General features: G+C 38.9%; 10 protein-coding genes and 1 long non-coding RNA gene across 12 annotated transcripts; 5 read left to right on the top strand and 6 right to left on the bottom strand.

Annotated features, from left to right (window-relative positions):
• Positions 1-5,285: 5,285 nt before the first annotated feature.
• On the top strand, positions 5,286-5,973 carry LOC126803405 (LOB domain-containing protein 21-like). Its single transcript, XM_050531213.1, has one exon. The coding sequence runs from the start codon at positions 5,410-5,412 to the stop codon at positions 5,950-5,952; it is 543 nt and encodes a 180-aa protein (XP_050387170.1). The 5' UTR covers positions 5,286-5,409; the 3' UTR covers positions 5,953-5,973.
• Positions 5,974-6,385: 412 nt separating this feature from the next.
• On the bottom strand, positions 6,386-7,732 carry LOC126803404 (trihelix transcription factor ENAP2-like). Its single transcript, XM_050531212.1, has 2 exons — positions 6,809-7,732; positions 6,386-6,659 (listed from the first exon to the last, which is right to left on the bottom strand). The coding sequence occupies exons 1-2, from the start codon at positions 7,500-7,502 to the stop codon at positions 6,646-6,648; spliced, it is 708 nt and encodes a 235-aa protein (XP_050387169.1). The 5' UTR covers positions 7,503-7,732; the 3' UTR covers positions 6,386-6,645.
• A 1,581-nt stretch (positions 7,733-9,313) lies between these two features.
• Positions 9,314-10,297, bottom strand: LOC126803759 (pentatricopeptide repeat-containing protein At3g56030, mitochondrial-like). The gene is given in 1 exon segment (XM_050531501.1): positions 9,314-10,297. A coding segment is annotated over 1 exon segment (984 nt).
• A 10,696-nt stretch (positions 10,298-20,993) lies between these two features.
• LOC126803402 (alcohol acyltransferase 9) lies at positions 20,994-22,424 on the top strand. Its single transcript, XM_050531210.1, has one exon. It carries the CDS (start codon positions 20,994-20,996, stop codon positions 22,317-22,319), a length of 1,326 nt encoding a protein of 441 aa, XP_050387167.1. The 3' UTR covers positions 22,320-22,424.
• Positions 22,425-28,386: 5,962 nt separating this feature from the next.
• LOC126803758 (ethylene-responsive transcription factor ABI4) lies at positions 28,387-29,370 on the top strand. The gene has a single exon (XM_050531500.1). The coding sequence runs from the start codon at positions 28,387-28,389 to the stop codon at positions 29,368-29,370; it is 984 nt and encodes a 327-aa protein (XP_050387457.1).
• Positions 29,371-38,250: 8,880 nt separating this feature from the next.
• On the top strand, positions 38,251-39,042 carry LOC126803140 (RING-H2 finger protein ATL66). The gene has a single exon (XM_050530896.1). The coding sequence runs from the start codon at positions 38,378-38,380 to the stop codon at positions 38,870-38,872; it is 495 nt and encodes a 164-aa protein (XP_050386853.1). The 5' UTR covers positions 38,251-38,377; the 3' UTR covers positions 38,873-39,042.
• A 916-nt stretch (positions 39,043-39,958) lies between these two features.
• Positions 39,959-40,423, top strand: LOC126803083 (uncharacterized). The gene is made up of 2 exons (XR_007673054.1): positions 39,959-40,096; positions 40,216-40,423. It is a non-coding gene; the product is annotated as an uncharacterized LOC126803083 (long non-coding RNA).
• Positions 40,424-41,817: 1,394 nt separating this feature from the next.
• On the bottom strand, positions 41,818-42,615 carry LOC126803757 (transcription factor MYB73-like). The gene has a single exon (XM_050531499.1). It carries the CDS (start codon positions 42,613-42,615, stop codon positions 41,818-41,820), a length of 798 nt encoding a protein of 265 aa, XP_050387456.1.
• Positions 42,616-44,342: 1,727 nt separating this feature from the next.
• LOC126802709 (transcription factor bHLH51) lies at positions 44,343-45,960 on the bottom strand. Of its 2 annotated transcripts, XM_050530382.1 has the most exons (3): positions 45,636-45,960; positions 44,790-45,302; positions 44,343-44,697 (listed from the first exon to the last, which is right to left on the bottom strand). In XM_050530382.1, exons 1-2 carry the CDS (start codon positions 45,933-45,935, stop codon positions 44,799-44,801), a joined length of 804 nt encoding a protein of 267 aa, XP_050386339.1. In that variant the 5' UTR covers positions 45,936-45,960; the 3' UTR covers positions 44,343-44,697; positions 44,790-44,798. The 2 variants fall into 2 exon arrangements, with proteins under 2 accessions (XP_050386339.1, XP_050386338.1); XM_050530381.1 differs by having other exon boundaries at positions 44,343-45,302.
• Positions 45,961-47,668: 1,708 nt separating this feature from the next.
• LOC126802860 (uncharacterized) lies at positions 47,669-49,517 on the bottom strand. Its single transcript, XM_050530570.1, has 2 exons — positions 49,394-49,517; positions 47,669-48,542 (listed from the first exon to the last, which is right to left on the bottom strand). Exons 1-2 carry the CDS (start codon positions 49,433-49,435, stop codon positions 47,802-47,804), a joined length of 783 nt encoding a protein of 260 aa, XP_050386527.1. The 5' UTR covers positions 49,436-49,517; the 3' UTR covers positions 47,669-47,801.
• A 3,437-nt stretch (positions 49,518-52,954) lies between these two features.
• Positions 52,955-56,254, bottom strand: LOC126802166 (GDP-Man:Man(3)GlcNAc(2)-PP-Dol alpha-1,2-mannosyltransferase). Its single transcript, XM_050529735.1, has 7 exons — positions 55,891-56,254; positions 55,524-55,810; positions 55,248-55,434; positions 54,273-54,341; positions 53,955-54,148; positions 53,433-53,542; positions 52,955-53,342 (listed from the first exon to the last, which is right to left on the bottom strand). Exons 1-7 carry the CDS (start codon positions 56,188-56,190, stop codon positions 53,098-53,100), a joined length of 1,392 nt encoding a protein of 463 aa, XP_050385692.1. The 5' UTR covers positions 56,191-56,254; the 3' UTR covers positions 52,955-53,097.
• Between the last annotated feature and the right edge of the window lie 4,789 nt (positions 56,255-61,043).

The raw sequence follows: 61,043 nt of genomic DNA, 5'->3' as shown, positions 1-61,043 counted from the left end.
GTCAGCCAGATAATAAGCTGTGGTGTACCTCTGTCCGTGGACTTCGTAGACGACAGTTGGGCCTCTTTCGGCAAGGATTTCTGAGAACACATTCGATAGGTGGAGCACATTAATGTCATTTTTAGCTCCAGGACAGCCAAAAAAACTGTGCCATATCCACGTATCATACGAGGCCACTGCCTCTAGGATAACCGTTGGGCGACCCTTTCGGCCCGAGTATGCCCCTTGATAGGCGGTTGGGCAGTTCTTCCACTCCCAATGCATGCAGTCGATGCTTCCAATCATACCTGGAAAACCTCGGCGTTCTGCTTTAGCTAATAGTCGCGTGAGGTCTGCCGGTGTTGGACTGCGGAGGTATCTTGGACCATAGAGATGAACAACTTGGCTGCAAAACTCCTTCATACATTTCAGGGTAGTCGATTCCCCCATCCTTGTAATTTCAGTACATTGATCTGTGGCTGACCCGTACGCTAGCATTCGTAGAGCCCCGGTCATCTTTTGTTGGGGAAGTAGCCCTAGCAAACCAGTGGCGTCTTCTCTTTGATGCCAAGACATGTCGTGGTTGCAGAGGTCCGTCATGATAATGTTGAATCGGTCTCTGATCATCCTGTACCTCCGACGAAAGTCTTGAGCGTCGAAAATTGGACGTTCGATGAAGTAATCTTCCATGAGATTGTGTCCCCTAGATAGCCTTTGACGTGGCTTATTCGGTTTTTTACCGCGACATGAACCGCTTGGTCGTGTTGATTCATCATCGTGTTGTGCTTCCGCCATGACCACCTGATTCACGAATGATTGCTCCATATCGTCATCCTCTTCTTGTTGACGTTGTCTCCGCCTGAAAAAATTGTGAAAGCTGAAAGGATTCATCAGAGTGATGAACAAGGAAATATTGCTAAGTGTTTAGATTGAAGGATGAGTTATAATGAGTGATATTAGACGTTTTTATAGCAAATTGGTCGAAAATCTTATCAGAAATTTGGTCCAATTATTTTGCTGACAGTGACACGTGTCAATTCTCTACTAGTCGAAAATCTTATCGGAAATCTGCTCCAATTATTTTAGCGACAATGACACGTGGTAGTGACACGTGTCAATTATCTATTAGTCGAAAATCTTATCGGAAATTTTGAATAATATCGAGTCGATAATGACACGTGGCACATTATTATTGGTTGTAAATATATCCGATAAAAAAAATTAATTATTTCACAACAAGACAAAATTGAATTGCTCAAGCAAATTGTAAATGGGTGTGTGAAAAAATCGATTTGCTTGAGCAAAATATGAAATCGATTTGCTTGAAGCAAAATTTGCTTCTGGCCCTACCATTTGCTTGAGCAAATGCAATTTATGGGTGCGGATGCTCTAATTCAACATCTATCCTTAAACTCTAAAGAGGATGTAGTACGTTGTTGAGGAAAACTTACTCTGATTTTAGGATTAAAGAAGAGGTAGAAGCCTGTTTGACTTGGCTGTCTGGGTACCTACTGAATAGAACTTTTGTGTTTGGATTATGTACGGTTATATGCATTATAAATTTATAGGTCGAATTCTCCACAATTATATAGTTCTATGTAGAGACTATACAAAGACACTGCGTATCTCGTTAACAAAAATGAGATCTCCATAATCATACCTCTCAACATCATCGTTAACAATAATTCAGTGTGAGCATGTTTAGTGTTGTCATACTTAAAATGTTTGATAAACACGGACCAAGTCGTCTACCTACTAATTAATTTGTCGATGAGTTTTTTGTTCGGCACCTTTTTGAAGCAAATTTTATCTCACGTTAAGCTCAACAACTACACGTACCTGTGTTACTTAATTTTAAAGGAAAATTTTTAAGAAGACAAATGATCCACTCTGAATTTTAGTTCATCTTTTTTCAAAAAAAAATATCAAATCGGTACATGACATTGTAATCTCAACTCAAAATTAGCACACTCCGTCACATTTTCTGTTAGTCAATGAAAATTTGGTCAAAGTATAGAGGTAAATTCCCAGATTTCAGCCCAAGTCCCAGATCTATGGGCGCTCTTTACCTCTCCCCCTTAGTTTTCATTCAATCCTAAACCAAGCTTTCCCGCGGTGATGGCTATCGATCACCACGCGTCGCAAGCTCGCAGTGATCACCGTTGTTCTCCGCACTTTATTATGGATAGAGACTGTAAGTATGTATATATATATAGTCTCTATCTAGAGTGAACCTTTACTTTGAAATTACAGAGTGAAGTTCCAATTTTATCATACTTTTCGGTCAAAGTTTTTCATCATAAGCGATTTAATATTTATGTATGATATTCAAAATCATCTCTGCAAAGTTTCATTCAATTTGACAATGGTTTGAGCTTTCAAAATTGAGATTTACATGAACGGTTAACGTTGAACATATTTAATTAGTTCATTGATTTAATCTAATTTCAATACCTTAACAATAACCGAATTGGATGAAATTTTGCAGAAATGATATTGAATAGCATACCTAAATATTGAATCACATGTGATAAAAAAAATTGACCGAAAATGGTGCTAAAATTGGAATTTCACTCTGTAATTTCAGAGTGAATGTTCACTCTGAATAAGGACTATATATATATCTCTCTTCTAACTAGTAATCTATGGAAAATTCTAGTATACATCAATGTATGTTATATATCTCACATCCAACGGTCGATATTATTTTGTGAGTATGGTCAGAAAAATAATATTTGTTGTCAATCGTAAGATGTAGGATGTAAAACATATATTGATATAATATATTAACCCGTAATCTATTGCCCCAATACTTTTTCTGATTGTTTGTGAGAACTTGGGTCTTTATCTTTCCCCCTTCTCTCTAGTAGTGTCATATGTGAATTAATAAAAGACATTGATTGTTGATTGAAAAAAAAGTACATACAGTGCTTACTTTTCTTAACAGGTTGTTTCTCTCTTTTCTTTTTTAATGAAATTAAATAGCCATTTCCGTCTTGTTCTGGGCTTACATATGAGAGAAATTTGAAACTCAATTTTACCCTTTGGGAAATGAATTATTACATGGAGCTAACGGTGTTATTGAAGCTATGTACTATAATTGTGTCAGGTTTTGGAAATCATGCACTAATTTGAATATTTTGAAACTTAATGCACATCATTTAAAAGTAAGTAATTTATCGTGTAATGTTATTAAAATTTTTATAATTTTAAATGTTCACGAAATACATGTACATATAACTTTGAGGAAATAGATAAAAACGTACTCTTCACGTAGAATGTCTAAAACAATCAAATTCAAGTTATGTTTAAGCTTGAATCAAACTAAAAGTCTAGATCCATACTTGCTCAGTCACTTCGGTGTGAGTTCACTTGTTTGGTCACTTTAGCATGAGTTAGACAGGCAGACCACCCTAATGCTCGAAGAGAAATCTAGGTTTACCTATGTTTGAGTTTAAGTACCGATCTAGCTTGTAGCTTGCATTCTTCTAACTTGACTTTTATTGCTTGTAGTTGTAGATTGAGATCGAAAAACTTGGTTGATACAATCGAATGATTAAGCGATTAGATATACTACAAATCTACAATCGGATGATTAAACGATTAGATATACTACAATCGAATGATTAAGCGATTGATTCAAGACTTGTTTTCGATTAGATACAAGTGTATGATTCGAGTTATTGCTTTTGAACTTGCGTCGGAAAACTAGATATCCAAAGAGAGATTTGCCTCTCTTTTCGTCAATATGATCACGTGTTAAAGGTCCTACAAGTCAAATCTGAAGAAAACATGAAAAGATTAATCGAAATTAAGTGGAGTGAAAACGACCAACATGCCACAAAGGCCGAAGTCAAGCTACAGTTCTTTGATACCCACTTTCTAACCCACAGACCAACAACCCTAATCATTCCTTCTTGGGCCGGCCCGTATTCCTTCCTCTATGCACCTTCGTCTCACGCGCTTCTTTCGAGAGTGGCGGGCACACGGCTACCTTTGGCCTTTGGCTGTGAATGATAGGTACCGCGTGTTGAGCACTTCCGAGTTTGTTGAGCCTCATGTTGGATGAGAAAACGACGAGCATTGCCCAAAGTGGGCACTTGGAGGAGGAGCACTATTGTCGTCTCTGTCCTAATTTCCACAATGCCATAAAATGTCTGAAGTGACATAATATTCTTCATTTCCCTCAAGAAATACAACCAATCGCCCATCATTATAAATTTCATTTACAAAATGAATTTGTTAACTTAAAATCACCTAGAATTCGATCATAAATTCAATATAATCTCATTTGGTGAAATTCAAAACTCTGATATTAACTATATAATCGCTCAAACGTCAGTATACGTAAATTTTTTCTCTGTGAATAAATAATATAAATTTTAAATTCTTTTCATTATTACTTTTGGCCAATGATTTATTCTTTTAGATATCAAACGTTCAGTCTCATCCAATTAGAGAAAATGCAAAGGATTCATAATGTTCTCTATTTTATTATGATTATGACCACACGTTTGCTAATAGCATGAGATTAATTTCACGAGCCACTTCAAACGTTATAACTAGTTTTTAGTGAGTTAAGCTTATAATCTCTCTTGCTAAATGAATCTCATGGAATTGTACCAAATGGTACAATGCATCAAGCAACAATTAGTAGTAGATAGAGAAACATGAAACATCCAAAATAATGAAACTGCAAAAGGAAACATAAAATTGACAAACATCCTTCAAAATAGTGATAAACATCCAAACATGTTTGGATATTCTCTTGTCACAAAATCTAGCATCTCATAACAATATAATAAATTAGACCTCGTGAATTATAATTGATAAAAACGAAAATTTCTGAGTTAGTGTAAATGTGTAATCACAAACAAGATTACCATTGTAGTGTTCAGTCGGCACCATACAAGTTTAGATTTCTAAATGCTCTTTTGCACCTTCTTCCATGTTTCAACTTTCTCGTGGACAAATCCAACTTTCTTGATTATGTGATTTACTTTTCTAATGAATATCCTCAGTCCAATCAAATGAAATATCTAATTATCTACTCCTTGATGAACCATCATATCCCATTATAACTATCAATGGCGCATGATATATGGTGCCCCATCTTCAATTATTTCTATTGTTTTTTTTTCCAATATGTAAAATTACATGATTCCACATATAAGTAAGAAAAACCATTAATCATTTCCAAAAAAAAAAACCATTAAGGTTTAAGGTAAGCAAATAATAGGATAGGAAGCAATTATTAACCCTTCGTTTACAAAATGCAATCTCTCTTTGCGAGGGAGAGTGGGAAGAAGTAATTCGAATTATAGTAAATAGTTCCATCCCTTCATATCTAACCGAAAGAAGGCCTATATAAGTGAATATCATGTAAAGGAGATTAACTAGATCATTATAGAATCTGCAAGTAATGAAGCCATGAAAGGAACTCATGAGCCTCGTTCAAGCTCATCATGTGCAGCTTGCAAGTTGTTGAAGAGAAGATGCGTCCCGACCTGCATATTTGCACCGCATTTTCGCTCCGATGAGCCCTTGAAGTTTGCCAAAGTTCACAAAGTGTTTGGGGCAAGCAATGTGAGCAAGATCCTTAGTGAAGTGCCTGCGGAGCAGAGGGAGGATACTGTAAGTTCACTCGTGTATGAGGCCGAGGCGAGGCTCAGAGACCCTGTCTATGGTTGCATTGGCGCCATAGCTATGCTGGAGGGAAAGATGGTGGAGCTACAACATGATCTCGCTATTGCTAGAGCCCGTCTCGCTTCTTATGGCCATCCGAATTCTTCATCAGTTTCCTCTTATTCTGCGTCTTCATATACAATGTTAGAGGATCACCTTAGTGAGGCTAACTTCGCTGGTTTTCCTGCTTGTAGTGGATTTAGCAATGACTTCACTCAGAACTCAACTGAATTTGTAAGTGAACATGGAACAACTAGTGGTTTTAGCTATCCTCCATATATCCTTTAGATTCTGATATCTATAATAGTATATTATCTCCCTCCTGTGAAATTGATATGTTGTGGTCGACTGGTCGTATTCTATGATCAGAAGGAGTAAATTGATAGAGTAATTCTGTAGCTACCAAGAAAAAAGTGAATAGAACAGTTCTGCAAAGTGCAAACTTCCCAGCAAAGCACTTTATTTAAACATCAATTGTGATTTGTGGTGTATGCTTCTTTATACTAATTGCCATTTGGATACTCTGAAACATATTTTCGGAACCAGGAGGCCATAAATGAACATTTTTGAGAACCTAACAATCTGTTTCCCCTGGTAGTAGCTAATATGTCTATCGCAGTATTGCCTTTCCGATTTTCCACAATAGTATCAGGGTACTGCCTTCAAGGCTTCGTTCGTTAGTTCCAATATCGCAATACACATTTCACAGCGAGACAGAAACTAGTCGAACCAGAATTGTTCATTGGTGGAAAAAACCAACAAAATGGGAGCTAAACACAGGGAGCACGTAATATGGAAGCTGATGATACTGAACTAATATTCGCATGATGTTAGTACAAGAACTCTGTAGTAAAGCAACTACTCATCTACACACAACATAGCCCTATCTGCTTCCAAATGTCTAAAGCTGCAACTCTGGATGATAAAATCATGGAGGAAATATAAACTTGACAGCTAAATCGCCACTCCTGCAACCTCATCTCACAATTTCTTCCCTGTATTGAACACACAAACCAATTCTCATCACGAACTAAATAGAAAGCAAAACACCAATGTGACACAATCGTAAAACAGTTACTTGCATAATAGGCATTGAACAAACATTTGTCCTAAAAAATGCAAGAAAGCTCAGGGGAATCAGTACCAGAAGAATGCGAGTACTTGGGGCGCTTCTTCTTCTTCATCTTGATCTTCTCCAGCTCCAATTGAGCATCCATAAACATATTCAACCTCTGCACCTCAAGCTCCTTAGTAAAAGCCATCCTCTGCTTCTCCAGCTCAACCATCTGATCCTGCTTTGAACTTTCCATCCTCTCATAAATCTCCCCAAACTTCAAAACTGCCCTAGCCAATTCCCTGCAAGCAGCCCCACCGGCCAACCCTAAACCCTCCTCCACGTCATCATCCTCGCCGTCGCTCTCGGTGGCACTGGGTAAGTCATCGGCGGACTTGAGGGTTAGGGAGACCGCGAGCGGCTTCTTTTGGGGTTTGGTCAAAACGGCGGCGTTTGCGGCGGCGGAGGCGGGTGGGATTCCGATGAGCGAGTTGAGAGTGTCGTAGAAGATCCAGGTGGAGGGGAAGGGCTTGGACTTTTCGAGCTTGTACTTCTTCTTCAGTGTATCGACGCGGTTCTTGCACTGCCCGTCAGTCTTGAAAGTGGCGCCGTCGCCGCGGCAGTTGACGGCGTCGGTAACTTCCGTCCAGTCCTTCTGGCGGAGGTTGCCGCGGTTGAGACGGAGGTAACGGTCCCCCCATGCCGTGATCAGCACTGACGTGGCGTCGTCGCTCCAGCAGTCCTCGCGGCCGCCAGGGGCGTAGGGCCGGGTCGGGCGCTCCATGGGTCGGGTCAGGGTTGAGAGAGTCGGAGTGGATGCGAGAGAAAGTTGGTGGCTGGGGAATGAGTAGGTTGGGGAGAGATGAGAGGAAAAGGATCGGGCTCGGAAGGGAGTGGAAATCTGGCCGTGGATTCGACCGGCGGTGACGTCAGGTTTCGTATTGAGGTTGGACAGGCTACTAACTGTTTAAGTTTAACCATGTGGAACTGCTGCTTGGCTTCCAAACATGCGTTACACAAGTCCTACCGTATGTTGGTGTCTTCACTCTCAAAATTTGCCAAACCTTTTTCGCGTTTTTACCTTTTTTTTCCTTTCTTAGAAGAATTTTTTACTGATTTCAGGGTAAATATCTACAGTAATTGGGTTCTACTCTAGTGTTTCTTTAAATAATTACAAAAACTCATGGTGTCGGATCGTACATAACTTGATAACTATACGCTTGACGTAGAAAAGAAAACCAACATGAATTTACAGTTAAGTTTTGATGAAATAATGTTATGTAACAACACAATACAAATCTTCTAAGGACTATTGTTCTCTCAGCAAAAACAGGAAATCTTAGGGTTTTCTTTTTCGTGCTCGTCTTGCAGCGTGTCCCTTGATCTAGATCAGATCTAAGAAAGGATAGCGTGACCCTTGTCGAGGTTTGGGCGGAGATCTAAGAAAGGATAACGACGACGATGGCGAGGTCTTGTCTAGTTTGATCTAGGTCAGATCTTGGTGCCTCATCGCTAGGCTGGATCCGGACGATTAGGGTGCCACTACTACGTCGCAAACATGGTCGAAGCTTTTTTGGTGGTGGCCGACATCGACAAGGGGTGGTCATGTGATCAAAAGTCGGCAGAGATTTGATTATCCATCGCTGGTTGTTTTCTGTAGAGGGTGGGCTCAGGCCATTGGGCCTGGGTTTGGGGCGGGGGTCAATGTTTGGGCCTTGGTATGAGATTTTTATTTTATTTTTCTGTTTTTCCAATTTTTAGCTAGGTCTATTATTGAATTTAGGGCATTTGTCTTAGTTTTAGGCGTTAGCCTCTAATTAAGATTTTTAGTATCCCTGGGATAACCTCCTCCGTGTAGGGCGGTCCCGGTAATTGCAAACAAGTGGTAAGGTTTTTCCTACCAAGAAGTGGGTATGGCTTTTCTGGTTCCTTGGTGACTCTATTGCGCCTCTCCTTAGAGATTCAACATATGAATAGTTAGAGCTCTAGTTCAAGTTTTTGATTGTTCTGCATATTTAAATTTCTATTATTGCCCGTGAGGGCGAAATATGTTAATGTTATATCGTACATTTTCTTATATTAATATATTATGACTTTGCGTTGATTCTAAAAAAAATTGATGAAATAGAACGTGAAATATGTGAGATATCATTGAGCCACTATTTACACAACGCTTAAGCCAACAATTGGAGTAGAACTAGCAACTAGAAGTTGATCATAGAGCACCCGTTTTTCCCACTCAAGCAGAGGAGACCGGTTATTTGTTTGTTCCGCTTGCGATGTTTGTTCTTGCATATTAAGCCACTTACTAGAGTTCGGTATCGAACAAAGGGGTGGCAACAAATAGCCCAAGCTAAATATTTCTTGTTTTTGATTTTTAGTAGCTCATAATTGTAGATAATTGGGTATCTATACTTGATTGAGTCCATTATACGAGGAAGTATTTTTTTTCACCAATTAGCTATTAGAAGGTTCTACTCGCAAAAATGATAAGAAAATGTACGTTCAATGAAGCGTTTATGCAATTCCTAAACGTGTAAACATGTATTCAATCAAGAATTATGATACACTTTCTACAAAAAACTTAATGAACTATTATTTCTTACCCGTGATCCTCTTCTTTTCTTTGTTTACATTCTTCTTTGTAATCTTTGATTCATAAAACTCCAACTTATCTCCACTATCTAAACCCCTTTCTCGCATTTCATCGAAAACCTCCTCAGCCTGGGCAAACCTCATAGCCAATCTCTTAAAACCCTCCGTGTCCAACCACGTGTCCTTCCCGCTAAAAACCCTCAAGAATTTCACCCCTTGCTCGTAAAATCCACGATTTACCAGCGAGTCAACAACGCATGCGTGGTAAAACAGCGTCTGCACTCCACCGTCCACCATCCTCCTCAACAGCACCATAACCCCGTCCATCTTTCCCGCCGTGCACGCGCCCATCAGCAGCGCGTGGTACGTACGTGTGTTTGCCGTCATCCCCTCCTCCTCAATAGTACTCAAAATACCGGCCGCCTGTGCCAAATCTCCGGCAAGGCAATAAGCCTTGAGAAAGTAATTATACGATACCAGATCCAGCGGAGCCCCGAACTGCCTCATCAGCTCCACCACGCGCCACGCTTATTCCATCCTCGCCTTCTTCGTGAGCACATTGAGAATAGGGTGGAAGCTGCCCGCGTTCAAGCCGTAATCCTCACGCGCCATCAGCTCCACAACGCGCAGCGCCTCCTCGACGCGGTCCAGCTTACAGAGGCGGAAGATGAGCGAATCGTACGCGCTCTTGCTAGTGTACCCTTTGTCGAGACGCGAGAGGGTTTCGGAGAGAGAAGCCTCGGTGTTGGTGATGAAGTTGAAGATGTTGTTGGTGTTGCAGCAGCGGCCTTTCACGCGCTTGGTGAGGAGGTGGTGGAGGTTGGCAAAGTCTCTGGATTCACCAGCGGCATTAATCAGGAGGTCGTAGTCGGCGGCGATGGGATTAGCGGGAGAGGAATCAGCAGGAGGGATTTGGGTTGTGAAGAGACGGACGGTGACGGTGAGGATCGATTTGGAATTTTGGGGTTTACGGAGGAGGAACATGAATCAGGGTTTAACAGAAAATGGTGGCTTGCAGGGGTTTAGGGTTTAAGCTTGCTGAATGAGGAAGGTAAAACCAAACCCGAATCAAATGCTGGGTGCTATTTTGAAAATGGGCTTTCTTTTGATTCAAGTCCATTGGGCAGTGCCTGTGACAAGAAAATGTTCTTTGAATTTCATCACATAGGAGTAAAAGTTACAATATGTTCCGAGTCTATAAATAAAGAAGCATTAGTGTTTTATTTTCGGTTTTCACTATAGGAGTTGCTTATAGGTGACGATTATGTAACACTTTCATCAATATAAACTTAATAATGATTTTAACGAGACAATTGTTGACGCAGTTAGTTCATGATGTTTCCTATATATAACAGAAAAATGGTTCACGATGTCAAGAAAGAAAGGATGGATAGGGCTTTGCATGGACCAAATAGTAATGTTTGTATGTAGGTTGCTAACATGCATGGGGTAGCAATAACGACAGACATTAAGTTTTCAACATTAAATCTAGAATGATGAAGATTTTCAATAATTTTGTGGACCAAACCTCATTCCCTCGATCCAAGCATATGAAGCATATGCTTGGTTTTCTCTAAAGCATCTTTGATCTTGCAGAAGAGAACACACGACTCTTATTGTGACCAAGTTTGATTGCATGCAAAGACAGAGAACTTGCTGTGCATGCCGACCTATTCACGAAGATAGTGACCCAACTCCTAATTTGACGACAATAATTTCATGTTGCGATGATTTGCGCATTCCTGGAACTTAGTTCGTGTTCCAATCAGTCTCCCTTGCTAAGCGGGAGTTGTAGTACCACCAGTCCATCACATTTATAATGGTTTATTTCAACAGTAAATCTAGAATTGTCTTTCCAATTATAGAAAGAAATCTTCGTACATTTCCACAAGTTTGATCTTCACTGAGGTTAATCAAGTAAATCCACCCTAGTTAATTAATTTCAATTTTCAAATGAATGGTCACTCGATTATGTTTCTACTCTGTTGAAGTATTTTATCGAACAATGTAGGTTGGAAACTCATGTTTAAGTCAGGCAACTATAACAAATTCGATTGGAAACTCATGTTCAAGTTTTTACGTACAGAATCTTTAAGTCAGGCAACTATAACAAATTCGATTGGAAACTCATGTTCAAGTTTTAAGAAACATTTTGCTTGCTACTCTTCATACCGAGCGGTTTGCATATCACTCGTTCTCGCGAAAACGCCCTGTGTGGCACTGTGGACTACCGTCAACGATCAAGCGTTGCAAAATTCAAGCCTAATGTTCCGTTTGCCGACGAGGGCAGAGACATCAGAATCATAGAAGAAGGTGGCAATTATGCCCTTTAAGTTGGTTGTCCTGGTCCGGCTTCTTTCCTGAAAAGACGTCAAAGGGTTCAAATCACAGGCTAGCAGGAAAAAAGGGAGACAATAAACACATGCTTGTAGCTAAAGGGAAAGAATATTAAGAACACGTACTAGTGGTGCTTATTCATCTGGTGCATGCGTATGAACTGAAAGCTATAGCCAACCAGGCAATGCAGATAGATATATCGATCTGATCCATGCATATCCGTTGAGAGAAAGCAGAACAAGAAAAAACTCAAAAAAGTGAGAAGCTGATCTCTTAATTTCTCGTCGGTTATTATCAGATATAGGCATGGCTATTTGGCTCATTCAGCTTTTCGCCTTTAAGAGAGAAAGGGAGAGGGAGAGAATTGAAAAGTCTGATACAGTGATATATATGCCTTCATCTTTCCCAGAAAGAACTTTAATTGTCTGGCTTATCACTTGGGTAATTGTTGCTGACTCGTCCCCTGCTATCTTTCTCGAACAAGCTTAGCTAGATTAGGCTCTTGCTATTGGCTACTCTATCTGAGAGAGATCCACTGATCGTATCTTACGAACTGTATGGAGACACTATCTTTACATTTTCTATCATACTGTGTGTAAAATACCTGAATACCACCGATACTTTATTTTTACAGTAATTTCAGTGGCGGATTCTGGATAGTTACTTAAATGATGTTTGAATTTTTAAATCGAATAAGAAAATAGTGAGAATCTCGTTTTATTAATTAAAACAAAAATAGGAACATGTAGAAAAAGTAAGTTTTTAGTTAGTTTAGTTAAATTTAAACTATCAATTGAAAATGCACGTGTTTTTTTTAAATTATCAACTCTTACAATTAAATTTTGTTAGTTTCACCGTTTTCTATATTGTATGTATTTGTGGTTAGACTCATTTTGTTTATTCCCTTGACTCTTCCAGTTTTCCCTCAACAATAAAAGTCAACAAAAATACATAACCCTAAGGCCACGTTTGGTAACGGGAAAGGAAATGAATTGAAATCAACCAAGGAAGGAAAATGTTTCATGGGGTGGGGAGGGAAAAGTTTTCCACCCAATTTTCTTTTCGTTTTGGAACCAATTTCCTTTTTCTCCCCATTTTTCTTGGTTCCCAAACACAAGAAAGGAAGCACTTTCCTTTTCCATGTCTATTTTCCTGGTTACCAAACATGGCCTAACGGATTAAAATCTCCAACAACAAAAAAGAAAAGAAAAGAGAAAGTAGCAAACAAAAATCAAGTAATCAACTTAACCCAAACTCAAACTCATAAGAACCAAAACACTTAAACAAAGCAAAACTAAACTCAAATCTCATTTCTATCACCTCATTCACCTGAGATTGGCAAATAGAAACAAATTCCCCAAATCCCAAATTCAATCTAGGGAGTAGGCCGAGACGAACAACGATGGTGTTGTGGTGGAGCATGAAATTCAATTTCAAGACCTCAAGTAGGATCAGTCAATATAATTTAAGAATTTAGTTTAGAAATTATGACTTTAACCTTTGAGTTTGACAGTTGAGAAGAAGAAGAGAAATAATAGAATTGAATTAATTATTTTTTACTGCCTGTGAAAGAATCAGGTGTAAGTAAGTGTAGGGGATCCGCCCCCACTGTAATTCTTAGTTGCATGCGACTCGTGAATCATATGACGCTAATTATTCTGTATTAAACTCTTCAGGATTCCAAAATGACGCTAGCCTAAGCCAGCTACAAGAATTACAACTCAGAGAAACACGTACATAATTAGCTAGCTCAACCAAAAATTCAAACAAAAAATAGAAAGTTACCAATACCAATAGCACTGCACTCCCTATATATCATATCAAGCCCTAGCTCACATCTCTTTCTTCCTCTCTGACTTTGCAAAATATCGCAGAGCATCTTGCAAGAGAAAATTAATAGGTCGGTGCGTTCGACATCTTCATGATTTGATGAACATGGCATCTTCACATTGGTACTGCTACTAATTTCTAATTCATCCATATCAATGACTAGTTCTATATCAATATCAATGACTGCCGCTTGTATTGTAGTTGTAGATTCCCCACCTACCTAACAGGCTAACAGTTCTCCAGAAACCACCAGAGACAGATGGTACAGCTTGTCTTGATTTCATAGTTCAGAGTTCAGACTCGGCTATTCCACGATCAACGTCATCCCTAATGATGGATCGGAAAAGTATACTTCAACGGTGCAAATTTAAGATCGCGCAATTTCAACAATTGTTCTTTGCCTTCAACAATTAATCTTCCATTTTTGTTTCTATTATCCGGCTAGAAGCATACGTCTAGCTATAGTCTACTACAAACTTATTGTCTTGATCTAATTAATCGGGCGGTTGCGCTCACCTTTACCCCGGTCCTTTATACATCCTCTCCCAACAGCAGTGTACGTAATAGAATCACTAGCTACCGTAACGAATTTGTGAACCGGTTCACCAAGAATGAGGTAATCGATAGATCGACTTGATAGGTTTCTTTAATTGAAGTCAAATAACAAATTAATGGACATGTTTATTGTACCAATGGAAAATGAAAAATAGCTAGTCAGAGGGCCGGCCGAAACAATAATGCGAATTCTTAGAAAACAAGCATGGCTATCCATTATTTGGGATCATCTTGAATAGTAATATGGAATGGATTACATGGCTAGGGGCATGTACAATTGTTATTAGTGAGATCGGGGTTGCGAAAGACATGGATGAACAGATTATAGAGTTTTTATTTTTTAAAGACCAAAACACGATCATATCATCTGTTTATAAGCTATATCGAAGATACGGGATCCAAATAATTAATGGAATAGACATACACGATCTCTCCCCAGCTACTCAGCTAGTTTATGTACGTTAGTACTGTACGTAGACTTATGTGGAGTACTTAAGCCACCACGCACATCTTATAGTAGTATATACATTACGGACCAAATACTAAAAGGACACTCCATTTATTAATTGCTACAATCTTAAGTTACTGTTCAAACCTCATGTGGAATGTGTGGATTAATGATGAGTTCAAGAACAGCATAACCATTTTTTTTTTTTTGAGAATCAAAAACAGCATAACTTACCTGAGAACGTTGTAAGAGTCACGATCACAAAGAATTTACGGTTTTAGGTTATTGACTTGGAATATTTTGTGCGAAAATGCATGACCATGCCAGTTTTTGGTGAATTGTGAACACCATTTATTACATGTACATGGCTATAATTTGAGAAGCAAAACATCCTTGCGAAAATTGGACGCACATCACATCCAAATGTACAGTTCGTACTGATACACATATATATAACTCTCACTTTAGACTTGTATATTTACGAAAACGATCAAGAGAGGACGTTCGCACAGCACTTATAGTGCGGACGTCGAACGTTTTAGTGACTGGCGATGCACAATGAAGGCGCGGATGGTAATAGTCATGTTCACTCTCTCGGTGCTTTTGTTTATGTTGGCCGAGTGCCAATCCACAACAGTCGAGATCTGTAAATTTATGTAATTTTCAAGTTTCTATAAAATTTGCATATTTCGACCGCCGTGCATCGCTGCTTGAGCTTCGGCCAACACAAATAGGAGTGCTAGGAGGAGGGAGCACGGCCGGGACAATTCGTGCCACCGTTCCCTCTTAGATACATGCAATCATCCAATTTAACTAAAAATGTTTTCACAAGAATTTTCATTGAAAAAATTAGAAGTTGATATGAGCACTTTGTGCGACATTCTTAACATGTTTATACCTCAATTTTGTACTTTGCTTAGCACTTATTGTTGTACTATTAAGTCATTGAGTCGTAGTAAGAGTTTTGGGCAGTATTGGATGCATTTTTTGTGTTTAGATGAGTTGAAAATGCAGAATTGGTCTAGAATCCTAGTTTGAGTAGGAATCCTTGTAGGACTAGGAAACTTAGTTAGATTAGGAGTCTTCATCTTTCTACGTTTTGGTCGCATTGGCGATATTTTGAGAATCCTATTTGCATTAGGAATCCTTTTTAGACTAAGAAACGTACCATTTGGGAAAATCCTACTTGAACTAAAACTTTTATTATGTAACTTTCCTAATCGTAATTTCCTACTCCGTAACTCACTTGTCTTTTATTATTTTCAGATTTTAAATATCAAATTGTGTAGCTAGAATGAAGAAAATAATAGAGGAAAAAAAGCAAATGAGAAAAATAAAGAAATAAGGAGACACATAAAAAGGAGAAATATAAGGAATTTATCAAAGGAGATTGCACCCATCAATGACAAAAATTAGTGAAAGAAAAAGAAAGAAAGAAAAATGAAGAAAATAAAAAAAGATAATGCAAGAGAGAAAGAATGAGACACCTAAAAGGGAGAAAAAAAAGAAATTTATCAAAGGAGATTGCACCCACCAATGACAAAAATAAGTGAAATAAATTGAGAAGAAAGAAAAATGAAGAGGATCAAAAGAGAGAATGCAAGAGAGAAAGAATGAGACACCTAAAAAGGAGAAAAAAGTAATTTATCAAATGAGATTGCACCCACCAATGACAAAAACAAGTGAAAGAAATTTAGGAGAAAAAGTTCAAGTTATAACATTCAAGAAACCAAAACTCTTTTATAAAGAGCACCTCATTCACAAATAAAAATCATCACTTCTCCTTTGCGTTCAAGAACCAAAACTCTACTAAAATACTATCTCATACATCCTTTATAAAAACAGCAAGCCGTTCTCCCCCATACCAATTTCATCTCCACCGAAATCACCATTGAAGACACACCTCTAAGGTTCCTAAAACGTGTGATTCTCGCAACTCATCTTCTTGGGTTTGTTCGTTTTCGATTTTCTACAATACTTTGTCTATAAAGATTGTAGTATGATGTTTGTGTGGGATTATTGTTTTGTATTAAGAATCAAAATTTTCAGATTGTTTTATTGGATTTTTGGTTATTTTCCAAATTGATGGTTTTCTATAATTATTGAGTTTGTATTTCTATTGTTGTGTTGTAATCATCTTTCTCATACTTTTAGATAATTTTCAGATATGTGCATATAAATTTAGTGCTTAGATGCAGTCGCTAAGATTGTGTTTGAGTGCTAGATTCATCAACCATATTAACACAAATCGAGTCATCCCTAAGTAGGTTCGGTATGTGTTGATTAAAAGTGGTAAACAAATATGGAAATTTGCATGTGAAATCATAGTGGGTGACGCCACACATGAAACATATCTTCAACAAATATTTAGTGCTTAACTGTAATATTGTTTTGATTTCTACTCTAAGTGTTATTGAATTCGATTGCATGCAAATTTAAATTAGGTCATAAGTCAATCTAAATGTTAAATGAAATATTGCATGATTAGATGATCCCTAAGGCTCTAATTGTATTGGTGTCTAAAAAATATGCAATTTGTCGAATTAGAATGCATGATAGGTTCGAACTTGTAATTATGTGGTGTAATAGTAAATTTGGTTTAAGTTTTTATTAAAGAGAAGTCGATCATGTAAATAGTAATTTAAGTTTTATTTTAGTAGTTAATAATCAATTTCAAACTCCCCATTATTTGTTAATACTAAAACTTTAGAGTTCCCTTCAATTCTCCGAAAAGAACGATCTATACTTATTATGCACTAACGATGATATTTTAATTAACGCTATATGAGACTTACTCTAATTACCTCATGATTCATGCACTTTATCTATGAATGACTCCCGTTGAGCTTGCTACCCCTATTGCTCCACTTGTTGTAAAAGCACTGATTCGCATATTCAACATGCTGATACTTATCCCATTTTAGTCATTTAAAAGGCATACGAGAATCAGAGTATGTGAGGTTTTTCCAAAGGCTTTTCGAAAGGTGTTTAAATTAGTTGTTAGTGTGTATTACCATATAATACTTTAAATTCTCTTTTCACGTACATATTTTATCACGTACATATTTTATCATGAAGATGTGAAAGTTTTAGAATGCATTTGTTCATCGATCAATACAGACTAAAGATGTGAAAAGAGAATAGCTAGCAACATAAGATGAGACATGCATTTGTTCATTGTATATCATATCTAGATTTATGACTTATGAAGAATACGTGATTCAGATTCTAGTTAAGCTTTTGGCTCATACACTATCTGTACGTGCATCAAAACCACAATATATTCTGCACTTTGCATGGAGATTTTGAACCCAGAAGGTAGAAACAATCGAGAAAGAAGAATTAGACAAAAAATATCCACTAGCATCAATGCCAAATCTGTACTTACTGTACATGACTTCATCAACTTTGTGCCCTCTCTGCAATGGCCAATGGGGGTAATTGCCCCACTCGGTTTTTCACATTTAAAAAAAAAAACTTTTAAGTGTCACATATACATTATAATATATAGTTTTACAGGATATTACTCCTATTAGGTTGTGTATCAATCAAAAACTCTATTTCTACTTTATTTTATCTTGTATTTTATTTTCCTCATTGAAATAACAACTATATCTTTTTGTTAATTAAGAACTGAAACTAAATGACTCATCTCCTCCTACATCTTCTCTTACCGAATTTACCGTTTATTTCTCCTTATTTAACTACCAAATCCTGTAAGAAAGTAGAATGCGACACTTTCTCCAACCTAATTTCATTTTTCATTACTTCCGCTCTCTGTCAAAAAATATCTCAAAATGTTTTGTTTGCACTTTGCACAAATTAAAATCTTTTTTTTTCCACTCATATAATTTTTGACATCTGCCACTGCCTCTCCAAATCCCACCTGCAATATAAAAGACCACACCCGCTTAAAATTCTAGCACCGGTACGTGCGCTAGCTTTTCACAAGAATATATATCAGGAAAATGCACAATATTTATCAATCTAGTTTGTTTCGCATGTCCGTGATCGCTTCATACTGGCTCCAACTCGATCTAAAAGGGTAGGAAACGTACTAAGCTTGAACATATATGAATCTATGGTCACAGAGCATATATAATGCAGTTTCTGATCGATTAGATATATATAGCTTCTTATTATAAAAGAGCTAGACAATGAATTATATGTAACAGACTAACAGCCTCAATCAGGCCCTGGAAATTTCTTGGCGAATCTTAATGAACAGCTTGTTGACATGTTACTCTAGTTCAACACCTATAAAGAGAGAGCGCGTGCGACTATGTGGCGGGCACAATGCATGTATCAACACCACTTTTGATTAACTTATTTCTTGATCATAAATGATGTATCGACCCACACACACAGATATATATATATATATATATATATATACACTCTCCACATATTTCACGTGACGTACATCTTTAAAGTTTTTGGTCTATTTTTTATTGTGATTGTTTTTAATTAGTTTTTATATGTAAATAATTTTTTTCAATTTTCACCGCGTACATGTTAATTATATCATGACGTAATATGATTGGCTGGATACACCACATGTTAGTGTCACGTGGTGTGGCGGGTACACAAAATAATTACTGTATTGACATTCTCCACATATAATCTTGGTTTCTAAATTAGTTAATCAAGAATCGAATCTGAATAAATTATACTAAGCCTAGTTGTTAGCACTTAATACTAATTACCTAACTTTGATTTACATAGAAAAATCAAAACCACGTCTTCGAGTAAGTGTTAACTCCTTTTTTTTTTTTTGAGGATAGTGTTAACTCCTTTAGTTATGTACGTTGGGAGAAAAAGAAGAAGAGGTAAGAATTTTTGGTTATCCGCAAAATGAAAATAAAAAAGCAGCTACCAGCGCTCTGAAGCGAGCTTCGATCACCTTGTTTTACTGCTCTAAGGACATCGCCACCTATTATGAGAATCAAATCACAGAGAACATAAGCGAACTGGTAGACACGTTCACATGGTGTTTTCTTGATTTCCAAGGTACATCCATGTGAGAGTCGATCATATATGATCTTCCTAAAACGTCGTTCCAAATCTACGGATAAAATATTCCGGACTGCGGAATGTTCACCGTGATTTATAAATAGTCAGGTGAAAGCGAGAGAGATTACTATGCTCAAGTTGTCTGAGACCCCACTCGGAAAACCAGAAGTTTAGAAAGGGCTTTCATCTTCATCCACTTCACCTACCAGGTTTTACGTAACACTTGAATGATTGTATCAAATCTTTTTGCTAAAGATACCGCAGACATGGCCTAGACATCTCTCAGCTGTATCCACCTCCATCAGTTCCCTAGCCTCCCATATAATTAAGATCTATATAAAAACACCCGCAAACCTAACTCATAAGTACATATACATATATAGCAAATTGTGCCCTTAACTTTTATTTCTATTCTATATGTTGATACTATTTGAAAGCTTAGGGACAACGTTGATAACTCGAAATGCATGACATACATGATACATTTAATTTCAAGAACATCTGATTTCTCTTTAAAAAAAACGTCTGATAAGAAATACATGTGGTCGGATTATTATTGAAATATTTTGAGATATATCTACACACTTTCTGATGTCAAGGTAAATTTATTATTCAGATGATCGATTTCATTCACTTGATACGTTACATAGCATATAATTAATTTCATTGTCTTTGGGGGCAGATAGGAACAAGCTGTAGGCCTATGGTAACATCCCCAAATAGAGTAGACTACGCATATTATGTTGTCCACATACAACTCTAATTAAATTTACTTTACTTCACATGCATACTGTATATGTTTTTCACGAGATCGATTATCAAACTAATACGTACCCAATTAAGTTTAACATGCTTGCACATAGTTTTTCCATAATACTACTAACAATTGAAGAATACAGATAACTGCAAAGATAATAGAAGTGAGAAGATTACGATGCAAGTTATATTGAATTTTATTGTAACTATGTGAAAGAGTAGGAAGAAGGCAAAAGAATTATGTAAGCAGATTATTATAAGAACAAACGTGCACCAAATGTATAGAAGTTTATACTTGTAACACAAAACTAGTATAAGTAATAACTTAATTAGAAGTTAAGATCTCAAATTTTGTGGATTTAGCTAGGGTTTATTATAGTTGGTTCAACTAATCCCGCTTAATGTCAAAATCAAAATCCATTAGTTTAAATGAGTGTATCTAAACGAAACCTTAATATATGCCCATGATTGATTTTCATTTAAAGCACAAATTCAGAAAAAAAGGACCGGGAAATGATTGATGAGTCTAACAGCAACTAGCAACCAGAGAGCAAGGCCTAGTTGTCAATAATTAAATTTGTTTTCTTATTCATGTTTTCCATAAAGCAATGCCCGGAGAATCTTGGCACAAATCTTTCACAGTTAGATACACATGCTTCCTTCTCTCTTTGTTCTCTCTCTTATAAATACAGTTTTGCGTATCTTCTTCTTCTCCATCTTCATCTTCATAACCATAACACAATGGCAAGCTTGGCAAGTGTGAAAGAGGCCGTGGTGATCACTCCCTCCGAGCCAACCCCTTCGTGCGTTCTCAGCCTCTCCGCCGTCGACTCACAGCTCTTCCTCCGCTTCACTATAGAGTACCTCCTAGTCTACCCTCCCCCCCAAAACACCAACCAGGCATTAACCGCTACACGTGTCAAGGCAGCACTGGCCAAAGCCCTCGTCCCTTACTACCCGCTGGCCGGCCGGGTCAAGCCCAAACCCGACGGCTCCGGCCTCGAGGTGGTGTGTCGGGCGCAGGGCGCGGTGTTTATCGAGGCTGTTTCCGACTGCGCTGCCTCCGAGTTCCAACATGCCCCGCGCTATGTCACCCAGTGGCGGAAGCTCTTGTCGCTCCACGTGGCAGACGTCCTCAAGGGGGCCCCACCGGTCGTGGTTCAGCTGACTTGGCTCAAAGACGGAGCAGCCGCACTGGGAGTAGGGTTCAACCACTGCGTCTGCGACGGAATTGGAAGCGTCGAGTTTCTCAACCACTTCGGCGAGCTGGCGGCCGGAAAACATGGCCTCGGCGAGTTCCGACCAAATCCCGTCTGGGATCGCCACCTCATGGACTCTAAAAGAATAACTTCACGTCAGCAAAACTGCCCCCCGTTGTTCGACAAAGTCCCAGACCTCTGCGGGTTCATGAATCGCTTCAACAACGAAAGACTACGTCCGACCTCGGTTGTCTTCAACAGAACAAACGTAACCGAGTTAAAGAATCTAGCTCTGTCGACTACTCGACTCAGTAGCGACTCGGGCTTCACGTCTTTCGAGGTGCTGGCCGGTCACGTATGGAGGAGCTGGGCGAGATCGTTGAACTTATCCTCCAACCAAATATTGAAGCTTCTATTTAGCGTGAACGTACGTCAGCGAGTGAAACCGAGTCTTCCGGCAAGTTACTACGGCAATGCGTTTGTCTTGGGATGCGCGCAGAGCAGCGTGAAGGAATTGACAGAGAAGAGGCTGGGGCACGCGGCGGGGTTGGTGAAACGCGCCAAGGAGAGAGTGGGGGAGGAGTACGTGAGGGGGGTGGTGGAGACGGTGAGCGACGAGAAGAAGGCGATTCCGGACTCGGTTGGGGTGCTGATAGTGTCGCAGTGGTCAAGGTTGGGCCTGGACAGGGTTGATTTCGGTATGGGCAGGCCCGTCCACGTAGGGCCCATATGCAGCGATAGGTACTGCCTGTTTCTGCCGGTAAGTGACGACGGTGGTGGTCAGGGGGAATCTGTGAAGGTGATGGTGGCCGTCCCTACCAGTGCAGTTGACAAATACGAGTTGTTAGTCAACAGTCCTTTCTCGTGAGGTGAGAGATTGGGCCATTACATAGCAGGATTCTCTGCTTTGCATCTTACTCTCGTTGACTTTGCCGCGCATTATCTGTAGTATTCTGGACTCTCGAGTATTGAAAATTTCGGCATTATTTTCAAAACATCAAAACTAAGATCTTGATCTATGATTTTGGTACGTACTGAACGTCGGAATTTCAGAATTTGATTAGGTCATTCCATGAAACACAGCGCAAATCATTAAGATTATCCTGCTTTAGCCTTTAGGATGAGCTCGATCACTCGATCTGGTTGGTCGATCTACGTTCAAACTTTTCTTATTTCTCTTGTTAACCCAAAAATCGGATGGCGTTTTTCTTTTCTTCAATGAGGGCCATCAGAGGTACCAAAGGGCAAAGGGTACTGTATTCTGCGGATTACTGATGCTACTACACTGTAGTAAATAGAAACTACACTGTATGAGACTTATAGTAGAGGAACTGTAGTATTTTATGGGAAACAAAATTTGATCCTTAATTACTACTGAACTGAATATTGATGAATGATTAGTTGGTCCTTCATACCTTCCGGAAGATCGATGAGTATCATTTTGAAAACCAAAAGGTCAGGGTATTTCAGGTAGAGCTGTACATCTTCTTCAGTAGAGAAAATTTAGAGAAAATAGTTTAGATTTTCGCTCTGAGACCGACTTACTTTGTTGGGTATCTTCTTATGTATATGAAAATTTCAAATGAAGATTTGTCAAATTCTGAAGGTTAAAAATAGAAGAAAGGTTATGAGGGTTGGTTTTTGTTCCGAGTTACCTTTGAGATGGTGAGAAGACCATAATCATATTCAGGGGCGGATTCATGATTTTAAGTTTGGGTGGGCTTGAATTTGGTTGAAACGATAAGAAAATTAACTTGTGTCAAATATTAAGTTAAAATGCATTTAGTTATATATTTTATTGTTTCATGATGAAATAATTGTATATTATTGAATGATATGGAGGCCTATATATAGACATTACAAAACCACAATCCCGTAGGATTCGGAGTCATAATCTATTATGGAGATGTTAATCTATCTCCTAACAGAAAACCTATTAGACTAAGACACACATAAAGGTAGAATAGTAATTCTCCCGGAACATTTATTACTTTTTAGTGTGAAAAATAAGAAAAAGTCCAAAACCATTAATTTTCTTATTACTAATAAGAAATTTTTGTAACCATTTTATTTTTACATTTTTTAAGAAAGAGGAAGGTTGAGAAAAAAATTCAGCTAAAACTAAAAACAACCTAACAATTTTGCAAAAGAAATTTATAGACAGTGGAGAAGAAATTAAGAAATAAGACATTGGACAAGTAAAAAAAAACGTGTTGTATACGGGAGTTGAACATGGGTGGGCTTGGTGAGAGTGATTACACTTGACCAAGCCTGCAAAGCATTCAATATTGCAATTTTCTTACATGTTAATCAATTTATTTGAAAAATCTCGGGGGGACTTGAGCCCACCCAAGCTTATACCTAGGTCCGCGCCTGATCATATCCATGCTAACCATTCCAAACAATGAAGGCCCAACCTGATCTTAAGGAAAGACCAAAATGAAGCCATGCATCTATATAAATCATCAATCAGGCAGTCGAATTGGTTATAGTTTAAAAACAATTGGAGTTTCAAATTGGAGCTAATTAATTGACCCAAGGGTAGTGTAGTTTGCCACTTTATAAAGGAACTGACCTTCGAAAATGCTACTATCTGTGTAGTCAAGCAGTTGCGGATCCAAGATTGGAAAACATGAGAGAGGAAATAAAAGACATGATAGCTCAACAAGCTCAAGTTACCGTTAATGACCATATAATCATTGTCATTGAATAAAAAAGTGAAAAAAATTGAGGAATACATGAGAAACAAAAGATAAAAATGAGAGAAAAAAAAAAGAAAGGAAAGAAGAAGAAAAAAAAGAATGAGAACAAAAAAAAGCTAGCTTGGAATCAAACATGGAAGGTTAGGTTGAGTGTCAACATACTTAACCAATTCAACTACCACACCTTAATTGCATATGGCTCATTAAAATTGAAAAAAAAAACCATGAAATGTTTCTCGAATGCAGCCCAAGTGACCCTTTGAATAGTTTTGCGACTTTCGCCAGTGTAGTCGATTTTGTTTCTCTTTCCATTATAGAGTACCTAGCTTTCCACCCCTGTGATACAACTCCATTATTCTCTACAATTAATGGAGGACATTGTCATGGGCCTTAAATATGCAGTGTAATTTTTCGTTACTTAGGTCTTGATAGCGATGGTGTCAAGTGGCTCTGTGATGACGCTAGGACGTCCACAAACTCCTAGTTCAAACTTTTCTCCTCAATCCTATTGTAAGTGAGGCCGCGCTCTTCTATCTTACTCGATAGGTGTGATATCCTTAAAATCCCAACTCACTAAGTACTTTTGATAGTACTTCTCTCAATCACTCAAGTATTTCCCTTTCATCTAATGATCTATATGGGACACGTCTAGTCTATGAACATGCACACGTATGTTGGGAAAATAGTTTTTCTTTTCATTAATCAAAAGCAAACACATATAGATTTAGTAAGGATATTGACAATGTTCACTAGAACTTCTCCAAGTCTCATGCTAGAGTTCCTATTTTCTTAAATACCTACATTACATGGAATATGTAACTTCCTTCAACTACTTATGACATTTGTCATGCATGCCATTATTCTAGTATGTAGTGAACAACCTCCACTACTTAGGAAACTACCTAGGATAACCACCAAGAATATAACTTTTCTTACCAACTCATCCCATAATTGCTCTTCAACTGCCTATCTGCTGACGAGGCCAAAATCTCTGCAACTGCTTGTAACTGCATGCTGACCATGCTAACATCCCTGCAACTGTCCTGCTGGTGAGGCTATTCTCCCTGCACAGTCCTGCATCTGAGTACTGACAAGGCTAATGTCCCTACAATTGTCCTGCTTGTGAGGCTAATCTCCCTGCACAACCTTGCATCTGGGTACTGACGAGGCTAATGTCCCTGCAAGTGTCGTGCTAGTGAGGCTAATCACCCTACACAATCCTGCATCTGGGTACTGACGAGACTAATGTCCTTGCAAGTGTCCTGCTAATGAGGCTAATTTCCTTGCACAGTCCTGATCTAGGTGTTGACGAGGCTAACATCCTTTCAATTGTCATGTTGGTGAGGCTAAAAATCTTCTTGCACAGTCCTGCATCTGGGTATTGACGAGGCTAATATCCCTGCAACTGTCTTGTTTGTGAGGTTGACCTCCTTATACAGTCCTGCATTTGCCTGCGTCGTGCCTTGCTTGCAGCTTGATCTCTAAATTTGGCTTGGTCCGTGTCTACTTGGCTCCTTGCTTGTTTGCCGGGCGCGCTTGGCTTGGTGCAAGGGTGAACCTCGCCCGCGCACAGAGTGTATATAGTAGGTAGGGGTGTAACAGATATCCACGCGTGACTTGTGTCATCCTTGGCTCGTGCATAAGTGAAGAAGGGGGTGGACATGCGTACGTATGTCAAAGGGAAATATGGATTCCATCTAGCGGAGGAGTTATATATAAAGAATCAATCGTTTCATACGCCCTCTTAGTTCGACCACCTCATGTCTGGGAGAGAGTTGTTACATCTCTATAGACCTTAGCATATAATGTATATCAGTATATCCATGTCTAGGAGAGATTTCTTATACATTAGCATATGCATGCATGAACTTCTTAATGTCTAGGACGGATCGTTAGATATATCTGTATAGACCTTAGCAGAATCAACGTTTTTAAATGCATGTCTTGATGTTCGCCGATAATAAACATGGTTATAAATTTATAATTAGTCTCGCCGGCCGGAAATTTGAACTGGCAATGATTTCTACAAAGCACTAGTTTGTCTGCTTGGGTAAGAATTGTATAATCTGGAGAAGAGAATTGATACAGCTAGTGGATGAGAATGGAATAGCTCGATTGAAGTCTCTAAGCTTATAATACAATACAAATCCGCCCGCCTTATCGAACAGAAAACTAAAATTCCGCCCACAATATACAACGGAAAATGCCGATTCCAACTGAAAGTCCAATTTGGAGGACATCAGGACAAGCTCCACTGCTATGAACTAGGGCAAGAAACTCACCTAAAATTACCTTTTGATCAATTAAGGGCATCGTATCGTATCAAAAGGCCACAGAAATAGTCTGTGTAATGTTAGTATCTTGGGTCCAACTGGGTAATGTTGCTGCAACCTTTGCGAGTTCCAATGTGGTTTGCTGGGCTGGCCGCCACATGCTTTCTGCTGCAACAACCCTTCTCCTAACTCCCTTCCTGCACTTCCTATTCTCTTGTTCAGACACGTCGTTGCTCCATGCAGATACCTCTTCCACCTCATCGTTTCTTTTCTTCCAATTTAACCTCCATCAATATTCTGAGATCGATCTTCACAACCCTAAGAATAAGTGCTGCTGCATAATTAGTAGCATAACCCTAGAATAATTGGCATAATAATTCCTCGCCAAAAGTCGTACTCCGGCATGTCTAAATGTCTAATGCTTGGTAAGACTACTTTACAATAAAGGCCCGCCCTCAGTAGTTAATTAACGGTGAAAAATATTTTTGTTCGAGGCAAGTTGTTTTCTTTTCAATCCACAAACTTAAAGGATCGGATTCCAATTACCGAATTTCACCTAATTATATTGTTCAGAATGCATCAGCTTCTTATATACCTCATTGCTGATCAATTCATCACCGAAAATTAAGATCCACGACGGCATATATATCATTATTCTAGTTAACATGACTGACATGATAATTGACAGGAATTGGTTATGTACGTATCTGAATGAAGTTATATATATTAGTTAACGATTTGGATCATTTAAAGGTATAAGTTGTGTTACCCTGGCCTTTTACAGGCGGGCGGTGAAGATTACGTCGTAGGCAAGACTTAATCAATTCTGAGTAAGGAATAGAGGTAGAGGTCATGCATGGTAGGCCAATTAATTCGTTCAAAGGGTTTTGGATAAAACCAATCCAACACAAGTAGAAATTTGAACTTTAATAAGCTATGACTTTGACTACCTTGAAAATATGCGTGGTTAATTTAGTTAGGTAAATAGTAAGTTAAAGATCTTTAATCAGAAAGCAAAAACAGCTCTTGCCATTATGAGAAGCACAGAGGGGCTAAAGCTGCGCAGAGGTCAGAAGACCCAAAACGATGACCAGATCTCACAAAGAAGAAAGTTCAAAAAGTTGTACATGATTTTCGTTAGACGTGCTATGATATGGTATAACGAGACATCATATGTTGATACTGTTCTTAGGAGTTAGGATGATTATAATAAAAATAAATTTTTTTCTTATAACAAATAGAAAAAACCCTGCAATTGTTTTAGGGTGTTTTAGGATTATGAATGTTTTTCAATAGATGCAAAATAGTGTAGAATATATGGGTGCAAATGAAATAAGAACCCTAATTTTTCGAACATTACACAATAACTGCAAGTTGACATGCATGCAGATTAACAATTTGATTAACGTCAGGTCCTTTCGTTGATCAGTTCGAGACAATCAGACAAACAATATGGTAATGGTTTTACTTTATTTTATAAAGAATTTGTTTGGATGAATTCATCCTCTCTTTTTTTGTTACAAATGAATTCATCCTTTGGTTATGGAATTCGCATAACATTTTGCACGACGCTTTTAAGGATTTTTTTATAAATGTTGTAGAAATGGAAAAACTTCACGGATATAGATGAAATCAGCAAGAAAAAAAGAAATAATTGAACAATATATATGCAAATAATGGAATGGATGCAAATTCCAAACCCAATTTGCAAACACTGAGCCTGTTTTCTCCGCTGCACAGCAATCACGGCCTCTCTCTTTCATCTTCTCCTACATTAGAAAAGGCAAATATACAAATATAAAAGAGAGCACCGCCCTATTCCACCATTAACAGAGATGACATTCAAAATCCGACCACAGACTCACACCTCTTGTATTTCGACTAATCAAGAACACTGAACGAGGCGGTAGTGGCCTCCCTCTTTCACATCATGAACCCTTACCCTTTTAAAGCTTCCACCATGGACGAAGACGACACATCCCCACCTCACCCTCCCCAACTCAACAACGACAACGAGAGCGGTGCTGAAACCACCACCGTCCCAACCGCCACAGAACCAGAAGCCAAAGATAACAACGGCAACAACCGAAAGTGCAAGGGCAAAGGTGGCCCGGACAACAACAAGTTCCGCTACCGAGGCGTGCGGCAGCGGAGCTGGGGAAAGTGGGTGGCGGAGATCCGTGAGCCGCGTAAGCGAACGCGGAAGTGGCTCGGGACGTTCTCCACTGCTGAGGACGCCGCTAGAGCCTACGACCGAGCCGCAATAATTCTCTACGGCTCAAGAGCTCAGCTCAATCTCCAGCCCTCAGGCTCTTCCTCCTCGCAGTCTTCCACCCGCGGATCTTCTTCCTCTTCATCGTCGTCTTCCTCCACACAAACCCTAAGACCGCTGCTCCCTCGGTCCTCCGGCTACACAGGCTTCAGCTGCAACTTCGCCTCTTCGGCTCATCCTTTCGGATTTGTGCCCTACAATTCTATTGGGGTTTACCCTAACTCCTCCGTACAGATGACCAATCACCTGGAAAATTTAAATCCACAGAATCAACAAGTTGTAGTGCAGCAGCAGCAGCAGCAGCAACAGTTTCACCATTATCCATTATCATCTGATGGTTGCGGTGACGTCACCACCACCACACCAACCTCGTACTCAAACCCTAGTGCCCATGCTCATCAGCAATACCAAGTACACCATCAACAGGATTTGAATCAGAATCAGAGTTGCACTTCGTACGAGAATATGAACGCCATTGTTGAGTGCGTGGGTTCGAGTTTGTCTATGTCTTCGCAGCCCATGGTGGCTGCACCGGTGGTTTCGGATCCGATGATGATGGGGCAAGGCGCACCCATGTCGCCGATGTGGCCACTTACGAACGAGGAGTGTACCCAGAGTTTCTGGGACTACTACGGTGACCCTTTCTTTTTGGATTTTAAAGGATTGGATTGATTCTCTGCATGTCTCTTTGAAGAACAAGAAAGAGAGATCGAGCTAGAATTAATATAAGTAATATATATATATATATATTCCATTTTAGTGCCTTTCAAGCTATATATATATATATATATATATATATATATATAGATGTATTTTAGCTAGCTTGCATGCAAGATTTTCATATTGATTTGGTCTCTATTCTGGACTTGGAATTAGGATGATCTTATGAAGGAAATGAATAACCGCCTTGGATCGGATAGTTGGATCTAAAGGTTTGCCATACTAGAAATATTATTGTTAGATCGATCTTTGGATTATCGAGGAAATTTATATATATATCAATTTTTTTTTTCTGAATTGAGTTCTATAGATATCTTACAGGTGCAATCGGCCGATGATACCCGGCCAAATTCATGGAATTTTTTTATGGCAAACTTGCATTACATTCTGATTGTTCATTTTTGTTTCATGATTATGAATTGGAGAGATCGATCAAGGTTCTTGGTTTCTCACTTTCTCTCTATTGGAATGTTTAGACAGATTCTTGGTTCTTGGTTTCATGATTAATTATTAATTTTGGAAATCGTTTTCTGTATGGATTTAGTAGTTTTTCGGCTTTGCTCTTGACGTAAAATGTGTACTTTTTCTATACAATTAGGGGAGATGAAGACTTCAAATACTATTAATGACTGAATTTATGTTCTAACTAGTTTGAGTACACTGCCAACTGCACAGGTCTCTTCTTATTTGGTTTTGATCACATTACCGTTGGTCAATTGTTGAGACTTGTTAAAACGGATTCTACGCTGTATTCACTCGCAACTTCTCTCTCTCTCTCTCTCTCTCTCTCTCTCTCTCTCTCTCTCTCACAATAAAAAACGGTTTTTTTTAAATAAAATTGAGATCTTAGCTTGAGGATTCCCATGAGACGACCTAGCTAGCTCTCTGAAGTGCGTCTGCATAAAACATCAAATCTCTACCCTTTTTCTGCGTGTGCAGAGAAGCCTTGTCAATGGGAGTATAACTTCTACGAAACCTCCAGCTAGCTCTTTCTAATCGCATCGAGTGAAATGCCATGAAGAAGCCTAATTACCCAGTTGGTGATCAATGCAGATGCAACTTGCAACTTGCAAGTCTACATTTCCACAGTCCCACTACTCTGTTGTTATTGGGAGTTGCATGCACTAGTAAAGACAATGCCTTGGATGTTGGGACTTAATTTGCTTGTCATGGATATTGGAGACTAATGTTCCAAATCTGTAATCGAAAACAAAACTTATATTCCAAATAAGAGTTTTTTTCACCAACAGTCCCTCAACTCTGGTGTACCTATCAATGTGATACCTCAATTCTTAATCGTACCAATGTGATACCCAGACTCTAGTATTGCTATCATTGAAGTACTCCCGTCAGTTTTTTTAAACTTTTCCGTTATCTTGGTGACGTGGCAGGTACGTGAGGCCCACAAAGAGGGTTAAAAGACAAAATTAACCTCATCTGAGAGGAGCAATGTTTTTCCCGCTCTTTACCTTGAGAAAGACACCCAACAATTCCAATTTTGGCGCCAATTTTCACTCCATACTCCTTAATTTGTGTCTAATATCTAAACTAAAGAACTACCGCCAACCAGTCAACCACAATCTGATAAAACCTAGATCAATCTCATTTTCTATTTTTACCCTAGCACTTGTTAAACTAACAGAATAAATATATAAATTTATATGGAACATCTCATTTCCATAATCTCATAAGAATATAGAAACACATAACTTAACGAAATTCAACTACATGTACCATTAGTTTTTACAAGCAAAAATCATGGCAGATCAACATAAAAGGTGGCAACTAATGGTACTTAAACATGTATTTGAATTTCGTTAAGTTATGTGTTTTTATATTCTTATGAGATTGTGGAAATGAGATGTTCCATATAAATTTATATATTTATTCTGTTAGTTTAACAAGTGCTAGGATAAAAATAGAAAATGAGATTGATCTAGGTTTTATCAGATTGTGGTCGACTGGTTGACGGTAGTTCTTTAGTTTAGATAAGAGACACAAATTAAGGAGTAGAGAGGGAAAATTGGCGCCAAAATTGGAATTGTTGGGTGTCTTTCTCAAGGTAAAGGGCGGGAAAAACATTGCTCCTCTCAGATGAGGTTAATTTTGTCTTTTAACCCTTTTTGTGGGCCTCACGTACCTGCCACGTCACCAAGATAACGAAAAAGTTTAAAAAAACTAACGGAAGTACTTCAATGATGGCAATATTAGAGTCTGGGTATCACATTGGTACGATTAAGAGTTGAGGTATCACATTGGTAGGTACACCAGAGTTGAGGGACTGTTGGTGAAAAAAACTCTCCAAATAATGGGAGATACAAGTCACCGATACGGTAGTCAACATTTTCCTATCCCTCGTAAAAGAGTGGTTGTGAGTCGTGAGTCGTGACCTTCTAGTCTCATAAAGAAGAGAAGGTAGTCATGCAGCTCATGCTATTTAGATCGATTAACTGTATGTGAAGTTTTATATTGGACCGCTTGGGCATACACAAATATTTGTTGATCATGGTGTTCATCAATTAAGTAGTAATCTCTGATCCTGAACATGTTACGGTCATTATATATCTACCTTCAACTCTGTTCGATCATAGAGTCCTTTGTATATCTCTTTGCATTTCCACTTCTTTTGATCTGCACAGCACCCAACCATACGCGACGCCGGGCAGTAGATTTTTAAGGACATCGACAAAATCGTCCTCGTCAACTTACCTTGAATACTTTTAATTGTAGACGTCAGTCGTTGGCGATATGCATGATTTGGCCTTTGGCGATGTCCATTCTTGTATATGTTAATATGTGCATCAAACAAATACACTTTCTTTCGGTCGATCAGCTCGATCAGAAGTCAGAAGAACTCTCTCTCTCTCTCTCTCTCTATATTGTGATTGTTTTATGGTTTTATCCAGAAATACTGAATTGGAATGTTTTTGATCTCGGTGATAATAAGTAGAGTAGTAGTCGACACCAACTAGATCTTATTAAGAAGATCTGAAGAAGAAGCTGAAGCTTGTGGGATTTTACAGTATTTTTTTAGGGTAGTTATATTTCAAGAATGTTGCTGTGTGACGAAGCTGAAGCTTGTGTGCGCCGTGCGAGATATCAGAAATATTGGCTTTATAGCTACATTTCACTGGATTTCGGCATGTACAACGTCAAGCTAATTTCCTTCCATGTGTGATTGCTAATCTTGGACACTCTACGAGTCTATGTATTACAGTTGTGAGTCGGTCTACATCTTAAAGGCCATCTCCAGCTGTGGGGAGCTAAAATAACCCCGAGCTAAATTTTAGCCCCTGAAAAATACTATTTGCATGCATAGTAAAGGCTATTATAAAGATCATCTCTAACTCTTAGGGCTACTTATATTTAATTATAGGTTATTTTGTTATTTTCATTATGTTTTTCAAACATAGTACTATGTAATGAGATAGAGGGAAGATGAGATAAGAAAAGAGGTGATAGAGTAATTTATCTATGAGCATTTGTTTTAACAAATTAATAAAATTATTGCTTAAAATAAATAAATAAATTCCCTTACTAATAAATAAATAAATAAAATCTCAACCGCTATTGAAAAGTGGATCAGAAAGTTTGGGCCAGCCCTTAGGCCCTTTTACCCCATATGTTTTTTTGGGTATAGCATAACCCACTATTGGAGATGAGTTTCTTCATATTTTGGGGCTATATCAAGCGCTTGGCCCTCAGTTGGAGATGGCCTAAGGAATCGCCACTCTTAGCTATGGATGATTTCAATCTTGGTGTTCATCGTGTGTGTTGGTGTTATCAAGGTTTTCTTCTTTGATCTTTATTGTATCCGGAAAAATTCAAAACTCAACGGGTCGGATCTGGATGTGTTTGATGGGATATGCTAACTTTAAGAAAGAAAAAGGAGCATGTTCATACTTCTTAAGCAGTATTGCAGTTTATGTACATATTTTTGCACTGAAAATAGTGATATATATGTTAATGCGTGTGTACATATGTAATCATTTAAATATAACTGATGAACTTGAGCAAGATTTCTTTTTCTTTGAACAAGAATATTAAAATTGATGGTACAGTATGTTGTATGGCAACAATATTCACCTAGCTGGCTGGATTAAATCCCAGTGATTTAAAATATTTGGTCGACTGCGTACGCTACATCTTATTTTATCATCTAGTGATTCTCAATACATGGCATGGTGTGGATTGGGATCAATTAAGTAAAGACGCAACATTTAAGTGATAGGAACCTCGTATGATGGTGGACTTGGAGGGTACCACAATTGTACAACTATATGTCTATTTTAATTTGCGTTTGGGAAGCGTATCGAACAAGTATAAGCAGTAATATTAATGATCATTTCTTTTCTCTGAAGATGTGATTCGAGAATTCTCAACTGGGTTTGTGTCTTTGTGATTCTCTACTTTTGGTGTTTGAAATATTAACCAAATATATCACATAACTATTGAGTGCCAACTTGTTCCAGCCCAATAAATCTATAATAGCTTGATAGCTTGCATGTACAATTGTGGTACACTTTAGGAATCGAAAGCGTACTTTCTAGTTCCAGTGCTATGGTGATGAGGCTACTTATAACTTATAAGCTCAAATCTTGATCTTTCGGAGCAACACAATGCTTGTATATTAGGTGAATTATTATTAATCGCATCGGAGAAAGTTCTCAGAAACAAAGTAGCACGCAACAAGAATCAAAGGAGCTTGGTCGATCATGTACGAGTACCAACCGGTTAAACAATTCTGTCAGAGAGAGAGAAAAAAACAAGTTAAACAACAGTAAACATAAAAACCATGCTGTCTCGTTGTTCCAATAGTTCACTCATTCAGCAAATCAGAAAATGGAAGCTTGAGCTCAATGTCTACTGTCTCCATATTATATGCAACGTACGTCTTGGCATTAGCTAGATCAATTACCATCTAAGATATATATCGTCCATGCATTACTGCTAATTAATTTTAACCGAGATGTTATTGTTAACACTACTCTAGTGATGTGTACTAATATATAAAACCAAATGGAAGATAATTAACAGATTATGACTATGCGTATATAAATCGGTTAATATTGAAGAAATGAAATATGTAGTTCTCAGGTGAAAACGTCCTTTGGAAGATTAATACGACCTTTCGTTATCTGGATGGCTGCAATTCATGATATTCATTCCATCCACATTCTAGTAATTTAATTAAAATAACTTTTTAAGTAGTTTGCTACCACTAATTTGTCACTAACTAGTGTTCCATGCAGCTAGTGACATTCTTACGAGGCTTCAATATACACGTCGGTGGTAAAAAGGCAAATCAATTAACGCTGAAGTGGTAAAACAACTAGACATCCAAACATTTCAAATTAATTAGTGATCGGATTCTAATTTCCTTAACGAGGCTTCGAGTTGTTATATTGAAATGTCTCTATCGGTAACGATCCTAAAATTTCGAGCCTAAAAACTCGAAATCTCAAAGTCGTTAGAACACCAAAAATAATCTCAATGAAAATGAAATCATTTAACGTGCACAGCGGATCATCTCTGAGTTCCAAATACAACTCAGTCAAACCGATTATTACAAACCAAATTTATAATTCGACATTACATATGATGGAAAATGTAATAATCCTCACAAATAAAATCACTCCAATTCTCACACACAAAATCCACGCTAGAAATCTCACCACGAACGGGACACGTACGACTTCAATTCTCCGGAGTCGTCACTCAATCTTCACTAATCAGTACCTGCGGAATTATCCCCTACACCATTGAATTGGTGCACCAGGATTGTAAACACAAACCCGGTAAGCTTATAGCTCTTATGAGTAAAATGACAATACAGTTCGCATATCAATATATACGAAAAATCACAATCAACAAATATAAATGCCCTCATGAGTCAATGGACGGCCCATCAGGTTGTCCCAAATAAATATGAATATAAAACGCTCATGAGAAATTAAGTAACCCTTCTGGTTACCCAAATGCATTTATAATACGGGTACCAAGAACGCTAGTACACATCTGTTACCCCTCTCGTAATACACCGCTGATATTGGATAGCCACCCGCTACCCAACATCCAAAACAATCTGAGTACCCATGAGCAGATAACCACCCGTTACCTCACATGCAGTACTACACTGATATTGGGTAACCACCCGCTACCCAACATCCAAAACAATCTGAGTACTCATGAGTAGATAACCACCCGTTACCTCACATGAAGTACTATGGCTGACAGACTAGAGCTCTAACTGTATCGTAACTTTCGCCCGGCCAAAGGCTAGGTTCCGACTTGCCAACACGTACAATAATCTCACATCATATTGTACAAAATCAAGTCAGAAGACAAATCGTCATTTTACAATCACTGTGTTAACAACACGTACAATAATCACACATCATATTGTACAATTCAAAATTATGCTCGATATATTCTCAATTAAATCATAACAGTATATTATATAGCAAACTATATATATTCGTACTTCTTTACCATTTATACCATATATATATAGTCCACTATATCTTATACATGTCATATTTCACAACACATGTTCAATACCAATTTCTCGTCATTGAAATGATCATTTCTAATGAATTAATAACAGTATATAATATAATGAACTATATATATGTACTTATTACCATTTATACAGTATATATGTAATCCACTATATTGTATACATGTTTGTAATCCATTATTAAATACTCTTGCAAAATATTGAATCACCGCGAGGGTAGATTCGTAAATACGTGAGATTTTACTCACCTTATCGACTCGAGCGTAATTCCACAATTCCCGATGATAATTCATTTCCTCGATTTAACGATCACCTTGAAAAGATAAGAAAAGAATTTAAAATCGTTTCGTAAACCTTTAAATGCCGAAACAGTAATAATCGGTTACTGTTCAGCAATTTTCGGTTTTACGAAGTTACTGTTCACTGTTACTTAATGCGGCGGTGGTCCACCCTCACCTCCTACCTCCGATTTATCCCCACACTTCATCAAATCGATCCCCAAATTACAACAATCAATTATCACAACCAATTAAACGTAAATCCTCACCTAATCGATCTCTCGGAAGCACCGAAGCTAATCGGATCGGCCGTGCTCGGCTCGGGGTGAGGGGCGGTGTGGCGAGCTTGGGGTTTTGGTGAGATGGACCTCGCGATGTCGTAGGGAGGAGCGGTGTAGCACACGACCATCTGGGTAAGGCGATCGTCGGCGATGGAGTTTTCGAAGGGGGAGGCTCGGTGCGGCGAACGGTGACGAGAGAGAGGACGCGATCTTCTCGGGGTCTGGCAAGGAGGACCGTGCGAAGCTTTCCCTAGGGGCGGTGTGTGACACGGCCACAGATTCGGCGAGATCGCCGGCGTGGGAGGGAGATCGGGGAGAGAGAGAGTCGCGAGGAGAGAGAGAGAAAAGAGAAGAGGGAGGCGGGCCGAAAGAGAAAGGGTTTCCAATTATGGAAAACCCTAATCTCATAAATGTTCTATTTATACCAGTTTCCAAATCGGAAGCTAACTTCCGACGTTAATAACTTTTACGTACGATGTCTGTTTCGAACGCGTCACATATCCACGAACTCGTATCGACGAGCTCTACAACTTTCGTGAATAAAGTTTTTGAAACCGAGCGACAGAATAAAAGTCGATATAATCGTTCGGAAACGTAACGTTTTCTTATTAAACGTTCTCGGAACGTTTCCGTTTCCGTTTCGTAAAGTTTGCAAACAAACAATTTCATTTTAATTGAATTTCATAACTGTATAGAATTCAATTCAATTCAAATATCGTTTCAAAAATCTAGGGTTATTACACTATCAGAGTATCAGACATAACCACAATCAACTTAATTAGTTGAAAACTGTACGTGAAATACAAGGCAGCTGCTGTGTAAAATTGGATGGTGAGAAAATCCGTTCTCCTGTGGCGTACAGGTCAATGGACAATAATGCATATATTTGCTCACAAACTTAACTACTTAAGTACGTACAACAATGGAAACCAATATAATTTTATCCAAAGTTTTCAGAATCAATTAGTAGAGATCAAGAAATCATAAACAACAAGCCAGTAGGCTAGGTAGATATATTGCGTGGGATTTGTTTACTTTCTATATAGTTTAGGTCAAAGATTTGTTTACTTTCCCATCATGAGAAAAAGTGAACTTCAGTCACTAAACATGAGTAACAGGCGAGTAACAGGACATCGAAGTGAAACCACATTGAAAGAAATCCCTAGCCTGTCCAATAATTTAGGTAACTTGAGAAGCAACCACCGCCGCAATATATCCAAATCGTATATTTTACCTATCTACTTATTATATAAATGCACAATGTCTTCCAGTTGATGAGTTGATACACATGAATCCAAAATTTTAAAAAGCGCAAGTTCAAACCTATTAAAATTTAGTCAGAAATAATAACCGTACTGACGGGTACTGTAATATTAAGGATCGACTTATATATATAACGTAACAATACGTTTTACCTACATATTTTATCTCAATACAAGTGATAACGTTTAAGTCTCCATTTACTTTGAATAAACCTTTAATACCTGGAAGAGAAACATGCTTTTGATAGAGACCCTACCGCTTAAAAAAATTATCATCAAAGGAGGCCCTTACAAAATAGAGAGGCAGAAATGATTAAGCTTATGGATAAAATTAGAAAAGTATATAATATCTTTCGTAAGTCAAAACATGGACCCTCCAATTAGCCCTTTTAAATTCATAGAATAGCTTATCTATCTTTGTTTTTATAAATTAAAACAGATGTACTCATCCAAGAACTGTGTGAAGCCATTAAGCTGATTGCCTAATTCTACTTGTAGCTCTAGTACTACAATCCCGCCACCACATCTGCCTATATATACAAACCAACCACCCTTCTTTCCCAACTGAATCAAAGTATCATACACCACCCCCAAAAGAAGCTCCCTCCAAAAACCCTAATGTCCACTCAAGATTCTTCCGGACCCTTCCACCGCCACTACACCGTCCTCGACGACAAAGAGTTCCAAGTCAAGGGCCGCACCCTGTTCTTCGTCGTGATCCTATTCACCGTCGTCCTCCTCGTCACCGTCTTCTTGCTCTATGCCAGATGGATCTGCCGCTATCACCCCTCCCACTCACCTTCTTCCACTTCCGACGGGCCGAACGCGCAGCCGCAGAAGGCTCGTGGCCTTGACGCTTCCCTGATCCGGGGCTTGCCGATAATCTTGTACCAATCCTCTGTCGACCCCGAGGCAGCAGCTAGCTGCGGTGAGTGTTCTATATGTCTTGGAGTTTTCGAAGACGGCGAGAAGGTTAAAGTTCTCCCTCATTGTCGTCATTGCTACCACTCCGACTGCGTCGATACGTGGTTGAGCGCTCAGTCTAGCTGCCCCCTCTGCCGTACTTCTCTCCAGTCAAACTCCGACGATGCTATGCAAATCGTCGTGCAGTGACTAACGTATACTCTTCTTACAATGGATTATAATTCTTTACTGTACCATCCTATCAAAGTGTAAATTCTCGTAATAGTATCCGATCGATTGTTTAGATTCTTTTCAGGTCGTAATTTAACTTTGTTGAATACGAACATGAATGGAATTATTGGAATATATGATGAGCGACTGGTTTGTTATATGCATGCAAGTGTGCAACTGGTCCAACTGACGAAGTCACCACTCAAAGTGGCCGCCATGGTTTTGACGAATGATTCCAGAAACAGGGTCATTTTCTTGCTTTGAAAGAAAACGAATGTGTCTCGATGTTTTTTAGCGGAGAAAGTTTTCCAATCCGGTGTGCCAGTGGTATTTCTTGACCAACAAAATTCTTTAGTTTGCCAAAATTATTTTGGTGCCCTTCAAGTGTACCTAAATCCAACCAATTTCATACACAAAGTTTACTTAATTCTTGATTGGAATGGACGAATACCTGGTTTCCATCGCCAATGTTGTCCAAGTTCAGCAACTTGTTTAGTATGCCTAACTATGAAGGGGCTACATCATAGTTGACTTCTCAAATGAATGTATCATTCCAATAATGGATGTATGTATACATAATACTCTAGTCGCATATCCGGTATTTCCGTTTAGTCGTCTTAGAATGATCGAAGACTGGAACAAAAGTGCACTTCTCAAGTGAAATGCATCAGTTCTAATCATGGCTGTAGAATCTAGTTGCTTATCCGTTTTCATTTTTGTCAATCGACATATACAAACTTGCACTCAAACAAAAAATTAAAAATGCATGTCAAAACAGAGTTCATGGGATGTTGGGTTTGGATTAAGGAGAATCAACATTCTAGTTCGATTTTCACCGGGGATACTCATGAAGCAAACCGGATCATTTTCGTTGCAAGGATTAGACATCCAAATTTTCAATATGTGTTTGGCTTTGGTGATTAAGGTTAAACATACTAGCGGGTATGATTAGGAATTTAGGATGGCCCATAAAAATTTTGGGCCTTGACTACCGTCGAATTTATGACGGGTACTAATAACAAGCCCAACCCAAATAAAATACCGACTGAGCCTTTAGGGTTTCATTCCCCAATATAAATACAACAACACTCACAACCAGACCCTCCCAAAGCCGCTATCACTTCCTCTCTTTCTGCACAGCCTTCTCTGCACATCTAGGATTTCTGAAGCTAGTTTCATTTCTGCCACACCATGAGGGCCAAGGTAGGAGCTTCTTCTGAATCGGAGATTCACCCTCTTATTGATTCTTTGTTCTCTGTAATTCGGTCTTTCGTGTTAATCTGAAATCTCTTTGTTTATGTTGTTCTTGTGGTGTGTCTCAGTGGAAGAAGAAGCGCATGAGGAGGTTGAAGAGGAAGCGCCGAAAGATGAGACAGAGATCCAAGTAGAAGCAGTCATCGATCGACGTTCAGCTCGGCCGGAATTTCGTTTGTTTTCGTGTTTTTCTAATCAAGTAATCAGCATCGATTAGTTCAGTTGTAGAAGAACCTTTTTCTATAAATTTGTACTGTTTGAACACATTTGCTGCTTCAAATATGCTCTTTATGATATCTATTTGTCGTGACCTTCTTAATAATTATCGATTGTTTCATTTGATTTTGATGGGTTGATATTGATAATGGTATATGTTTCGATATAGAGACTCGATATTAATGTATTAGTTTTGTTGATGGAAGTTTGGGCGTGTCATGTAGCTTTAAGTAAGGTTTGTTTTTCAATTAATTCGTGTTGGATAAGCTACTCCTGTTTGGTTTACTTGATGAAGATATCAGTGCCCAGCTTGGCCTTTTTTACTGTGATACAGAAATTATTTGGTGCTCTTTACTGTCTGAGCCCCTTGCCTTGTTAAATGTTTGATATTGTTTTATTCGAACTGAATTGAAAAGTTTTGAAATGCTTCTTTTTCTTTAAGAACAAGAACTGATTTTCTAATTCAATTTCGATCAGTTGGGTCTGTTGAGTCTTTAAGAGCATCAGTTGTGTCTGATGTTGTCATCTTAGGTGCTTAGGATTTTTGCACTGATATTGCATGTATCGAATTCGTCCATCCATATTCTGCAGTACGTTACCAGATAGGTAACTTGTACATTTTTCATTTCAGAACTAAATCTTACAGGTAGAATTTTGTAGCACGTTTTTCTGCTCTGTTGAAATTGAAGTCATCAGTGTTTAGCAGTCTGTCTACTTGTTGTCGGAATGGAACATTAGTTTCAATATATCCAGCGAACACTATACAGTGTGAAGATGTGTTTATTGATATTACTTTCATTATGTCCAGGTAATTTTAGTGCTGAATACAGTGAAGATGTGTTTTGTTGGATCCCAACATCAATATGTAACCTTTACATGCCCTTAAATCCAATGAGAATCCAAAAAAATTCTTATTAAACATAACAGTCTTTTTATTTTACAGATTCACCATTTATTATTATAATATAAAATTAACATCTTAATTTATTATCATAATAAAATAATCTCAGTTTTTATAGAAATTTAATTGGGAAGTGAGAAAAGTTTTGATCGTCATTCTACAATTATTATTTTAGAGAATCTGCAAATTTGGAAGATGAAACACTCTTTCTTCACTCTCTATTTTGTATTTTGGAGAAAGAGATGGAGTTTGGGTAATTTTTCTCCAAATCTCTTCTTTTTTTTTTTTCTCTAAAATGGCTTATATTGAATCGGTTTGTTTATTTTGCTACTGTGAACTTTCTGTTTGTTGAAATGGATATTTGCTGCTGTAGTCGGAAGGTTGAGACATTGTTGAGCAAATTAATGTCGCAAATTGCTAATCTGAAATTCAACTCTGTGGTCATTGACAAGCGCTGCATGCATACGAGAGATATGAACGCAACTATTTCAGAATGTAAAACACCATAGGATCTAAAGCAAAAGACTGAAGCTAAACACTGATAAAACTTCCGTCAACATTTCGGATCATTTTGAACCGCCTGCTGAAGCCCAAACCCGAGCCCGTTCGCCGCTCGTAAGCCCTCGATGTAGTCCCTCACCTCCTGGGTGATCATCCTCTGCATCATGGTCATCAAACACGTCTCCTCCATCTCCACCGTACACTTCTCCTCGTCGTCTACCGCCTCCTCTTGATCCCGATGATCCTCATTGTCCTCTTCTCCCTCCTCCACCTTCTCACTCTTCAAAACGACCTCGTTTTCCACTTTCTCCCCAGGAGGCGACAGCGTCAGTGACGTCAGCACGTCCTCCACTCCCGCCGCAACCGCTTTGAAATCACTCTCCTCCTCCGCCGCCGCCGCACGCAGGCACTGCCGCTTCATTTCCGGCTCGTCAAACGCTCCCCCTCCCTCGACGATCAACCGCTTCATGATCGCGGCCGAGTTCGACTCCGACGAAGCCGAGCTCGACTCGGCCAGCCGGCGCCGGCGGAGCGTGGAGTTCCAGTGGTTCTTGATGGCATTGTCGGTTCTCCCAGGAAGGAGCCTCGCGATGGTGGCCCACTTGTTGCCGTGGAGCGCGTGGGCCTGAACAATAGCGGCGTCCTCGGCCGGCGTGAACGGCTTGTGCTGCACGTCGGGGCTGAGCTGGTTGCACCACCTCAGCCTACACGATTTACCTGACCGTCCGGGGATTCCGGAGCTGATCAAGGACCAGTTGCGTGGGCTGTGCTCCGCCACCAGCTTGATCAGTGTGGCGTCTTCTTGTGGACTCCACGACCCCTTCACTCTGTTATCTCCGCCGCCGCTCATGTCAACTTTCAGAGAGAAAGAAGAAACAGAGTTGAGTTTAGAAGAAGAAATGAGAGGAGGAGTTAATTTAACCGTTTATGAAGATTGAATGAATGGAGGAAGGGGTTGTTGGGATGCATGAACCGTAAAACTGCCCTGTTATTCACATAACAGAAATTAACTTCAAACGCATTTCCCCATTTCTGCATCATCAATTTCCACGTCTCATCATGCCCGTTAATCCTGATGACTCTGTTTTGGAATTGACGGTGGTGATGGCGAGGAGAGATGAGTTTCGAGTAGAGAGGTCTCAGAGGAGGGTGGTGGTGGTGTAACGGTCGTCGGTTTCTAAGCAAAACGGAACAGAGTTCATTAAGTGTTCCGTGCAACTGACCAAACGGAGAGTGCGCCGTTACGGCGGGAATTAGGTGAAACTGTGGAAAGTGATAGTGTCGTCACCCGTAACGGCCTGCTAGCTGTTCAGTTGAAGTGGGACTCGTAATCGGGGAGTTAGTTATGCGGTTAAAAAGTAAATAAGATATGTGTTAATTTTTTAATTGATCATTGGTTTGATATGTTTGAGGTCACGGTTTTAGAGCAAAAATGGATTTGGAATGGAGAAGTAGGTAAAACATGTTGGTTTAATTTTACAACAATTAGATTAGTCTGTCAACTACTACACACTCGATCAAAATCTGATCCAAAGTCTGTGACTAGGAGGATTTGTTCTAGTTAGTTAAGTAGTTGGAGAATAGAGAAAGTCGCTGCTGTGGTAAAACTTGACAGGTTAATAAGTTTTAATCCTCCCCCCTTCCCTTACTCCCCTATACTTTTTGTTCAAATTATTAAATCTAAAATCTGTTGTATCTGTCTATACATCTCATTCCTGAACTATTAGGAGTTTCAAAGCCACCAAGCAGTCCAAGCTAGTGTTGCCTAGAAACAAGGCTTGATGGTCTAGTCCTGCGAATATCGGATGACCATGTCTAATCTAGCCAGGCTTAGTTAAGGAGTGTTTTCCCATTAGAGATGACTCACACTATCAGTTTTGCCCATAATGCATATTGTATTAATCAATGAATGATTTTCATTTGAGAGCCTCAACTGAGGTGTTTAGTGTTTACAGTAAACAGATACATACAAGGAGTTTGTTCCAGCCAAATGCTACTATGAATGGCCTTAAATCCAATTGCAGCTAGCCTATGAGGTATTGCATACAAGTTCTATGGGCCAAAGAGAGCTGCACTTGATGCATGCATTCTTTGCATTAGTTGCTGAATATCGATCACTAATGAGGCACTATTGGCAAAAAAAAAAAAAGGGAATCTGGACGGACGGAAGTTGATACTTTAATTTATAGGTCATTCGTAGAATGCAATGACATGCCGAAATATGTTAAACTATGTTGACACAATTATTTGTTGAAAAGCTCAAATATCATGAACTCACTAATCTTAAAGCATGCATATCATTTTTAGAACGTGCTTTAATCAACATTATATTGAAACATTGAGCGGATATTTTCTATCGATCTTCTTGTTAGTTTTCACAGATTTGTGAGAAAAGGAAACTTCTTATAGAAGACTAGGAACCATCTAATTGTTGTTCAATCTTCTAATGATGTTGAGATGAGGAAAGGCATAGTTGCTATCAATGAAGCAAAGCAATTATAAGTGGTCCTAGAATTTGGGGGGGGGGGGGGGACTAGTATGATTGTATATATTTATATAAAATAAGAATATAATTGGTATTATAATGTTCAAATATAGTGAAAATACTCAAAATGTAGATAAAATGTTTCACAACAATAGTACAATGAGATTCTAAAAATTAAAAATACATTGTGATTTTGATTTTTACAAGCGTATACTTGAAAAAATTCAAACTCAAGCCACCTAAGCGCCGATTAGGCAGCCTAGTCGGTCCATTAGACGGACTAGTCGGCTGACTTTCAACTTCCCGTCAAACTTTGGGGACTAAGACATAATCAGGCGGTGTGTGACCGCCTGGCTCATAGGTGGGGATTTTTGGAACCTTGCTTCATGTGGTAGGGAAGCAACATGATCCATCTATATTGTGCCTACTGCCTTATGTCTTTTCCATCTATTCATACAATGCATAATTAATTAAATCATGTCTCCTGGGGGAAGAACAAATTTAGCAATAGGGAGTAATTTTGCAAGACATTAACTCACCATAGGGACTCAAGAATCCTGAGATACATCTACTTTAGGGAAGGGCAAGAAGAACCTTTGCCTTTTGCTTCTAATTCGACAATTTGGAGTCCCGGATGACGCAGCGATTTTGCTTAAGACCAACTTAAGGGCTTGTTTGAGGTTGCTTATGGAGACGGTCTCTTCGCTATCCTTGGAGCAAAGGACTAAAATGCTTTTAATCCTACCACCGGCACTGGCGATATCGGCTTTAGTGACGGTCAGTTTTAGGCGTTTGAGGACTTGAATGAGCTCCCTGAACAATTCTGGTTGGTCATCACAGCAAACAGATACTCTTATCATAATACTATTGTCCTTGATTTTGTTAATGCTGGTGGAGTTCATAGGACTACCCTCATGGGCAAAATCACATTGACAAACAGTTATTTCATCAGATTCAGTTGGCACCATGCAGGCTTTGCTCACTTCAGTTGCTTTTCGCTTAAGATCCTTGACTTCATCTATGACACTTCTCAATAGAGCTGCCTTGTCCATCTTCACAATCAAATCAAGGTTCCACATTAGTTTCTAATGCTTTGAACATGTACATAAACACACGCCTAAAGTTGGCCTAGCTAGCAAACCACTTGTAATCTATATATACATCACTCAAGATTTGTGAGCAAACGTATTTTAGAGATGATAAACCTACTATTCAAGCAGCAAAGTCTGAAGAAATGAACCGATGCATACAATCTCTATCTCACAACCTGTGTTACATAACGGACGTGTGACACCTTCAAAACTTCAGACAAGGTTTATATACAACGTTGTATGCAAGAACTTAATTCCTTGTTAGTGTGTGAGAGGGAGATGAGATCAGTTTACCTTGTCAGACTGGGGAATAAGTTTCCTAAGAGTTGCAAGCTGAGCATTGATTCTGTCTCTGCGCCGCTTCTCGGCCTGGCTATGGCTCTTAGAAGCACTAGCAGCTCTATCTTCTTCTGCAAGCCCTTCGGAGGTTGAAGACCATGAAGGTGGAAACCCTCCACAGAACTGAAACTGAGTAGAGTTAGTGACATGAGGCCATGGACCTCGGAAAGTAGAAGATTCATTGCTCACGGCTGTTGCAGTCTGGTACTGAGGATTAACCCAGTTTGGCCCTTCAGCATAATAACAATTCTCCATGGCCTGAAGTTAGAACCTTCATCACATTCTCCCACAGTCCCACCCTCTCTGCCTTTTATTTTATACAATCAAGATCTACTGTTCTTTGCACTAAGCTAATAATGTGTGATCTCCACATCTTGAAAGTGATTGCTAGTGATTATCCACAAACCCAATTAATTTTGTCAAATGAAAATTCTTCTTGGAATTATCTGCCCGTCATTTCAATATGAATTATTTTCCTGTATTGCTTAGTGCACTATAAATTCTACAGTATTTTCAAATCACCATTATAATTCCACTGTATTTGGATATGGTATTAGAAAATGACATAGTAGTTGAGATTTTAGGACACAATCAACAGCTAACCGTCTCTTCTCAAGAAACTTTAGTAGTACAAACAACAGTGCGAGCTCTTAGAAGAGAGAAAGTTTATGCATTGCCAAGGCCATAGTGCAAATATTGCTGATGTAAAATGGCTGAAAATGAAAGATTGAAAATGACATATAAATACTGTATTTAAATGATTGTATAGGAACTGTTGTCTATACATTGACTTGGTAATAGTATTGGGTAACATGGATCATGAACTTTTTTTTTTTGGTAATGAAGGATCATGAACTTAGGGATTGATATCCCACAGGTAGATTTTCCATACACTGGAACTAGATACTATTAGAAATCCTAGGAAACTTGGAATATTCAACTTCAAAGGTCTCCAATGTGATTCTGCACCGTTTGATGAGTTGTATCACTGGTGCAAAACCTCTTGTCTACTAGTACGAGCCTGTTTCTTTGTTCCCTGATCCTTATCCTGCAAATTCATCATTTTTCTTCCCATACTTTCTTCCTTGGTATATGCATGCATTCTAAAGTATCTAAGCTGGTAGGCTTATAACCATCACAAACCTCTCTATCTTCAGTATTGTGCTTCATTTCGTAACATTAATCATCTTACATGTTATGTTATCAGAATGTGAATGATACTGCAAATACCTACGAAGCTTCAAAACATAGCATTTTTGTTGACAAGTTCTTAAGAGAGTTCTATCCTTAGTTCCTTCCACATATCCAACTACAGATGTCTTCTAGGCATTGAAGCTTCAAGTTGCCACAAGTTTTAGTGGCTTGGTTTGTCTTCTTTCATAAACTACTTGTGCTGTACTCCACAACCAGACAAGAGGCTTCAATAATAAGAAATTACTGGCCGGAGATATATAGGGCCCTCGAATTTACTCGAACATTGTAACACGCCATAAAGAGAGACTTTAAGAGATTCATTCGGCGTCTGATCAACCACTCGCTTTGCAGAGCTTCCCATTTTTTCTTCCTAGAATTTGTGTGGTGTTTACACGGTTACACCAAATCGAAATATCAAGCGCAGCAGTATTTTCGGGTCCCATTGCTTCAACAATTTCTGCAAGATTATATCTTCGGTAGAAGCCATGATTAAAATGCTGAATGGCCAAGTGGTTAAGCTTTAGCCTACTCTGGTGACTGTTCATGTGTCATACAATGAACCATGTGACTGATTACAAGTACACAATCACAATAAAGATGATAAACACATGGGTTTGTTCTTGAATGTTGGATCAAACAGGGAAATCTATCCGATAAGTAGTTCTCGTTCGGTTGAACTCAGATTTTGTAGTCAAATGGTTCGTTTTCAATTAGTTGAGGTAAAGATTCAAGGCAGAAAGTTCAAAGGGATATACAGTATTACGTTCTATCATTTTCAACTTCAAAACAAAGGAAACTATAAGTGTAGGAGCAGTAACATTGGCCTTGCAAATATTTGTACATTGACATGTATAGCTTGTCCAAAATGTTGAGATGCATCAAGGTGGATTGATTGGAAGGAACTACGCAACTCGCAGTTTCTTCAACTCAATTTTCATTAAAATGGATGGCACCAACTTTCCAGACAAAGTAAGTCGTGGCAAACATCACTGTGCTGATGAACACAAACGAGAAGATGATTAGAAACAGGTCAGCACCCCCTGGAAAATCCCAAGTTAGGCCATCTTTTGGCATTCCTCGCTTGCTGTCGTCGAAAATGTTTGTAGGGGCCTGTGGAAGTCCAGACCTTCCCTTCCCTCCCTCACTCGCTCTAGCAGCGTCTAGTACAGTCTTGCTCCTATCAGATTTCTTTCTAGCTGGCTTTGACTCCGTGTTGTAACGGCTGAGAACCTTGGCTGCCCTTAGTCTCTCCCTGGCTGTTAGCGGCAATCTTTTTGATTTAACTTGAGAGTTTGTTGGAGGTGATGATTCCTCCTGTTTTTGACCAGAAGTAACCGATGATCCATTGGAAGCCTCAGAAGTTTGAGAACTAGGCTGATCAATGGCACTAGTTTGAAACTGACTGTTGTTGGCAGAACTACCCAAAGAAGAAGAACTCACAGCCGGTAATGGATCCTCAGAAGGAGAAGTTGAACTAGTTTCGGAAGCCTTATCATCAGTTTCTGTAGTAAGCTGATTGCTATCTGTGACGCAAAAACATAAACCCCATCCTCTTCGATTTACATGCCTTCTTGGACCAAATTTTCCAGATAAAGATGTGAATTGCGTGACTGCTGGTGTAGAAGCTCCAGCAGAAAATCTTGAAACACTCTGGTACTTAGCTTGTAACTGCACATTAAGCGTACACAACTTTGATACAAATTATCAATGCAAGCAGAAGTCTTACATACAGATCACATAACACCCAAAAACCATAAACAGAGATATTTATAGCCTTTCTTACAGATATAAAACCAATTTCCCCAAGCAGAACAATATTTGAACATCACTATTAATGTTTTCTGAATACTCCACTACTACAATATAGACAACATAATTCGTAGCAGACACAAACATCTGATCCATACATCAAAAGATCAAGTCTCTACTCATGAAGCTTATCTCCATTCAAAAAGCACAACAACCTCCAAAAGGTCGATTGATAATTTCTACCCTCCTTATTACCGGACTTGATTACTTCGTTTTTGTTTAGAACTGACTTCAGTCCATAACTAAGCAATAAATCTCTACCTACTGCCTACATAAAGAGATACGAATATATCATGTGTACAGAAGAAGAGTCCTAATTTCCCTTCAAATTTGAATGAACTTATCTTAGCCAAAACATCCTTCAGGATAAGATTATTAGCTGAGCCAAAGTAAATTCAGGAACTCATTGCCATAATCACCAAAGGTTCATCCTTTTAAAACAACCACACTGCAGTTTTCAGCTTCAAGACACAAAATAAAGCCAAGACTCAACCTTGAGCTTAGTGATATTATGTACAGTTCCATTCTTGAGCCAAGATTCTTACTTTCATGTTGAGTTTAACATTCACACATAACCCAATATCTAATTCAACAGAAAACAATCCATGGCTGCTCATTTTAAAGCTTCAGGATAAAAACACAACCATGATATTGAAGTTTGTATACAGTAAGAAACACAATGGGTGGAAAACAAGGGTCATAAAATTTACCGTAGAATTGAAGCCGAGTGGTGAGTAGAATGAAACAGCCATTGTATGATCGTCTACGCCCCAACCATTTAGAGAAATAGAGAGAGTTACTGCGTGTCTGTGGTGTGGTGCAATGGAGTGGATGGTCTGTAATCCAAGGAAAAGGGGATGACAATTTGAAGGCACCACGGCCTATCTAAGCGCGTGCCGGGTACGCCCACTCTCTTCTGAAGACTTGGGCCGGGTCTTCACAACCCGAACAAATATTGTTATTATTATTATTTTATTAAGAGAACCAAGCTACAACAATCAACAGATGAGCGACAGAGGCAGATGAGATTGTTCTTTGAGAAGCAGATGAATAAACATGGTAAACCTAGGGTTGAGATTTTCTTTTGTCTTGTTGAAGATTAAAAGAACAGTGACAAAGATGTTCTTTGTTCACCCATGTTTGCTTAATATTCCTTGTTGCTGTAGTTTGTAGACTATAAAAGGTACATACGCCTATATAGTCAATTCCTCTTCGTTTTCTTCATCCTATTTCGAGGCATTGTAGCCATTTTGGTTTCAGAGATATTTCAGTGTGACCATGTTGCCTTCCAATTATGCATGTCTCCTAAAAATAGGTCATACATGCGCTATAGAAAGTTGATTGGTCATCAAATTAGAATATCAATCCAAAATGGTGTACAATTCTCACAAATTCACAATCATCACTTGATTAGTAACAAGATAAACTAAAAGAATTGGGCAATAAAAACCCATAAAAATATGCACAACCTATAAAATCACCAAAATAAAAAGCAAACGTAAAAACACCTAAACAATAATAGAGGCGAAGCTTCGATAATGAGTGTTGAAAACTAAATCAAATATAATTACCACCTAGTAGAGTAAGAAGTCAAAAGTATGAATCAATAAGTAGCAAGAAGTGAGCCGAGTAAAACCAATTCATCAGCATTGACAAAAAAAAAAACCAATTCATCAGTGTAATGCACTATCAAATGTGTCAGTATGAGGCTATTTTCTTTTGCTTTCTAGAATCCATGTGTACTCTCTCATCAAGTCTTTGAAAACTATCTTTCCAAAACAATTTATCTCAATGGAGACTTAGCAATTTGCATATATAAGGAGCTTTTCACAATGTCTTTTTAAGGTTAGAAACCCTAATGATGTTGAGAGATAAGCCATTGAACCTGAACAATCTCATACATACTTTAGTAGTAAGTATATAACTATTGCCTTCTATTACTCCATTTTTGAATCTATCTCCCCCATTACCATGTTGATATATTCAGTACCATATCTTAGGCACTTTTTCAGCCATAAGGTGATGAGAGTTAGAGACAACCACAACGAAATAATGTGTTTGTCGTTGAAAAGAACATTCTTCTTCAGCTCATCCCTTAGCTGTTTTACTTTGTCGAAAACATTCAGTTATATTATGATGATACTCATATTGTCTGAGAGTATGCACAATTGTTTTTCAAACTTAGCCAAAGTTTACTACATTCTCATCCGAGCTTTCTCATCGACCGATTGTACCATTGTCTCTCTCCGCATCTTCAAATTGGGACTCAATATGTATATACTTATCTAGTAAGTTTCCTTAAAAAAACACACATGTGCAAGAAAAGAGATAGTTGATCAACTATAAACTGCTTCAGTTTTTTTATATATTTCTTAGTAATAAACACAAAAACCATGTATTAAACCCATCACACCTGTGCAAATTCAAAGTAATAAACCAATAATTGGCCAAGAAGATCCATGTAATACAACTAGCTAGAAATTGAATCCAAAAGAAACACCAACATATTAAGACGGTTCCCACATCTTTCACAACCAAAGTCTTGATAAAAAAGAAAAACCAGACGAAGTGTAGAATATTTGGAAAATTATAGGCAAAGTTTTAATATTGAAAATGAAGAAAGCTAAAGCAAGCAAAATAATTACCAATTACTAGAGGAAAAGAACCATACATCAATATAAAGAATCACATTATATATATAAGCCATCAAGATTTGGCCTTAGTCACATTACTGCCCATCCCTTAAAATGCACATGGGAAATTTGTTTTTGTTTGATCTACACACCAATGACAATTCGGTTATTGAACTCAACTTGATCATCTTTACTAACAATTTTAACATTTTGAAAGCCATAATTCGTAAAAAGAGTCTGCCTTTACATGATGCTTGATCATCCTTGCACCAGTAGCTTGTTGTGCAATTGTTTTTCAAACTTAGCCAAAGTTTACTACATTCTCATCCGAGCTTTCTCATCCGCCGATAGTACCATTGTCTCTCTCCGCGTCTTCAAATTGGGACTCAATATATGTCTACACTTATCCAGTTATAAGTTTCCTAAAAAAAACACATGTGCAAGAAAGAGATAGTTGATCAACTACAAACCGCTTCAATTTTTTAAATAGATTTCTTAATAACAAACATGAAACCATGAATTAACCCATCACACATGTGCAAATTCAAAGTAATAAGCCAAGAATTGGCCAAGAAGACCTATGAAATAAAACTAGCTAGAACTTGTTTAAAAAAAAACATAGCTAGAAATGGAATCTAAAGAAACACCAACATATTAATACGGTTCCCAAATCTTTCACAACCAAAGTCTTGATAATAAAAAAAATCAGACGGAATGTAGAATACTTAGAAAAATATAGGCAAAGTTTTAATACCGAAAATGAAAAAAACTAAACCAAGCAAAAGAATTACCAATTACTATAGGAAAAGAACCATAGATCAATATAAAGCATCACATTATATAGACCATCAAGATTTGGCTTAGTTACATTAATGCCCATCCCTTACAATGCACATGAGAAATTTGTTTTTGTTTGATTTACACATCAATGATAATTCGGTTATTGAACTCAACTTGGTGGTCTATAATTAAGAATGGATAAGATACGGCAGAGTATATATTTGCATTAAATTTATTGTCACTGTTTTAATCTATATTACTTATAATATTCTAATTTATTCGTATCTATTTTTCTTTAGAAGAATAAATCGAATTCATTGATCAAGAATCATTACTTGGAGACTATAATCACCTCCACAAGAGGAGGAGTACAGTAGTGAAATCAAGAGACATTTTACTCTGAATAGCTAATTTTGCTAGACTAGGCGCAATGCTGTTAGCCGTTCTCCTAATATAAGACATCCTAGCACCAGAAGCAAAGTTCATACACCACCGCAAATCAGTAATCAAATAACCAAATAACCAAACTTAGAGTGATCTGAGGTACCTTTATGCATAGCATCAACGAGTACCTGACAATCATACCACCAAAGGAGTAAAGGCAAATCGACGAGCCACCTTCAACCTTCTATGATGGCAAGTGAGAAATCGGGCGAAGTCAACAATAAAGATTCTGCTATCTGCTACGAGAACGATTTGAATTTAAATAAACGCCATTCGTCTTTGGGATTATATACAGGACTGCCATCCATTTGTTTTTGAATAACTTTGAAAATCAAAGCTTTCAGGTGGAGACGGAGATTATTACTTCACAGTGCATATAACGATAGTGGAAAGGAGATCGTTCAGACAAGAATGTCCTGAAATTTCATCTGTGGAAAAGAAAGGGAGTGCAACTTTTTCTAAATTACTGGTCTAACTTTCGATTACAAAATTGTTGTAAAACTAAACGCCGATGAAAATTCGCTTCTATTAAGGTACATGTATACTGTGATTAGTGATCATGTTGTGTTATTGGCTAGTATTGGAGAGATTGCAGCTTTGAAATCTTCATAGAATCTTTGCTCAGAAAATCTGGCAGCCCGTCGCCTTGCAGCTGCAGCCATCTTGAGCCTCTCAGTTTCTGTCATCTTTATGACACTTAGGATGGCATCTGCATATTCGTCAACAGTACGGGCAAGGAACCCTGTTTGCTCTCCATCTTCTGCTAAAACAATATCCATCTGTGGGCCAGCAGAATTATGTGCTGAAGAATGAAGGAAAAAAATGAACATCAGTGTACAAATTACCAAGGACGACTAAGTTGTTGGTTCAAATAAAAAAATGAGACGCCTACCAATTGGGAGAGCTCCTGAAGCCATGTATTCCACAACACTTATTCCGAAGTGTTCATCTGTCATTGAATGGATTCCTGCAACAGCTCCTGCCAACAGTTGCACCAAGTCCCTGTGGATTTGAAAACCATCCGAAGCTAAGAAAGCTATCACCAAATCCATTACAGGGTGATCAGTACAGGCATGATTGCTAACTAACAACACTTGGAAGTAAATTTCAACATAAACTTTCAGCTGCTAAATATACCATATTACAGGCCAACAATAATTCACTTGACAAACAGAGAAAAGTGGAAAACATATCAACTCAAGTCCTTTCCATAAGCAAATATGTCCAGAAGCTATTTTTATGTAATATACCAATGTCCACTAATATGGTCAATATGATTGGGAAACAATCAATCGATCAAGCCAGCCAATATTCAACTTGGAATACACAATGCACTAGAAGAGATGTCTAAGACAGAAACATACTATGTTGATGAGACCAAAATAATGCAGGATATAAAATCCTTGACACAGACCTGTACATGACATTTTTATGAAATTCCACATCTCCATCCACCTTCAGCTCAATTGCTTTATTTTTTAGGTTTTCTAATCTTTCCTCATCAGATTTATTTCGACAACTACCCACAAACAGCAGTCTAGGTCTGGGCAAGTGTGCATCTAATTTCCCTATGGCAACCGCAAAGGCCTCAAGTTGGAGACCATGTGCCTGAGAAAAGAAAGTAAAAGTTATAAAGGACTTTCAGTAGCATTAACAAATAAAGGCTCCTTAAATGAGCCACGGATTATTAGTACCTTTGTGCTCATTGCTCAATTAAAGTTTATATGCCCACCTTCTCTGGCCGAAACTGAGCAACAGATATGATTTTTACAGGATCAGCTGGTCTTTCCAAAGGAAGCATCTGTCAATTGCAACTTGTTAAGTTATAATCATCAACATTTATAATCATAAGAACTTCAGGTGACAGATTTTAATTTGGCCTGATAACATCTTACTGTATCACCCTTTCTAGATTCTAGTTTCAAGTTTCCATACTTCTTACTGGGATTCAAAAGTTAAACATATATAATACATTTTCATCCTAATATTACAGTTTCCCTCTGATTGGGAAAAAAAGTCCTGGAGGAACAAGAAATATTGTTCCTTCCCATTTCTGAATTCCTCGGATACAAGACAGTATGAAATATTAACGGTGGCATGATTATCTTTGTTCCTTCCTTTTCTTTTAGCCTCATAGAGATCCTTCTATACTCTTTTCGGTACTTTGTCTGTAGCACACTAGGACACTAGGCTCAGTAGTGTCTTTAAGACCTGAGACTGATTCCTCCCACTACATCAATTGTATATCAGGCTTATTAGTGTGTTTGGATATTTTGAACACAATCTGCATAATATCTTCAACTTAGAGCTGCTACACTATGCACTACATAAGTCCACATATCCTACACAGCTCTGTGCCTGCTGCATCTACTTCTTTAACCAATATTGTGCATACTAGTAACTTAGTAAGCCTAAACGAACACTGTATACCTCACTCCTTTTGTCGAAAAAAATAAAGTTCTCACTTCTAACATGCTACTTTCACTTCAATCTTTAATTATTCCGTCGATGCTTGTGTATATTATTTGTAAGATCAAGTAAGGCACTTTCTAACAAGTACATGAGATATGAAGAATTCAACCCTAAGTCCAAAACAAACCAGTTTGTTATTCATATGATATAATACATGGGGTCACAACTCCTCATTCAAAAATAAGATAAAAGGCCAAAACATTCTAAATTCAGCAACAAATTACAAATCACAAACCTGGAGTCCAGAAGTATCGCAAGGAGGGTAGACACGCTTAATACGCTGTGGAATCTTCCACAGCTGCTGTATATGCGCCTGAGTCCACGAAGAGTTGACCATGGCAAGATGAGCACAAGAGCCTACATTCCCATACATCCAGCTAAACACATTGTAATACACAATCTTGCACCTCGACAACCAATTGCTACACAAAAACAAATCAAAACACCTCAGCCTTCAATTGTATCAAAACCACTAACACCATCATCATCAAATTATGTTGTCGAAACGAACCTGCGAGCAATGAAGTCATCATTGTTGTACATGGAGCTGCGGCGGCGAACGCGAGAGAGCATGTCCAAGCTGATAGTAGGGTAATGTGTGTAGCAGATGACTGTGCAGCCGAATAGCCTTGCGATCGGATACGTGAAGGCGTATCCGCTGGTGTCGAAATAGTAAACCGGGGTGAACTTAGTCAATGCCTCCCAAGATAAGTACATAGAGCCCAAGCTCTGCCCGATCGTGGTCAACCTAGGGTACGTGGCCTCCTCGATCCATTTCCGCTTGTACAAATGCACCACCTAATCAATGGGATTATAATCTTAATCAAGGAATCGAATTTGAATTAGGGAGTAATAGAGTGAGGGAGGCAGCAGTGGACCTTAGGTGGGCGGAGGAGGTTGACTCCGAAGCAATCGACGGCGCGGGAGGAGAGTGAGTCAGGGGAGGAGTCGTGGTCGCCGGTGAAGATGACGCAGTCGAGGCTGGGGTTTTGGTCCTGGATGGCTTTGACGGCGCACCAGAGGACTCGCTCGCCACCGCCGCCGTCGTTGGTGTAGGGGTGGAAGAAGGCGACGGCGGGCTTGCGGTGGTTTCTGGCGGTGAATATTTGGAGTGAGATTCTGAGGATTAAGGCGGAGAGAAGAGTGATCAGAGGCCAGAGGAAGAATTGGTAAGCCATTGACGTCGATCTTTGGCTTTGAAGAGAGTTTAGGACTAGTGGGGAGAGTTCGCGATTTCGTTCCAACACTTCATAAAGGGAAATGAGTTACGGTTTAAAACTATACTACCAAAATTATGTGTTCTTTTAGAACTACCAAAATTTATTAAAAGAAAAGAAAAAATATTATGTGTACAAAACGATGAAGTACATACAAATTTCACTTCTTGACAACAACCCTGTCTGAATTTTGAAACAGCTTTTTTGAGTCAGTTTCCAATCTAACCTGGCAGCCCTTAAATCTCGTCTTCAAGAATCAATAGTAAAAGATCGTAGGTAGGTTTTGAATCAGTTGAGTTGGAAACAATCCTCGAAAATAATTAACAGAACGCGCTCTAAGTAGAGTATCTCCGGTGCACGGCGTGTATTTTCACATATAATTTAAACGATTTAAATTAAAAAAAATCATATAAATGCACGGTGAGTCCTGAATATAAATTATTTTCAATGACTAAAATTACGTCATGTGCACGCAGACATACAAAATTTTCTGCTAACCAAGTCCGACTAAGAAATAGAGGAGGAAAAGAGGACTATGAAGTTGAACCGATCATTGTGGATATAAATAAGTTTTTCTCTCTCTTGGATTAATCATGGGTTAGTGGTGGGTTTGTTCTCAACACGTGTCAGCTTGTTATTGAGTGGTGGTATCACCACCGAAGAGTTCTTGGTGAGCAAAATCGGATCCGGTAGAGTGTGAATGTGTGAGTCCCTATAAATTTATTTTTTCTTTTTAATATTGTTGTCACATTAATTGATATTTTCCGAGATATTAATTTTTTTTTGTTTATCATTTTTGTGTTAAACTACATGTCGTCACGAGCGTGGGGGTATTCACGGAATATTTTTCCGACGCTCGGTTAATTTTATACGTATTTACGAAGTTACGATTACTTAAGCGAGTTAAGTCGCATTTTCAGAAATGACATTTTTTACATTTTTAAATCTCAGCCTTTAATCTCTATCATTTGATCTCCGCCGTTGAATTTAAAATAAAATGAGAACATAGGGTAGGCTATCCCACACACAAATATCTCTCTTTTTTTATTTTTATTTTTATTATCTCTTTTCTTTCTTCTTCTCTCTCACGCGTCTCTCTCGCTCCTCTCTCTCTTTAAAACAGAGAAACCCAGAGATTGCGACATGTGACCGGCCTCGCCGCCGCAGTCTGGTCACGTCAGGGATTACCACCACCGTCATTCTCTCCCCTCGACGAGGTTTATATAACCCGGTCATTGCATGTGAGATTTGAGCCAATCCCTGTCTATTCGAAATTGGAGGTCTTTATTTTTAGAGGCCTCGGGCCAGCCCTAAGCAGCCCAGAGATGTTGACCAATTGATTATTCAATATCTTCAATAGATTGAGATCTTCAGACTTGGGATTTGAGTGCCATTTTGGAATACATCTCCCCAGCGATGTCTCAATGCATAAATGATTGTAAGTTTGGTCACTCTACTGTGAAGGATAACCTGATATGGCATTTTAAAAAAAAGGGGGGAGTACATGGTAAATGGTGGTTATCAGTTGTTGCGCAAGAAATTGGAGGCCATGGTCTCTACCGGTCTGAGCATTTCCCATACCGTTGACCGATCAATCTGAAAGCTGGTTTGGAAACTGTAGCCCATCCTGAAAGTTAAGCTTTTCATCTGGAGGGTAGTCAGCAATATTGGACCTACTGGCTCCAATTTGCACAAGAGAAAGCTAATTACTAGTCCTATGTGCCATCAAGAGGAGGAATCCTTAGCCCATGTACTACTGCTATGTCCTTGGGTGTTGCTTGTATGGTTTAGCTCTCTATTGGGTGTGCACATTGATCGACAAGCTGTGACTACCCTAGATTAGCTATGTTTGTTAATTCTCTAGAGAGCCTACAGCTAAGGAGGAAATGTTGTGTCGTGATGTGTGTCTACTACTGTACTTTGGTCCATCTGGAAAGCTAGGTGCAGCTTCATCTACAAGGGATCGAAGTTATCTCCTCTTGGTGTCATTGCTCAAGCAGATCAACTGTTTTCTGAATTTTCTGGGGCTATGAGTTTGATGAAGCGTACCCAGGCTTCTATTGGACCTGTGGGTTATCAGCAATGGACTCTCCCGCCCTGGCAGTCTGTATAAACTGTGATGCATCTTGGCGTGCCCCTAACCGGACGGGAGTTGGAGTTGTCATTCGCGACCACAATGGAACCAACATTGCCGGTGCCTCCATTGAGTGTAGTGCTGAGGATGTTGATGCAGCCGAGGCTTTGGCTTTACTAAATGGTAAGGTTGTTGCAAAAAGCAGGGGATGTCGTGACATCATACTAGAATCGGACTCAGGGAATAACATTGAGGATCTTAAAAGGGCAGAGTGAAAGAATTGGAGATCCTTTCACTGTTTGAATCAAATCAGAGCCTCCCGAGTTGACTTTGATTCGTGTAGCTAGAACTGGGTTCCAAGAAGAGCTAATATGGCGGTGCATATGGCTGCTAAGCTCATTTTTCGGAGCGAGGGTCCTCTCTGTTGGACCGAACTTCCTCCTCCTTCTATTGGTGCGGTAATGAAAAGGGACTCTCCACCGGCTGCCTCGTCGGAGCCTCAGCAGGGGATGGGCTGATTTCTTTTCTAGTAGCTTTTGTTTATGGGTCTCTCTGTGCCTGCTCCAACAACTCATTGGTAATTTTGTCACTCCAGTCCTTTTTTGTCCCGGATTGACTACATTTACCTAAGCAATTAGTTGGTTTGTTTCATGAAAAAAAAAACAGTTTGTAATCTGCTAGGAGAAAGGAAAATGCTTATTTGGTTTCCCGGCCCATATCTTAGTATTAGAAACATAATATTATGTATGTATTAGAATTTACACTGCATAGAAACGTACAATAAGGTGGTGTACAGAATGGCTGAGATTCATTTTCAAGTGCACGCAGGAGCTTTGGGAAGAGATGCTTAGATTAATTAGAGGTTGAAATATCCCTCCCAAAATTAGGAATGACAAAAATTGAGGTTGAAAATGTCTTAAGATCTTGAGAAATCAAATCTTTTCTCCATTCTAACTAGATTAGGAATGTCTATTTGAGTTGTATAGACCTGGGTAATTATTTAGCAAATTATCCTATTAGGAATAGGAATTAGTTGTAAACAGGGAATTAAGAGTTTAATATCCTGTAAATAACAGAGCTGGTGTAACAACAAAGACGACTGAGCCTACTTCTAGCCCTAGCTTCTTCGAATTCTAATACCCTCGTCGAATGATGGTACTTCCTATTGAATTAATTGTGAGTATAGGAAGATGCATGCATACGAAGCTTGATGTTACTCAGAGCACGTATATTCCTCCACATGAGATCAACAAGGTTCCCATCCAAGTTCGCCTTCAGGGTATAGATTCAGTCTACACATTCGTCAAGAGCACCCTGTATCATCTTGTGCAGCCAGCTTCAAAAGCTTCTAGTTCTAGTTCAAGTTCAAGTTCAATGGAATGGATTGTTAAAGTCCGAGAAGTCAAACCTGAAAACCGTTGTCTGTTGTTACATCCACTTTCCACCACGTTGCCTTTAGAACCTGATTCCGAGTCGTTTCCAGACGAATTAAACTTTAGCTTTAGCATGATTAACTCCGGAAATCACGGGATTGATTCACGGAAGAAATCAAGGAAGCATTTGTCACCAAAAGTACTTTAGTTAGCTTATATAGGCCAATTTGATGGGGAAAAACTTGCGTACAAACTAGTATGTACGCGTGCGTCCAAACTCTCGTTTATTTGCACACTTTGCGAATATAAATACATGATTTTAACCGTTCAAAAGTTTAGTTTATTACTAAAGATCATTTCTGTAAAATATCAACATAAACAAAAATCGTCTTCATAGTCGATTGCATCAAACAAATTGACGGTTGATCATGAGACTACTAACTTTCACCATAACCGTTCATTTGTTTGATGCAATCGACTATGAAGACGATTTTTGTTTATGTTGATCTTTTACAGAAATGATCTTTAGTAATAAACTAAACCTTTGAACGGTTAAAATCATGTATTTATATTCGCAAAGTGTGCAAATAAACGAGAGTTTGGACGCACGCGTACATACTAGTTTGTACGCAAGTTTTTTCCAATTTGATGTTGTATACATTCATTAAGTGATCAAGTAATATAATCAAATTCTTCAACTTGGTATCAGAGCTGAGTCTCTGTTTTTTCTGGGTTTTTTGGCCGTGCATTTCTGTCTTGCCGAGGACAACTCGACGATGCTTGCCTGCTTGGTATCCCGCTCCGACGAAGCGCTCCCCGAGAAAAACTCGAGGCTGCTTGGTATCTCTGCTCTCCCCGCAGCGACGACGGAGGCGTAGACGCAGACGTCGCTCCCACTCCGACGCCGACGAAGACGCAGTCGACACAGACGCCAGTCCTCCCTGTGATTCCCGCTCCCCGTGATCAAGTCCTCCCCGCTCCGACGACGATCAAGGAGGCGCAGCTACCAAACCACGTCGCTCTCCGCTCCGACGACGATCAAGGAGGCGGAGTCGAAGTACGGAGGTGCGTAGCGACCAAGCCCACTTCCACAGGCAACTCCCATTATGTTGGTTCATCACCGGCGCCGACGACGAACTCGTTTCTTCAGGATCCCCGATAGCCGCACCTCCGGAGGCGCAGGAAGCCGGAAAAATCGACGACGACCCGGCCCGAATTCGCGAGATCCGAATTCGCGCAATAATTCGGCGAATTCCCGACCCGATTTCAACCATACCAGCCAACCCGGCCCGGCCCGCTTCTAACCCGGCCCGACCCGGTTGCTTCCGACCCGACCCGGTCTGCTTCCAACCCGGTCCGCTTCCAAC

The sequence above is a fragment of the Argentina anserina genome, chromosome 7, assembly GCF_933775445.1.
Source record: "Argentina anserina chromosome 7, drPotAnse1.1, whole genome shotgun sequence".
Classification (NCBI taxonomy): domain Eukaryota; kingdom Viridiplantae; phylum Streptophyta; class Magnoliopsida; order Rosales; family Rosaceae; genus Argentina; species Argentina anserina.
This window is presented reverse-complemented; position numbering and strand designations above follow the sequence as displayed.

Excerpts from the sequence above, each read along its gene's own strand:
- LOC126803758 (XM_050531500.1), top strand. The coding sequence starts at position 28,387 with ATGGACGAAGACGACACATCCCCACCTCACCCTCCCCAACTCAACAAC.
- LOC126803140 (XM_050530896.1), top strand. The coding sequence starts at position 38,378 with ATGTCCACTCAAGATTCTTCCGGACCCTTCCACCGCCACTACACCGTC.
- LOC126802166 (XM_050529735.1), bottom strand. The coding sequence starts at position 56,190 with ATGGCTTACCAATTCTTCCTCTGGCCTCTGATCACTCTTCTCTCCGCC. Across the intron at positions 55,811-55,890 it reads ACCTCCTCCGCCCACCTAAG|GTGGTGCATTTGTACAAGCG; the intron begins GTCCACTGCTGC and ends CCCATTGATTAG. Across the intron at positions 53,343-53,432 it reads TTCAGGAGCTCTCCCAATTG|CACATAATTCTGCTGGCCCA; the intron begins GTAGGCGTCTCA and ends TTCATTCTTCAG.
- LOC126803402 (XM_050531210.1), top strand. The coding sequence starts at position 20,994 with ATGGCAAGCTTGGCAAGTGTGAAAGAGGCCGTGGTGATCACTCCCTCC.
- LOC126802860 (XM_050530570.1), bottom strand. The coding sequence starts at position 49,435 with ATGGCTGTTTCATTCTACTCACCACTCGGCTTCAATTCTACG. Across the intron at positions 48,543-49,393 it reads CACTCGGCTTCAATTCTACG|TTACAAGCTAAGTACCAGAG; the intron begins GTAAATTTTATG and ends CTTAATGTGCAG.
- LOC126802709 (XM_050530381.1), bottom strand. The coding sequence starts at position 45,935 with ATGGAGAATTGTTATTATGCTGAAGGGCCAAACTGGGTTAATCCTCAG. Across the intron at positions 45,303-45,635 it reads TTATTCCCCAGTCTGACAAG|ATGGACAAGGCAGCTCTATT; the intron begins GTAAACTGATCT and ends TTGATTGTGAAG.
- LOC126803404 (XM_050531212.1), bottom strand. The coding sequence starts at position 7,502 with ATGGAGCGCCCGACCCGGCCCTACGCCCCTGGCGGCCGCGAGGACTGC.
- LOC126803405 (XM_050531213.1), top strand. The coding sequence starts at position 5,410 with ATGAAAGGAACTCATGAGCCTCGTTCAAGCTCATCATGTGCAGCTTGC.
- LOC126803757 (XM_050531499.1), bottom strand. The coding sequence starts at position 42,615 with ATGAGCGGCGGCGGAGATAACAGAGTGAAGGGGTCGTGGAGTCCACAA.